Below are 70,554 nucleotides of genomic sequence, written 5' to 3'. Positions count from 1 at the left end.
TCTGACTGCCCTGAGCATAGCCTTCTTGGGTGGATATTACAATAATTGTGCTGTGTTGGGGTCATGGCACAGTCCCTGCAGCTCTTCTTGCACACCTCTGCAGCCCCCTGTGGTTTTTGGGTGGGCTCTGGGCATGCAGAGCATTTGTCCCGATGCCTCCTGCTTCCTCTCCAAGCTGTGTAACAGGCTGTGGGGTTTTCAGAGTGTCTTTGATCACAGGGTCTTTGCTGCCCAGGCTCTGGACCGTGTGGCTTGACCTTGGGCTGGAGCATAGGCATAGCTGTTGATTCTGGAACCCTTCCCGGGCTTGGGCTTCACTCCAGTAGAGGGCCCCTGGACTTCATCGTGAGGACATGCCTCAGCCCCTGAGCTGGGAAGGGGCCTGGTAAATGCCCCTGGCAATGTCTTTGCCCTCATCTTAAGGCTGGCACTTACTAGTGAGCTTCTACTCATCTTGAGTCCTATGCTAAGAGCAATTAATTTTGATGTGATGAAGAGTTCTAAATTTTCGGAACCATACTTGTTAGTGTTATGTGTGTATATATCCCTAAATCCTCTTTACTCTCTCTCCATCCCTTGATGCTCATAAGTACCCCAACCCCAGCATTTCTCATCTTTTAGAAATAGAATTGTTTTTGTCATCTCTTTATCCTTTTTCCATAGCCTAGTGCTGATATTTGTGCACTCATCTTAACATTGGTCTATTTTAGCCATCCAGAACCATTACATCTCCCTGCTTTCTGAAAGGCGCCTCGTCTCTTTGCCAGTTCCAGGTCATGTATAGCAAGGTGGGGAAGGACAGTGGTGTGGGATTCCTGAAGGCCGGGGCCTCTGCAATAGCACTTATGTCGTGGAGGAAGAGCTGTCCCACCTCCTGCGTATACTCTTTGTCTTAAGTTTCCTGAGCAAGGGCATAGCAGACATTCTGTCTTTGGCTTGAAGTCAACCCCAGAGCTCATCCAGAGCTTGAGATTAGAGAATGCCCAGTCTTGCTGTGAGGAAGAAGGCCTTTTCCAAACACCCAACTCAGCCTCACTGGGCATTTGTCCAGAAATAGAAAGGGAAGTCTTCCAGACTTGAGTTCCCTGCCTTTTATTAGGAGGGAACGTCATCACAGATTGGACAGTACACCCAGGTACGATGACCCCATCAGCAACATCAGGCTGACGCTGGCACCTCTCAGGCAGCAGATAAGGGAAGAATGAGTAGGCTAAGGAAGGAGGGCACCAAGGGGAAGGGATGGTAGGAGTGGAGTAGGGAGTGCGGGCAAGAAACGAAGTGTTTAGTGAGAGCCTGCTTCGTGCTGGGCACTTTGCCCACAATACATCTTTTATCGTTTATGTTTCAAATGGGTGCCCCTGGGCACCCCCAGCCCAGTGCTCTGTTCCTGCAGATGTCATGACAGTGTGATTTCCATGCCGTAAAGTTCAACTTCATACCCCAGCACCCCTCATGGTTCCTCAGCAATTCAAAGACAGGCAAAAAATCCAGTTTATTAAGCATTTACCAAGCACCCATCCACTACCCCACATGATGGCAAGGATTGTAGAGGATAAAAGAGAAGCACGGGGCACTGTCCCTGCTGCCTTCACAGAATTTACAGTCTCACAAATAAATATGGCATCAGTTAAAACACTGACAGGAATTAAATAGAATTGTAATAAATATAAGAATCTGCTTTGTAGATTATTCACAGCATCCAACGGAACCTCCCATGACTGTCGTTGGGGCCACTTAAAGAATGAAGTCTTTGAGGATAAGCCTGGGCCAAGAACGGGACCCCTGGTCAAGAGTGTGAAACGCCCAGAGAGCATCACAGGAAGGCACACTTGTTTGAAATGACACGGAGAACAAGGAGGGTATCTTGGTCTAGGCATTCAGGGCTGGTAGAATTTCTCCATCCAGGTCAAGAGAATGTCCACTTCTCCAAAGGCTTTGGTCAGAGCTGCTTCTATGTCCAGCTAAAGGAAAGGGAGAGATGAAGATCTGTCATGGCAGCCACAAGAATAGGTTTCCTTCCCACCACCACTCCTGACACTGGCCTGACTCCTAATCACAGGTCTCCTCACCTTGGGATGGCCTCTGATGAACTCCCCTGCCCATCACTTGCTCCCTGCCTATGTGTGTTGTCTGCTTCAGGGTTGAGGAGGGATGGGCCAGTGAGTGACGGTGGGTAAGGAGCAAGGGAAAAGCAGCTGGAGCCCCTGACAACAGGAGTCCTAGAATCCCAGTGCAGGGTGACCTGGGCCACCTCCTGAGCCACTGTGCAGATGAGGAGACCGAGGCCCAGGTGGCCTCTTTCCATCGTACATTATTGCTCTTCACCATTTATTTAGAAGCTGATGTATCTGTTCCTCAAAAATGTGATCAAATTGTATGTGTTTTTGGGGGGAGCTGATGAAATTTGGATATTCTTTGTTGTCTTAATCTGGTAAAAGGCAGTATAATTTCCCATAATTTTTTTTCACAAACTAGACTATTTGAGCATTATGGAAAATACTGCAGATGTGTATGGGGGGGGTCTCCCTTCTTTCTCCCTCACTTCTGACTTCAATTGCCCAGCTCAAGTACTCAGAAAACTCACAGGGAAAGTCCCCAGTAGTGAAATCATCTTGTTGGGAAATAGAATAGCATTTTAACTTGAAAACTGGCAGAAAAATAGGCCATGTAGTTTGTGGTGCTTATGCAAAGTATATGCTAATTGAGGCACGCATACCAGTTCTCCTGCTAAGTCAGGTGGCTTTTGGGCAAGCCTGGTAGAGTCACCTGCATTGAATTCTGCATTATGTCCCTGAGGCCCCTTCGTGTGACAGTTCAGGCTAGTCTATGCTGGGTGGGCAAGCTCTCAGCTCCCGGCCTTGATTACCTGGTTAAATGCTTGCTGGAACAGCAGAAACCGCCTGCGTGCACTCTGGCTGATGGAAAACATCTCATTTTCCTGCTGGATAACAGAAAAAGAAATTGTGCCAAGTGTTAGGTAGGAGCAGAGGCAAGCCCCCTCCCACTCCTTCCTAGTGATGCCGGAGGGGTTCCCAAGGCCTAAGAGGCCAGCTCTGAATCCCACATCCGCAAGGTAGCCAATGCTGAACTCCCACCGTGTGGCAGGGGCTGCCTCCTTTTTTTTTTTTTTTAATTTTCCCCCAAAGCCCCAGTAGATAGTTGTATGTCATAGTTGCACATCCTTCTAGTTGCTGTATGTGGGACATGGCCTCAGCATGGCGGGAGAAGCGGTGCGCCAGTGCGCGCCCGGGATCCGAACTCCGGCTGCCAGTAGCGGAGCACGTGCACTTAACCGCTAAGCCACCGGGCCGGCCCTGGGGCTGCCTCCTTTAATTCCCACAGCAGTCTTGACAGGTAGGAGTGATGGTCCGTGTTTTATAGGGAAGAAAACTGGAGCCCGAAGAGGCTGACTGCCTTGCAAAGGGTCACCCGGCTGGTGAGAAGAAGATCTGGACTTGAACCCAGAACTGCTAGTTTCAGAGCCTGTGCTGTTTTCCATGACACACGTAACTCCCTGTCATGGAGTAAAAGCCAGGACCAGACAAGGGCCCAATTCCCATGGGCCGCAATCCCCGCGTTGTTTACTCACACTGGGCTGCAGTCTTGACATGATGGCAATGAAGTTATTGGCCAGAGTGGAGAATGACTTCAGGATCCCGAATTCAGCTGCCTTATCATGGAAGTTTTTGAAAATAGTATTCAGGTAGAACTTCAGCAGGGCATGGATGAGGTAACAGCTTTCGGCGTCCTGGGGAGGGTCTGGATCACTGCGGAGCCTCTGCCCAGCCAGAACCCCCGGAGGAACAAGCCACATGCCACACAAGGCAAGGGAAGCACGGTAGAGGCCCGGATCTCCTAGGAGATGCTGACAAGCATCAGACCTGAAGGAGCCTTCAGGGGCCACACAGAGCAGCGCCGAACCACAGACCCAGAGAGGGGACTTGCCCGGGGTCACGCAGTCAATGGCAGACACAGCCTAGCTCCCAGGACTCTTGACTCCCCAACTGGTTAATGTCCCTTCGTCTACACCACATGGCCTCTCTTGTAGCTGTGGGAGGTGATGGACCCTGAAAAGCCTCTGGAACTTGGTGTTTGGAAGTTGGCAGGGACAAGGACTGGAAGGAGAAGAAATGAGGAGGAAAGAAAACCAATATCCTTGAATTCAGGGATTATACTCTCGTCCCTCAAGCCCACAGAGTGAAGTCAGTGCCTTCCAGGGATCGGGGCTCAGTATGTTTGTGCTCACTGACTAGACGGGTGATGAGAAGGCAGTAATGGGTGAAAAAAAAAGGATGGAAACAGAAGAGACCTAAGCAGACGCCCACTGGGCCTTCCCAAGCAAAAGAGAACTAAAGATGGATGGCAACTCTCTGGCTAAATGCAGAAAGATGTTTACAAGCCTTAATCCCTAACCCCCTCCCCATGCCATCACACACATACCCACACAACCCAGACACTGCAGTGATGACCCCAGACATTGACTTCTCTGGCTCACTGCCCAGCCCTGTCCTGTGTAGGCTTAACCTAGGGAGAAGTAAAGGGCTTCTGTCAGCCTCACCTAGACGGCTCGTCAGCCCCACCCACAGCAGACACGCCACACAGAGGGAGGCATCGTCCTTCCCCGAGGTCTGATTACCGAGACGTCCTGCAGGACCTCTTTCCGCAGCAGCCGGACACCGGTGATATTATCCTGGGCTTGCTTTGGGAACAGAAAGAAAAGATGTCTCTAGGTTGGGAGTCAGCATAGAAACCAACGTCGCGTGTATGTGCTGCCTCCCCAGACCCCTGAATCCATCTAGTCTGTGAGATCTCAGAGGCCAGAGAGACCATAGGAGGACCCAGGAAGGGCTGGGCTGAGCTGGCCTCTGGGGTGAGGGTACAAGGTTCCAACCACAGAAAATCACTAAGCTTGGTCCCCAGGGGCAGACTGAATCCCAGGGGATCTTAGAGCCTGAATGCGGACTTGATGAGGGACTAGTCTGATTCTCTTGGTCATTTGAGACAGGAAGAAATAAGCCTATTTGGTTTAAGAACCACTAGGGGCAGGATTTTGCCTCCATATTCCAAGGGCTGCGGTGGGGGAGGGGGAAGGCATGGGACGACGACAACAAGGAGCAGGTTGCACCTCCAAGCTCCCGCCCTCCGAGATTGCCTGCAGCCCAGCCGCTCACCCCAGTTCTTGGATTTAAAGTTCAAGAATCCTTGTGAGGAAGTAGCTTTAGAGCTCATTTGTCCCACCTCCTCATTGTTCAAATAAGGAAACTGATGGGGGGAGTGGTACTGTACCAGTTGGTTTCAAAGTCAGGATCACACCTAGGTGTCCTGTCCCCTGTCCAGCACTCTCCCTTGCCCCTAGGCTGCCTCCTCAAGCTCCCTCTTTCTGCCTCGTGTCTGATCTTCTGGAAGGAGTGGGGAGCGTCCGTGAGCGCACGTACTGGAGCACCTTCATGCCTGGGAGACAGCGCGTCACATTTCACAAGCCGCCCCGTCCCACCTCAGCATTAACCACTCTTTCTGCCTTAGGCAAGGGCTAGGCAGGTGGGAACAGACTAGCAGGAGGCTGGCAAAGCAGTAGGCGAAAACTCCAGTGGGTCTCAAAGGATGTCCCGCGACTTCCCATTGGTGGAGTCTCAAGTCCCCATGGGACACAGATGAAGCCTGGATGAATCAGGCTCCCTGCTGTGTTCCCCTTGGGCTGTGTTTATTTTACTAGAGCCTGATCACGTCTTTCTGAGCCTCGATTTCTTCATGTGCAAGAGGAAATGTGGGCTTGTGATGCTTCTGACTTCACACAGTTATTATATAGGAAAATGATTAGCAAACTACAAAGGGCTCCATAAGCATAAAATATTATTCTCCAGCCACAGTACTCGCCGTGACTGGGTCCAGAGCAGCACCTCACTCACCACAATGTCCTTCACGACCCGGAAGGCCTCCCACAGTTCCTGGAGAACTACCCCCTCCACTTGGCAGGCCCCAAATTGGAACTCTTTGCCCTGGACTCCTGGCCCCTGGCTCCAGAGCAGCAGCATCAGACTCAGGCAGAGGACAGCAGCCATCTGCATTGGAGAGCCCATTTGCAGCAAAGGAAGGACTGGGAGGATCCTGCTGGAAGAAAGGAGGCATCCCACTGAGGCAGGCCCTCTGCCCCAGGAGGGATATACCCCAGAGTAATGCTCCTTGGCTCTGCCTCAGCCAGCATCAGGGGCACACAGATGGGAAACCCGAGACTAGGGTGGCTTCCCAGTGTTAGAATATTGCAAATATGTGGCCTTATTGGGTGCACTGGGGTGGGGCGAGTGTCTTTCTGCCCCTCAATCTCATACCGGTTGGTCTCACGATCTCACTATATGTCCTCCCCCATCACGCCCATCCACATCACACACACCCTGCACCTCCCTCCTTGCTCCATTGCAGTTCTCTCTAGCTAACAACCTGCTAGTAAGAATTTGACCAATGGGCCGGCCCTGTGGCTTGGTGGTTAAGTGCGCGCACTGCGATGCTGGTGGCCCAGGTTCGGATCCCGGGTGCGCATCGAGGCACCACTTCTCCGTTCATCCTGAGGCCGAGTCCCACGTGCAGCAACTAGAAGGATGTGCAGCTACGACACACAACTATCCACTGGGGCTTTGGGGGGAAAAAATAAAAATAAATAAAATCTTTAAAAAAAAAAAAAAAAAAAAGAATTTGACCAAGAAGAGTGAAGAAATGGGGGGTTATAATGCGCCAAAGAACATGTATAAGGAGCCCAAACTTAAGAGGATAGAGAGCTTAACTAGGTATTTGCTTGTCTGAGTTCTGCCCTCAGACAAGCAGAACTCAGACTTGTTCAGGGGGCCATCCCTGACTCCTCATCATGAGGGAGCCGAGGGTTTCATCCTGGCCCATAGGGAGGGCACAGTCGGTAGGTTAGGGGCACACACTCACTCTGCCACCTCAACTGACCGACTCACTCTTGACTCTAAGAGTTAACTTTTCAGGTATCTGAAGAAGAAGAAGGAATCAGATTTCCAGATGATTCACCTTTAAAACCTCCCGGGGCCAGCACCCAGTATCCTTGTCATGCTGGTGTGTGCTTCGCGTTTCCCTCAAAGTCTTCCCATTCTGTTCTTCCAAACTCCACAGGCTTCGAAATTCATCTCTGGGCCTCATAATCCTCCTGGCCTCCCTCCCATCCAGCCTAAGTCCTTCTTGGTGTTAAGCTGGAGAAAGCAGCGCCCCATCTACAGTTACACCTTACCCTCACAGAAACACTGGACATGTCGCCCTCTGCTGCTCCCCTAGCCCCCCATTCCCAATCAGGCAGTAGTCTCATGCTTCAAAGCAAAGTCCTCAGGAGTCCCCCGTCGCTCACCTCTGTCCTGGAAGTGATGTTTGAGGGTTTCCTGTTCGGAGGTGGTGGCAGCTGTGACAGAGGGGGAGAGTCGGGCAGCGACTCTCCACCCCTGACCTCCGCTCAGCGATCAGGGGTGTAACTGTGGGCAGAAGGTTCCTTCCTCAGCTGTGGAAGTTGTTTCAAAAGTAAAGGTGTGCAGGCAAACACGGCTTTGTGGAGATTCATATATATGGGGGCTGGGGGAGGGGTGGAGGAAGAGGAGGGAGGTGGAGAAAGGGAAATTGGTCATGCTTTCCTAGAGAATTACTTCATTGCCTAGTCACCCCTCACTTTAAGACAATGGGCGATGGAGAAAGCAGGCCCTGAGGTGAGATGAGACCTGGCTCTGAGTTCTGGCTCTGCCCCTGGCTGTGTGACCAGGAGCAAGTCTCCTAGCTACCCTGAGCCTCAGTTTCTGCATCTACAAAATTAAAAAAAAGAAGAAGAAAGAAAGAAAAATTTGTCTTACTTCCTCCAGAGGGCAGGTATAAGGACCAAATGGGGAAATGACACAGAGGTGCTTTGTAAACTCTATATACGTGTAAATTCAGTGTTACTGTGCAGAGTACACCTTACTGCCAAATCCTTTAATAATTATCCCCTATTAATGATGAGACAGTAACTCAGAGGCTAAGAATAGCCTATAAATATTTCTCCTTTAATTGCTCAGGGACAGGAATTTTATGAGTGTTTCCTGACATGCAGCCTCCCATGGCCCCTTCTTAGGTTCAGGAAGAATAAGGAAGTGTGTGCACGTCCAGGTCTGGAAAGCTGGGGACCCCGGTGTCCTGGCGGGCTAGGCTTGGCCTGTACTGCCCTGGGTGGGATCATCCAGGGGTGCAGGGAGCATGGCATGCCAGGAGCGCAGTGCAGTCAAGAGACCCAGCCATATGTCCAGCAAGCAGGGCGGCCAGGCTTCAGTTCCCCAGGTGTCGTGAGGGGGTAGACTAGAGCAGTGGTCCCAGAATTGTCCTGAGGAACGCTTGTATGTAAGACACCCCATGAGACAAGAGGTTTCAGAGTCAGTAAATTAGAGAGGCCCGGCCCGTGCTGGCCCTCTTGGGAACATCGAGTGCTCTGTGGGGCAGGGATCTGGGCGTGTGTTTAATTGCCTTGAACCCAGCATTTCCCATAAGTATTTGACTACATCCCTGGGAAACACTGGCCTCTGAATCAGGGATTGGCAAACTGTGGGCCAAGAATAAGCTAAGAATGGCTTCGTCCTGTGACCTAAGATTGGTTCTTACGTCTTTTAATGGTTGAAAAAAAAAATCAAAAGAAGAATCTGTTGTGACACACGAAAATTATGTGAAATTCAAATTTCAGTGTCCATAAATCAAGTTTTGTTGGGCCACAGCCAGGCTCATTTGTTCACATATTGTCTATGGCTGCTTCTGTGCTACAATGACAGAGATGAGTCGTTGAGACCCTGTGGTCCACAGAGCCTAAAATATCTACTCTCTGGCCCTTTACAGAGAGAGGTTGTTGAGCCCTGCTCTAAATTACCTTCCTACACAAACACTCTAAGAGCCTCCTTAAACCTGAGTCCAGGCAAAGACACGAGAGTAGAAATGTGATGTGAGGGGCCGGATAACTTTCTCCAGCTCAGTGGAAAAGGAAGAATGGGGGAGACTGGGTGGAACAGGCCCTTCCCAATCTCTCCAGTTGGCAGACCCTTCCCAGTCTCTCTGGCACCAGCATCGGTTCCCTCCATCACACACGCGATGTTGTTTGTTTCCTTAAGCAGACAAAATACTTGCTGCAGTCCCCAGCCAGCAGCCTGGTCTGTGCCGCTGCCGTGACAGGGACCAAGCTTGGGTCCTTTGCTCTTGGAGAAACTGAGTCTTGCTCTCTAGCCCTAGGCAGGGGCCCACGTCAAATCCCTTTTTCCCCTTCAGGATCTAGGGCATTACTGAAAATCTCTAATTACTATAGGAAGAAGATGCCAAGAAGCATTGATGAGACAGAAAAGAAGACAAAGCAAGAGTGTTGGGGCCACAGAAGAGGGGGAGGCAGGAGAGGCTGGAGAGACAGGACAGCTAAGACAGGAAGCTGAGAGGGAAAGTGAGCCCCCAGGGCAGCCGCAGTCCTAGACAACTGTCTGCTGATAAGCAGGAGGGCGGGAGGGATGAGCTGTTAGGAGTTAGCTCGGTAGACTCCGGGATATCGACCTGAGGTCATGAGTCGGCGCGCACCAACGCACTGCTTGTTGGGCCATGCTGGGGCCGCGTCCCACATGCAGCAACTGGAAGGATGTGCAGCTGTGACATACAACTGTCTACTGGGGTTTTGGGTGGGGAATAAAAAGGAGTTAGCTCGGTAGACTCCGGGATATCGACCTGAGGTCATGAGTGGCTCATTCTGTCTAAGAAAGGAATACTATAATATGGACATTCCAGGAAAACACGTGCCTGACTCGCAGGCTTGGCTGAGCTATCATAGCCCAATTACCTGGGAAGGCAGGGCAAGGAGAGAACTCAAGGACCTTGGCCCAACATCAGCCGAGATTGCTGGTTCTGAGTCCTAGCTTGCACGCGGGTAGACCTAGGTTCAAAATGTGATTGTGTCTTTGAGCCTTCTGAGCCTCAGCTTCCTCGACTGTAAAATCCAGTCCTCAAAGGGCCATAAAGACACAATGACACAGCACCTTGCTACTCAAAGTGTGGTCTGCAGACCAGCAGCAATGGCACCATCGGGAGCTCATTAGAAATGCAGAATTTCAAACCCTGCCAAAATTGCTGAACCAGAATGTGTGTCTTAAGAAACTTCCAAGGTAATTCTTATGTATATTAAAATTTGAGAAGCATCTACACAAAACACATGAAGGACTTAGCCCAGTGCCTTCCACGTGGTAAATGCTTAACAAACAAGGGTTTCAAGTGTAAAGGGAAAGGACTAGAGCAGTGATTCTCAATGGGGCAATTTTGCCCCCAGGGGACATTCGACAATGTCTGGAGACAATTTTGGTTGTCATAACTTGGGAGTGGGGGTGGAGGTGGGGTGGAGGTGCTACTGACATGTGATGGAATGGGCCAGGGATGCTGCTAAACATCCTACAGTGCACAGCACAGCCCCTCACCACAAAGAATTATGTGACCCCAAATGCATGGTGCTGAGGCTAAGAAATCCTGTACTAGAGGACAGTAGTGGCTTTGGGGAAAGAGCAGAAACAGGAACAGAGAAGGATAAGAAGGAAATCTTATTGGAGAAGGGGCAGTGGACTGATGAGATGGTCAGGGGAGGGGAGAAACAAGATGGCAGCTTGGAAGACTGTGCCCAGAGGCTCTGGGTGGGAGCGAGCGGGTGAGGTCTGGCCCACTGACTCACCCAGGGAAGCTCCAAGTCCAGACTTTGAGATGCTGGAGAAAGTGGGGCTGGTCCTTTTTGCCCACATCCATGTCTTTTTATCCAAACTCCTTCTGGACCAGACTAAGATCTGAGGCTCTTCTAATCTCTCTAATCTCCATGCTCTTTGGAACTTGGGGAATTTCCTTTACAAAAATACTGGGTGCGAGAAAAGGTCCTCTGAGGATAAACTTTGATTTACAAGGCCACTTTTTTCCCCTAAAATACTCCTTGTTAGGTTTAGGGGGTTTATTCTGTTAATCTCATGCCACCTCTGTCATGAATGTCTCTCTGCAGAGTCTGAATTTTACATTTGAGAAGTAAATCTACTCCCACATCACATCCCCTACAAATTCCCCTAAACCTATATAGAGAGAAAAGAACTGGACCAGGATGGAGAAGGGTCCCTTCTCCACTCCTGGGTGAGGCAATACAGAGCTGACTCTTAAATCTGAATACCCCTTCTTTCTGATTGATGCAAATGCCCTGCAGGAGAGAAGTGATGAGCATATTGATTAGGATGTCCTGAGACCCAGCAGAGAAGAGAAAGTTCATCATCATTATTCTTCCAGTGACTTGAGTTTAATCTTTACCCTAAAACAGATTTGTATCTCCCTATTTGGCTGGGAAACTCAGGGGGTAATAGATTGGGTACCTGGGCATTTTGTCAGCCCTATTCCTGGTCTGAGCTGCCATAGTTCCAGGAGGAGAGATGAGGGGTGGATGTCCACTGGTTGGCACTCTGCCATTCTACCTTCTCCTCTGGCGCTGGGGTAATAGATGATTTATTATTACAAGCATTTCAAAGCATGAGAGTAGAAACAAACAGATTATTCTTACATTTGTGCAGCATGCTTAGATGTACAAAATACTTCCAAGTGAATTTTGTCATTTGATATTCACCATAACCTGTTGAAATAGGCAGGACAGATATTATTAACCCTCTTTTGTAGATTAGAAAGCTGAGAAACAGAAAAGTCAAATGAGATCCCCCAGGCCCCATAAATAAATGACAGAACCAGAGCTAGAATGCAGGTCTTCTGGCTTTTAGTCCAACATTCTTTGCCCTGTACCACCCTTCTGTGTGATTTCTCCTTCTTGCATCAGTCGTTCATTTACTGAACAAACATTTCCTAAGCACCGACTGAGTCAGAAGAGACTATACAAAAAATAAATTACTACAATAACATTTATGTAAAACATCCAGAGAAGACAAGTCTATAGAGACAGATAATAGAGTGGTGTTGCTGAGGGCTTGGAGTTACGGGCTGGGTGAGCTGGAGGGATGGGAGTGACTGCTAATGATTAGAAGGTTTCTTTGGAGGAAGGAAAATATTCTAAAATTAGATTATGGTGATGCACTCTGTGAATATACTAAAAACCAATGAACCGTGCACCTTAAATGGTGAACTCTATGGTGTGTAAATTATATCTCAATGAAGCTGTTAAAAAATGAATTAAGGCATAGTCCTTGGGCTCTACTGAGTCAGTAGAGGGGAGATACACTTGCAAACAGATGAACTGCAGTGCTGTGTCGTGGGTGCCATTAACAGAAGGACGGAGCCTGTGGAAACATCAAGGTGAGGCAGATCTCCTGTTGTCTTGGACGGTGCTGGAAGGGTAGACAGGCTTTCCAGTGGAGGTGACATTTGATCTGAGGCTTGAAACCTGAGCAGGAGTTTGCCAGCAAAAATAAAGGGAGGGCGCCTGCTGGAGACCCCTGTGCCGCCACAAATTCTATGGCCACACAGTTACTGTAGGGGACCAAGGAGAAGAAGGTTCTGGAAGCTGCTAGAAGAGAGGGGACCACTGATTGTTCTTTTGGTTAATGATTCATGCAAATCAATGGGGAACAGCAATTTAAATACAACATTAGGGCATGTAATAGGACGTAGGGTGCTACTGACCCCTCAGAGCTGCAGACAGGAATGGAGAAGTGGGAAGAAGGGCCAGGGTCCCAGTTCCGAAAACTGTGACTGCTTCCTAGAAGTCAGGGCCCTGCACCCTCCCACAGCATGCACAGCATCAACTGTGAGTCCCAACGGTGTGAGTATTTTAAATAAATACATGGTAGTATACAGGTTGTGAAAAATGATAGTTACAGAGTCTCCTGAGTAGATTCAGGTAAAGAATTGTGGTCTATTTCCCCTGTGTCACTGTCTCTCACATATCGCAGGTTGCTTTTTCTAAAAGTTTTTTTTTTCCAAAAAAAGGAGGAAGGTAGCCAGGGAGGAAGGGAAAAATCTTCAGTGGTAATGAGATATGTCCCACTTTCAGGCATTAATCAGAGTCAGTACTCCTGAAATAGCTCCCCTCCCAGCCTCCTATCCAAATTCATTCTCTAGACCTGCAGTAAACTTTTAGCTTCCTGGACAGCAATAATCACCCCATTCCTTTCTAATCTTTGATGGCATTGATGTCATCCTTCGCTGTGCCCTGATTGCCTTGTCCTCCAGGCTGTGAATCCCTGGCACCAGCACTGAGTTTCATCTGTCTCACAATGCCCCTCAGAACCTGGCACAGGTTACAGTGCTCAGTGAGCATTTGTTGAATGAGTAGATTTCATATGATGGGTCCCCAAATCTAATTATGCACAGAGTCAAATAGCCTCCCAGACTGTTTACACATAGGTCTTTGCCAAGTGTTTCTCCAATTTGCTCAGGCAACAGCCATAGAGCTGTGAGACTTGGCCTACCTCCCATGGTATCATTAAACACCTGAACCAGCTTTGCACATGCCCCTACTGTGAGAGTAAAAACCCACATAATAATGCTATGACCACCCATCTGGACGTAGAACCACAGGAAAACAGAATCTGTGATTAGGCCGGCACAGGAGGCAGTCCTGGGTCTGTGAATAAGAAAATCCTAGTCTTATCCCTAGTGCTCCACACTGCTGCCTTGAACAAGTCACATACTTTCTCTGTGCTACCTGCCTCCTGCTCTCAAAGGGCAGAAATGACCCCTGTTTCATCCATCTTATGGACTCTCTTCCAGTCTTACCTCTCTTTAAAACAGATTGCACACCACTCTAAATATTCTTCTAAATACACAACTCTGATCGTATTACTTCTGAATTCCCAAACTGTCTTTGGTTTCCAGTAAGGAAAGCCACTCACCCCTCTCCACCCACCATCCATTGCTCCTTTCCATTTCTTCATTTCTTCATGGAGCCCTTGACCTATCAGGTGTTCAGTAAAGGTGGTTCTCGAATCAATTCTTAATTTCAAACCACATCAATGGAATGCATTTAAGGGGGAAGATAAATTAAATTGATTTTTACTTTTATATGATCCACAACTGGTTATTTCTATGGGTAAAAGTCCATGTAACGGAATGCTATTCAGCCACTAAAAATAATTTATATTTACATTCTTAAAAAAACTTTTGTAACATTTTAGGTTAAAAAAACAGATTACAGAATGACCTATACAGTATGATTCCATTTTTGTAAAAAATAAAATAGGCATATGTGTTGAAAAAGATCTAGAACTATAAATACCAAGATGTTAATTATCTTTGAGTGGTGAGATGACGGGTGTTTTCCTTCTCTATAGTTTATCTGTATTTTCCAAGTTTAATACAAGTGCAAATTTTTTTTCTTAGATTAACGTTTTAAAATTGTAGGTTTTGTGCAAGATTTTTAAAAAGTAATTTTAAATTTAACCAAATCATTAGTTTTACTATTGCCCACTGAAAATTATTGAAATTCCTTGACACTGGACTTTCTCTGAGACCTGGTCATTTACCTTCCCAACTTTACCTCTTCCCACACCTTCACACATCTCCACTTCCTGCCTCTGCTCCTCTCTTCACAGAATCTGGGATAGCCTTACCTCCTGCTAAACACTACCCACTATCTATTGCCTTAACGTAGAAAGATGGTTGTCGTATGTTGTTGACTGTCAAAAGCAGATTACACGTATATGGATGTATGTGTGTACATATTTGCATACATGTACACACAGGTATAAAATGTATGTAGGTACACACACACATATACATCCTGTTAAGGATAGGTATTTTGAAGGAGTAAGATTATAGGCTGGGCAGACTTTTATTTTCATCTTTAAACTAGTTTGTGTAATTGGCGTAAAAAGAACTCAACGAACACCCACAGAGAGAAAGAGAGAGAGATTTGCATTTAAAATTTTACCCTTTCTTCAAGGTCTCTTCCTTGCAAGGTATTTCTATCACCCTTGAACACTCGCAATGTGAACTTCTTTTGTGGCACTTAATCTCATCTCTTCCTCTCCTTCCCTCCTCCACCTCTCCCTTTCTCTTTCCCTCCTCCTTTCTCTCTCTCTCCCCCCTGGACTGAAATCTTGGGAGAACAAAGATCTTATGTACTTCTCTTTTCCTCACACTGCTCAGCACAGCATAATGAGTAAGATCCTCGGTATGAAAAGGATTCAGAATGATTTGAAATCTGCATTTTGATGGGTTAATCTCATCGCACGAATAAAGAATGTTAACTCGCTGACAGTATTCTAGGTTGGATGCCCCTTGAAGGTATGGTAGACATTGCAGTTGCTCCTCCCCTTTACCGTTTCCCTTGTCTTAGAACACAGGAAAATCACACTTCCCTGCCCCACTGAAGTTAGCATGGCCTCGTGGCTATTCTGACCGGCGAAATATAAGTGGAAGAATCGTGTCATTTCAGGTGGAAGCAGTTAAAAGCCAGTGTGCAGCGCTTTATGCTCTCTTATGTCCTGCTTGTGTTGAGATGGTAGTCTTATAGCATGGAAGCATTTCCTTCAGCGTGGGTCCCTGAGTGTCTGTGATGAGCAGAGCCCCCATGCTGTCAAGTATTGGACGTGTAAAATAAGGGAGAAATAACTTTTGTTGTAAAAAGCCACTGACAAAGATTAAGGTATTGTTTGCTACTGCAGCATAATTTAGCCTCATCTGACTAATAGAGAAGGAATGTTAGAGGGGAGAGGGATTTAAACACTTCCAAAGTCCCTTTCAACCCTCAGACAATGAATTTAGACTCTGCTCTAGACAAAACTATGATTCTATTTGCTATTTAGACAACTCATTAGAATCACAGAGATTCTCAAAATCCTTCTTTGATGGAAGTCCTGCTTTCTCCTCCAGCACAATGTAAACAGTGCATTCAGCAGGATGAGGTCAGGTTATGGCACGATGTTGAGCACTTTGGGATCCAGCAATTGGCAGCTCAGTCACTCAGGTGTCACATAATGGGGACATCAGCCCCGGAAGGGAGGCGGGATGGAAGTCTGAAAGCCTATCCACCAGAGACAGCCTTATGCTCTTGGCAGGAGTGATGGAAAGGACCTTCTGCTTGCAGGTGCCAGAAAAAGTTTTGGACAATCCAACAGCCACACACACACACACACACACACACACACTCCCACCACACATACTCACTTACTACATGGATTTTAAAACTGGCAAAGAAAGGCAGGTTAAAGCCTGGCAGATCTGATCTCGCCCCAGAATATGAGAAACTAGAGACTGACTATGTCCCTGAAAAGACTTATATATGATGCCTGCAATACAAAATGACTTGTATTCTTAAACCAAAATCTTTTTTTTTCTTTTTTGGCTCCTCATCTCCAGCCTTTGCTTGCAGCTAAATGATGAAATCTGGGGAATCATCAAAAGTCAAAGGAATGATGAAAAGTAGAAGCTGCTTCCAGGAACAGTGGGTGGGGCTCTCTCCATTCAGACTCTGCTTTCAATTTCCGAAAAATATCCTCTTGGAAAACGTACTGCTCATGCAAATGAAGAGATGGTGTTTCCCTCTGTGAAGTATTTCCTGCCTTGAAAAGTCACTACCCCTCTTCCCAGGCCAGAGAGATGGCCCCACAAGAAAATGGATCTAATAAATCTAATTGCTTAATTCTAGTTGAGTAAATTCTGTTTTCCCACAATAAAATAATAATAAAAATAATCTGGAATAGCATAATCTGAATGTCCAAGTTTCAGTAGCCTGTGATTAAAAATTAAAAATCTCAAAAGTCTGTCATCCCTTCTGCTATGTAAACATAGCAGAATCTTGCAGAGTCCCACTCCTGGGAGTGTTCTGAGAGTCCCAAAGGGGTGTTTCTCATATGCACGTCCATGAACCAGTCTGTGCCATCAGTGCTGGCCAAGCCAGCTGCAGCAAGCTCCAACTGCTGCCCCAGGGATGGTGAGAATGACACTCACCTTGCCAGCTTCTCAGTGCCAATGTGCTCCAGCCAAAAATGCTGCAAGGTGACATTCACCCCTACTAGGGTATTTGGGCCCAAAGTATTACATAGTTCAGTGAAACATCTTTCTCAATTCACACTCAGAACCCTTCTTGGCCCCAGGATGCCCACATACCTCCAGAGTGGTTGGTGCAGGGCAGCTTCTGGTAGCCTTGACTGGAATCCATCATTTCTTGGGGTTGGGGGAGTTGGGGCAGGTCTCAGCTCCAGTCCCATAAGCCAGGTTGTGTGTGGTACTTTATAAAGCACTTCCAAGATTTGATATTCACAAAAACCCTGTGAGACAGAGCAGATGCCACTATCTCCATTTTACGGATTAGAAAGCCAAGGCAAAGAGAAGTTTAGTCATGCACTTGGGCTCATAGAGCTAGAAAATGGAACTACCCAGACTCGACTGCGGGTCTCCAACTCCAAGCCTAGGTATACAGGAGGCAGCACAGCACACTGGAAAATGTGCAGCCGTGGAGTCACAGCTTGTGTTTGGATCCCGGGCTCTGCAAAACTATGAAACCAGTGAACAGTTAGCCATTAATGATTAGGTAGCTAGTAACTTAAGTTTTTTAGGCAGTTATTAATTGTAGCTTTTAGTTGTTCACCCGTCTGTTGTTAGCTGTGCTGCTTAGTCGATATATTATCCAACTCCCACTAGGTTCCTCGTAGATAGCATCCCTGCCGCTTGAGTCACCATGGTAATGGAGCACGAGTTGTTTTTCAGGAACTAAGAGTCGACCCCGTCTGGTTCAGGCCAGTCCAGTCCACCAACCCACCAACTGGGCTGGTGCAGGTGCCAGAGAAGTGAACTCCTAATGTCAGGGAACTAAAAACTCCACCCTCAGATCATGCTAACACTACCATTTTGTGAACATGCATCCTATGAAGAGCCGTGAGGCTTGACTACACTTGCGCAGATCATCGATTACTTCGCTTCTCCTCTCCTCCAATCATCTATCCACACTTCAGACCACCTGCCCCTCTACCCCATAAACATCCCTAATCCTCATTTTGGGGGAGGCAGATTTGAGATTTGTTCTCCTGTCTCCTCACTTGGCTGCCTTGTGAATAAATCCTTTCTCTGCTGCAAACTCATCTTCTCAATGACTGGCTTTTTGTGCAACAGGCAAAACAAACCTGCTTTGGTAACAATTTGGCAAGCCAGACAGAAGGAAAGTCCAGATGGACCTTTTGCCTGGGTTTGTTGGCCCCTTGCCAGCGTGGAGAGCCTGTGGACGAGTCCAAGCAGCTGCCAGGACCTCTTGTCCCAGGGACCATCCTAGGATTTTCCCCAGCTCAGTGCTGCTGACCCCCAGCACATAATTTAATTTTCTGGCAATAAAGAAATGGTTTCTGGGCTTGGAGGACATCTTTTTGGTGAGTAACTTTGGTACAAGTGAGGGGATTCTTACTTCTTCCTTCTGATTTGGCCTTCATTGTGAGGGTCTTGGTTTTGGGGATGCCCAATATTAAGGAAGAATTAGGGAACCCACTAAAAGAAGTTCTCTCGGTTTTGTTTCTTTTTCAAGATCTAGTTCTAGCTGCAGCATAAATATACTTTTTTTAAAAAAATTTTTTGTTTATTGCAGTAACATTGGTTTATAACATTGTATAAATTTCAGGTGTACATCATTATACTTCTATTTCTGCATAGATTACCTCATGTTCACCACCCAAATACTAATTACAACCCATCACCACACACATGTGCCAAATTATCCCTTTTGCCCTCCTCCCTCCCCCCTTCCCCTCTGGTGACCACCAATCCAATCTCTGTCTCTATGTGTTTGTTTGTTGTTGTTATTATCTACCACTTAATGAAGCAAATATGCTTTTGATCGACTGGGTCTATATTCTGAAATAATGAGCAACGCTAATTTGATCCCCATCTGTAGCTTCCTGGACTGCACTCTCCAAAATTGGGTGACTTTCAGTTACAAGTCCATGCAAAGGAAAAATATGATATTTTTCTGTAACGCTGCATGGCCACAATATTCTTTAGACTCCAGAGAAAAATGCCCTGAAAATGGATCCTTAAATTATACTACACTCGCAGTTAGACCTGTTTTGTAAATGGGAAGAGAAATGGGATGAAATACCTTTTCTTCAGTCTTTTATGTTCTTACACCAAAATAAGCCTGTGCAAAGGAGATGTAAGATTTTGGTTCAACAAGAGGAAAAGATTAAAAAAAAAAACAAAAAACCTGTTTTGCTGGATTCTGATGAAAAGAAGGAATATTTACTGTTAATTCAGTCGAATATTCCCAGCTGCTCCTCCTCCACCCCCATATGGTGGCTCTGTCATTCCTCCACTGCCACCGCCTGAGCCACACCCCAGGCTCATGCCCCCCCTGGGTCCTCGAGGGTCAAAATATAGGAATGGTTTCCCCCTCGCACACCTGCCGGCCTACCCAATTTGGCCAGGGAGCTGCCCAAACCCAGGCGAGGCAATATCCATTACGGCAAGTCCCCATTGGAGGTGTAGACGCTGCGTCTGGGCAGCCAATGGGATTAATCTGAATCCATTCTCTCTTTTCAACTTCGGACTTGTTTAACTGGAAGAATAACATGCCTACCTATAGATCTGACCCAAAAAGAATGGAAAATCTTTTTTCATCAATTTTCACTACCCATAGCCCCACTTGAGCAGATGTTCAAAACCTATTGAACACTCTCCTCACTTCTGAGGAGCACTGGATGGTTTTAGAAAAAAACAGGGAGGAAGCAAATCGGCTATATGCAGAAACCCCAGGCAACCCTGTGAGGGCTGATGTGACCGTGGCAGTGCCAACAACTCATCCCAACTGGAAGTGAATGCAGGGGCTAGAGCCAGACTTGAGCATTATTGGGACTGTGTTATTAGCAGGGCTTCAAAAAGGGATCTCAAAGCAAAGGAGCTTAGACCAAGTATAGGAGGTAAAGCAAAAACCAAATGAAGACCCTACAGAATTTTTAGAAAGAATTTTTGAGGCACATGGGCAATATACAGACATAGATCTGGAGGCACCAGAGAACTTAAAAATGGTAAATATGACTTTTATCAGCCAGAGAGCCCCAGATATTCAGAAAAAACTACAAAAATTGGAAGGGGCCCTAGGGATGCCAATAGCTCAACTAGTTGAAATCACCTTCAAAGTTTTAAACAGCAGGGACCAGGTTCAAGAAAGAAAGGAACCATGGAAGATGAAACAACAAGCCACCCTGCTGGCGGCTGCCTGACTCAAGGACCACCCCCACTCTACCACAAGTAGGAACCCGACCTAAGGCAGGTGTTCCTGCGCCCCAAACTTCAAATCGCAAGGGACACCCTACGTGGGACCCTGCCAACGTGCCTACCTAAGCAGGAGGGCCATTGGAAAGGGGAATGCCCAGCCTAAATAAGATGCTTGAAGAATGACGGGGCCCAGGGGCTCTCCCAACTTCACTGACCCTGTCAAGATTTCCCACATGAAGCCCCAGGTGACCACGACGGTGGGAAACAGACTTTCGGACTTTCTGATTGATACGGGGGTTACTTAGTCAGTTTTGAACGTTTCGCTTTCTAAATTCTCTGAAAAGACAATGCTAGTGACAGGGGTCTCAGGAGAAACCTTGAAAAAGTCATACCTCCAATTCCTACACTGCCAAATGGGAAAAAGCTACCTAAAACATAGTTTCTTGTACATGCCTGAGTGTCCTGTTCCATTGTTGGGATAATATTTGCTGACCAAATTAAACAGCAGAGTGACCTTTGCGCTTAGATGTATAGATATTAACGTACCACCTGAACAGGCTTGTACCCTCCAAGCAGCACTGTTGCAACAAACCAAGGAACCTCAGACAGAAATTCCAGAAGAAATCTTACAAGAAGTAAGACCGGACGTGTGGGCGGATGGGAGACTAGGACAGGCAAAGACAGCGGTGCCCAAGCATGTTAAAATTTGTCCTGAGTCGAAAATGCCAAATTTGAAACAGTGCCCACTAAAGGAACATGCTAGGAGACGTATTCAAGCTCTATTGACTGCCTTTCTCAAATATGACCTCATCTGCCCTTGCTGGGCCCCATATAACACCCCAATTTTACTGGTGCAAAAGCCAGGCACACAGGAGCATCGCTTTGTGTAAGACTTAAGAGCAATTAACCAGATCGTGGAAGATATCCATCCGGTGGTGCCCAAACCTTATACCTTGCTTACCATCTTGTGTGGAGGTTTCAGTTGGTTTACAGTTTTGGACCTCAAAGATGCATTCTTTTGCATATCCTTGAGTCCTGACTCCCAAGAGCTGTTAGCTTTTGAATGGGAGGATCCCCAGACTAGAGTCAAACAACAACATTGTTGGAGTGTCCTCCCTCAGGGCTTCAAGAAAGCCCCACTATGTTTGGTGAAATCTTAGCCAGACATTTGAGAGATCTCCAATTGAAAGAGGGAGATCTTCTCCAATATGTGGACGACATCCTGATGGCTAGTAAGACCAAAGAGACCTCAGACCAGCACACGATTTTGACTCCAAATTTCTTAGCTGAGCGAGGCTGTAAGATCTCCAAGAAAAAGGCTGAAATCTCTCAGCAGTCTGTTAAATGTCTGGGTTTTGAACTGTCACAAAGGCAAAGAAGTCTACTCCCTGACAGGAGAAAAGCACTGACTAGGGTAGCAGTGCCCACTGCTGGGAGACAATTGCGAGGAATCCCGGGCACGGCAGGATTCTGCCGTATCTGGATCCCTAACTTTGGACTGATAGCCAAGCCCCTCTATGAGGCTCTCAAGGGAAGAGACAATGAACCCCTTAATTGGACTGGACAGTGAACCCCTTAATTGGACTGGAGAATTCCAAACTATTAAAGAGAAGCTGCTCACCAACCCTGCTCTAGGCCTCCCAGACATTAGAAAGCCAGTTGACTTGTTTGTTCATGAGAGGCAAGGAGTTAGCCTCAGCTTACTGACCCAGAATCTTGGTAACATAAGGCCTGTTGCCTATTTCTTGAAACAGTTGGTTGTGGTGATTCAAGGATGCCCCGTCTGTCTGAGAGCGGCAGCAGCCACTTGTTACAGGAGGCAGAAAAGCTTACTTTGGGTCAGCCCACCACTGTGCACACTCCTCACTGTGTGCTTCCTCTTTGGGAACAAAAGGGAAGATAGTGGCTCACCTTTGGGAGGCTAGGCAAGTATCAAGCCACACTGCTTGACAATCTTGATGTCACTCTGAAAGCAGTCTCAACCTTAAATCCAGCCACTCTACTTCCCACTAGTACTGAAGAACCTGGACATGGTTGTATTCAGATCACTGACCAAGTTTATTCCAGCCGTCCTGATCCGACAGACCTGCCACTGGAAAACCCAGACCTCGAGAGGTTCACAGATGGGAGTAGCTGCATGGAGCAAAGACAACACTGAGCTGGATATGGGGCGGTGACCCATCAAAAGACTCTGGAAGCGGAAGCCCTTCTGCCCGGTACCTCCGTTCAAAAAGCAGAACTTACAGCTCAACTCAGAGCCCTCCATCTAGATAAGGACAAGAGAGTGACCATTGTTTACTGCTTCCAAGTATGCTTTTCAGATGGTCCATGCCCAAGGAGCCATCTGGAAAGAAAGAGGATGATTAACTGCAGAGAGAAAGGAGATTAAACATACTAAAGAAATTTTAGACTTACTAGAATCTGTCATGGAAGCAAAAGCAGTGGCTATTGTCTATTGTCCAGGACACCAGACATCTGTCTGACTGCCTAAGGGAACAATTGGGCAGATCAGGCTGCAAAACTAGCAGCCAGGACAAAAGCACCTAGGTTCCCAATAATGGCCCTGATTCCTGAGGTGAATTTGATGAAATGCCACCCAAAATACTCTCCTGAAGACTTAGAAAGGGCCAATGAATGGGGATTTAGTTGGGGTTCTGCCTATTCTCAGAACGTCGACTACAGGTACACTAAAAAAAGGTGGATTTATAATAGGCAAGGAATAATCCTTGTCCCTGAACATCTTATAGAAGATGTAATAAGTCATATACATCAGAGCACTCACTATGGCAGGGACGCCACCCTCCAATGGATTCAGAAATTCATATAGGACCAAATATGCAATGGGTCATTCAAAAGGTGATTCAGAAATGTATGACATGGGGGCCGGCCCCGTGGCATAGCGGTTAAGTGCGTGAGCTCTGTTGCTGGCGGCCTGGGTTCAGATCCCGGGCGCGCACCGACGCACCGCTTGTCAGGCCATGCTGCGGCGACGTCCCATATTAAGTGGAGGAAGATGGGCACGGATGTTAGTCCAGGGCCAGTCTTGCTTGGCAAAAAGAGGAGGATTGGCATGGATGTTAGCTCAGGGCTGATCTTCCTCACAAAAAAAAAAAAAAGAAATGTATGATATGTACCAAAAATAACCCAATGATGGGACCCTCACCGGTATTAAAAGGAGTCTAATCCAGAGGCGCTGGAGCTGGGGAAGGTTGGCAGACTGGCTTCACAACGATGCCAAGAGCCACCGGGAGTTCCAGGTATTTACTGGTGTTCGTGGACACGTTTACTGGCTGTGTAGAGGCCTTTCCTTGCCGATCTGAAAAGGCCTCTGAAGTGGTTAAAGCCTTATTGAAAGAAATAACTCCTAGGTTTGGATTACCTATGTCTATTCAGAGTGACAGTGGAGGGGCTTTCATAGCAAGGATTACACGGGAGGTATCTGGTGCCCTGAATATTCACTGGAAACTACACGCTTCTTGGCAGCTGCAGTCTACTGGCAAAACCAAAAAGATGAATCACACCCTTAAAAAGACTTTAGCTAAAATACGCCAAGAGACTAATTTAACTTGGGACAAGGCCTTGCCAGTTGCCTGCTCTTGGTGTAGTCCCTAGAAGCAAGCTCCAGTTGAGCCCCTATGAAATGTTATATGGGAGACCCTTCCTATACGTTAAATATGGCTTGGGGATCCGGGGGGAGCTCCAATTAAAGAACTAGACACTGTCAGGTGTGTACAGTCTTTGGGAGCTCCTCTACCTGCTATCCACAAGTTTGCCTCTAGCAGGTTAATGTATCCCACAGATGTGCCTCTACATCACCTGTGTCTTGGAGACTGGGTCTTATTAAAGTCCTGGAGAAACAAGCATCCAGAGGACAAACTCCACCCCAGCTGGACAGGGCCCTATGAAGTGCTGCTGGCAACCCACTCCTCAATAAAGCTGAAAGGAATTAAGCCATGGGTCCACCAGACTCAAATCAAGCTAGTCCCACGAAAATTGTCAGAGCCACCACATCCCATCTACCAGAATGCCAGGGGAAATGGAAATCACGCCATGGAAGAACATTGTAGCTGAGATCATCCTGACCTTGCTGGCTCCATACTCCAGATGCTGACTTCTCCTCCCTACCTGCCTCTTATTCTTGTGAACCCTTGACTGACTTAAAGTTACTTCTCAGGAAAAGGAAGAAGTCGCAAGAGAGATGTTCACGGTCAACCAAGGTTCTTATGTCCTAGCCACACTTGTTTTGATAATTGCTCCTTTGTCATACTTTTCCATTTCTTAGAGACCAGCTGTGCATTCAACGGCATGTTACAAGGACTGAACCATTTTCTTTGCAAGTGCCAGAAAAGTAACTCTACCACCTTTTGCTAATCTTTTAGAACCACTCTTCTAACAATCTTGATTTTATTAAGGTATGGTTTCATCTTTTCCCTGACCAATTATTTCATCCCTGTCTATTGTTGGAAGAATAATTCATTTATGAGAATCTCTCAATCTGGCAAAAGCTGGAAACCTCACTGAATGTTGGATACGTCATCAGAAAGTTCACTCCGTACATGAACCTCAGGACCCTTTAGTAAGCCCTGCAACAAACTTTACTGGCATACCAAACATTAACTGTAATTATACGGGCCCGCCAACAAGCATAAGTTACAGAGTGAGACTACTGTATCCTCATCCTCCCCTACCCTGCATGTATATATACAGCTGATTTTACACGGATGAAAAAAATCCTTCAAATGTCATGAAGGAATTTCTTTCAAATCTTTCCATAAATTCAAAGGAAAGTTTCCCTGAGCCTTATGGCTCAATAACACGAAAGTTCAAATGCTTACACCAGGAATCCAGGAATCCATGAATGCACCCCACCTGGGTAGATTTTTGTTTGTATGTTTGATCATCAGCATTAGGCCTACAGTTGCCTGGCTACTTGGCTCACACAGGGTACTGTCTTTTGGGGTGACTGACTACACCTATATCTATATATAGCTCAGAGACACCCAGCATTGGACCAGCTCTTTTAAACTTTTTTCCAGAACTAAGAAGTCCATGCCGGACGATGCTACCAGTTACTTGCCTGGCTTTCAAGAGGATGTTGCCAGATATTTCTCTGAACAAACTTTGTTGCCTTGGTGGGGTGTTGCAGCCCACAAGCACACGATAGGGAATCTCTCTCTCACCTTGGGGATACTTGCCAATGAAACGGCACAGGCAATAGCAGGTCAACAGAGAGTGTTAGACTCATTAGCAAGGGCTGTCCTGGATGATCGGATAGCTTTAGACTACATCCTAGTCAATCAAGGAGGAGTTTACACAGTAGCTAACTCATCATGTTGTGTGTACATCAACACCTCAGCAGAGGTTGAAACTCACACAGACAAAATCAGACACCAAGCTACCTGGCTACAGCAGGTATCCCCAGTGGTACTGGGTCCAGACTAGTTTTCAGGACTGTCTTGCTGGATTCCCCAAGGGATTAGATCTATTTTTCAGGGACTATTAATATTTGGGATATCCATACTTCTTTTTTTTTTTTTTTTTAATTTTTTGCTTGTTGCAGTAACATTGGTTTATAACATTGTAAAAATTTCAGGTGTACATCATTGTACATCTATTTCTGCATGGACTACATCATGTTCACCACCAAAATACTAATTACAACCCATCACCACACACATGTGCCAAATTATCCCTTTCACCCTCCTCCCTCCCCCTTGGGATATCCATACTTCTTATCCTTCTGGCCAGATATTTAATTATAAAATGTGCCTTTAGATGTTATACCAAAACTGTTGAACAAGGTACAAAATTTCTAATAATGCAAAATGTCAACCTGAAGCCGGGAACAAGAGAATATTTCCAAGTAAGTGCTAAACAGTTTCATTCCTCTAACCCGGATCTATGCCCCAATTCAGCAGGAAGTACCTACATCAGTCGTCGCCCCAAATCCCTTAAGAATGAGAAATGATTGGGGCCGGCCTGTGGTGCAGCGGTTAAGTGCGCGTGCTCCACTGCGGTGGCCCGGGTTCAGGTCCCGGGCGTGAACCGATGCACCGCTTGTCAGGCCATGCTGTGGCGGCGTCCCATATAAAATGGAGGAAGATGGGCACAGATGTTAGCCCAGGGCCAGTCTTCCTCAGCAAAAAGAGGAGGATTGGCATGGATGTTAGCTCAGTGCTGATCTTCCTCACACAAAAAAAAAAAAAGAGAGAGAGAGAAATACATTTGAAAAAAAAAAAGAAGAATGAGGAATGACCAAAGAATAAGGGGGATCAAAACTGGTGGGCAGTTAGTCGTCAATGATTAGGCAGCTAGTAACTAAAGTTTTTTAGGCAGTTATTAATTGTAGCTTTTAGTCGTTCACCTGCCCATTGTTAGCTGTGCTGCTTAGTCGATATATTATCTGACCCCCTCTGGATTCCCTATAGATAACATCCCTGACACTTCTGTCACCATGGTAACAGAAGCTTGAGCTGTTTTTCAGGAACTAAGAGTCGACTGCCGTCTGGTTCAGGACGGTCCAGACCGCCAACCCACCAACTGGGCTGGTGCAGGTGCCAGATAGGTGAACTCCTGATGTCAGGGAACTAAAAACTCCACCCTCAGATCATGCTAACACTACCATTTTGTGAACATGCATCCTATGAAGAGCCGTGAGGCTTGACTACACTTGTGCAGATCCTCAATTACTTCACTTCTCCTCTCCTCCAGTCATCTATCCATACTTCAGACCACCTGCCCCTCTACCCCATAAATATCCCTAATCCCCCTTTTCTGGGAGGCAGAATTGAGATTTGTTCTCCTGTCTCCTCACTTGGCTGCCTTGTGAATAAACTTTTTCTCTTCTGCAAACTCATGATCTCAGTGATTGGCTTTTCACTCAATGGGCAAAAAGAACCTGGTTTGGTAACACTTACTAGCTGTGTGAACTTGAGGAAATTACTTGATTCCTCTATGCTTCCGTTTCCTCATCTGTAAAGTGAGAATAACAATGCTACCCACCTCATATGTATTTGTGAGGATTAAATGAGAAAATACATGCAAAGAACATAGAAGAGAGCCTAACATATTAATAAGCCTGAGAAAGAGTTATTACTAAAATATTACTAATATTTTTATGTATTACCATGACACACTTATTGCCTTTTACTAATGAAAAGAGCTTGAGACAGCTACAAACAAATTTGTACCCTTTAGCTATATGATCCTCCTTTTAGGAAAAATACTGGATAAAGTGCTCTTAATAGTACATCATATAGAAATATACAAGAATATACCGTGGCTAATCCCAGTTTTTGTCAGTCTGTTTAATGAGCCTGTAAAGTTGCTTTAAAATGATAATAATAGTCTGGCCCCAAGAAAAGTCATATAAGAATATGATATGAAAACTTCAGGATCAGAATTCATTGAGAGAGCTCTTTTTTGATTAACAATAGTAATGAAAGTGGATGAGAACTAAATCACTTCCTAACAAGACAAATTATTTTTTTCCTAAAGTCATTAAGCCTTAAGTAACTATTTCTGCTTTCCCCTAATGTTTGTTGTTCTGAAAATGTTTTTATTTCATCTTCATTTTTAAAATGATAGCTTTATTGAGCTATAATTTACATAGCATAAAAATCACCCTTTTAAAGTGTACAATTCAGTGGATTTTGGTATATTCACAGAGTTGTGCCAACCAACACCATCTTCTAATTCCAGAACATTTTCATCACCACAAAAAGAAACCTCATACCCATTAGCAATCACTCCCTGTTCCTCTTGCCCCTTAGTCCCTGGCAACTGCTGGTTTACTTTCTGTCCCTATGGATTTGCCTATTCTGAACATTTCCAGACATCGTATATGAAAAATTATAATTATAATTTCAAGCTTTGAATATTGTCTTCCTCTTAGGTGTATTTATCTTTGCTTCTGGAAGGAGGGTAGGGGATTGGTAATCCCAGATTACTTTAATCCGGTCATAGGTTGAGATGACTCAAGGCTGATTTTCTGTCCTTGTTAGGGCCAATCTATTTACGGATTTTTTTTTTTTTTTTTTTGTGAGGAGATCAGCCCTGTGCTAACATCTGCCAACCCTCCTCTTTTTTTGCTGAGGAAGACTGGCCCTGGGCTAACATCCATGCCCATCTTCCTCCACTTTATATGGGATGCCGCCACAGCATGGCTTGACAAGCAGTGCGTCGCTGCGCACCCGGGATCCGAACCTGCAAACCCCGGGCCGCCACAGCAGAGGGTGCGCTCTTAACCACTTACGCCATTGGGCAGGCCCAATCTATTTATGGATTGCCATGACTCCTAGTGGGTAGCACTTTGGGATCTAACTCCGAGCTTGGCAGGGAGGTTACTAGGGCCCTTCAGCAGGCTCTGAGCACTGATTGTTGCTGCCCCAATCCTGTAAGTTTCTAGAAAGTTCTGTACATCTTCTCAGTCTCCCAATCTTTCATCAACTCATCTGTTTAGATGACTTCCCTTGGGGAAAAGTGGTCCCCACTGCCAGGCTCACTTCTCTGGATTTCCAGCTCCCAAATCTTGGCCCTATAATTATGCCTGTCTTGTTTTCTCTCCAATATCTTCAAAGAGGTTTTTTTTTTTTTTTTTTCATATTTCCTGATTTTTCCAACTTTTCTTCAATTCTTCTCAGTGAGAAGTTTCATTTAAAAGCCAGTAGGTGTTCCTGCGTGAGGAATAAGAAATGATGAGGAAGATACTTCCACATATTCACCAGCTCCCCAACAATCTTCAATTCCCAACAGTTTCAGAAAAATCAGTGTGCCCTGCCATTGGTAGGAGAGATATATCTGCTGTGTAGGGTCTGTGAGGCTCGAACGAGACAACCTAGACAAAGTCTTTAGTGAGCTTTGTAGTAACCATGTTTCCCTCTTTGTCCCAGCCTCTAGAAAGCTTACAGCCAAATTTTGATCCTTTTAGCAACTTATTATTCAGAACCTTATGATATGTCCTTGTGGAAGAATCTTAGCTCAACTTCATTGTATTGTCTGTGTTCTAAGTTTTTCATCTAGTTCCCTTAAATCTTGTACTGCATGTAGCTTTATAAGCCACTCTAAATCACTTTGATAAGAGGTGGGACATAAATAAGTAAATGAAATAAGTTAAATGAAAGTATTTTAAACTTCTATATGCTATACATGAGTCAGGGAATATTGATATTAGCGCATGATTGAAACACCTTCCTGGGTTAGCAGGACTTCAAGGTCCTTTGTCTTCTCATGCCACTCACTGACGTTCTTGCTCACCCTTCAAGGTCTAATCCAAGGATCTCTCCTTCAGAAAGCCTTCCCTGGTCTCTCCACATGGATGTCTTTCCTTAGTTACATTGGGCTTTATTTTGCTAGACAGTGACTTGCCCTTACAACCTCACTTTCTTTATATGCCTGTAACCTCCACAACGCCTAGAAAGAGAAATTGCCTTGAATATGAATTATTTTTTAACAGCTTTTCTGATATATAATTGGCATGCAATAAACTGTACATACTTAAAATGCACAATTTCATAAGTTTTGGCATATGTATGCACCTGTAAAAGTATCACCACCATCAAGAAAATGAACATATCCACCACAGTTTGTTTAACCATTCATTTGTTGGTGGACATTTAGGTTGTTTCAGATTTTTGGCTATTAAAAACAAAGCTGCCATGAGCATTCATGTACAAAACTTTGGACATACGCTTTCTTTTCTCTTGGATAAATACCTAGGAATGGGATGACTGGGTCATATGGCAGATGTTTACTTAACTTTTTAAGAAACTGTCAAGCTGTTTTCAAAGTGGTTGTATCATTTTACATTCCCAACAGCAGTCTTGATAGTTCCATTTCCTCCACACCCTCCCCAATACCTGGTATGGTCATTCTTTTTAATTTTAGCCATTCTAATAGGTATGATATGGTATCTCATTGTGGTTTTAATTTGCATTTACCTAATGACAAATGATGTCGAGCATCTTTTCACATGGGTTTTTTTGGTTTTTTGGAGGTTTTTTTTTTTTGCTATCTATATATCTTCTTTGGTGTCTGTTCAAATCTTCTGCCCATTTTTTTAAATGTGGTGGTTTTCTTATCATTGAGTTTTCAGTATTCTTTATATTTTCTGGACATTAGTCCCTTTTCATATACAGGATTTGCAAATATTTACTCCCAGACTATGGCTTGTCTCTTCATTTTCTTAGATGTCTTTTGAAGAACAGAAGTGTTTAACTTTAATGAAGTTCACTTTATCAATTTTTTTTTACAGATTCTGCTTTGGGTGTCACATCTGAGAAATATTTGGCTAATTCAAAGTCACAAAGGGTTTTTCTCAGGTTTTCTTTGAGGAGTTTTATAGTTTTAGATTATACATTTAGGTCTATGGTCCATTTTGAGTTAATTTTCACATATGGAGTAAGGGTATGGATCCAAGTTCATTTTTTCCTACAATTTTTTCCCAATTATTTTAGCACCATTTCTAAAAAGCCCATTTTATCTCCACTGAATTGCCTTTGCACCTTTGTCAAAAATCAAATGCCCATATATGTGTGGGTATTTTTCTGGACTTTCTATTTTGTTCCGTTGATCTATTTGTCTATTTTTACACCCATTACACTGTCTTGATTGCCATAGCTTTATATAAGTCTTGAAATCAGATAATATTAATCCTCCAATTTTGTTCTTCTTTTTCAACATTCTTTTGGCTATTTTAGGTCTGATGAATTTTAAAGTGAATTTGTCAATTTCTACCTAAAAAGAGCTACTGAAATTTTAATTGTGATTGCGTTGAATTTATGGATCAATTTGGGAAGAATTGACATCTTAATAATATTGAGACTTCCACCCATGGCTATGGAATCTCTCTCCATTATGTAGACCATCTTTTATCCCTCCCAGCAGTGATCTGCAGTTTTCAGAGTAGAGATCTTTACATCTTTTGCCCCTGATTTATCCCCAAGTATTTCAAAATTTTTGATGATCTTGTAAATAGTATTTTTTAAATTTCAAGTTCCAATTGTGTGTTGCTGGTATATGGAAATACCATTGAACTTTGCATATTGATCTTATATTCTTCTACCAATTGACACTTTCTTATTAGTTCCAGTAGCTTTTTGTAGAGTCTCTTGAATATTTCTACCTAGACGAGCATGTAATCTATGAATAAAGACAGTTTTACTTCTTCATTTCCAATCTGGATGACTTTTATTTCCTCTTGAATTGAACTGAGGTTTACTGGTCTTGGAAGTACAGGGACCTTAGTTTTAATGCTAACTCTGCCAGAATTCACTATGTAACCTTCGACAAGCTGCTTTCCTTCCCTAAAGTCCAGTTGCCCTGTTTAATGATCTGTGTGTTCTTACCCACTTCTAACATTCAGTGAGACAAAGAATGTCCTCTGAAAGATGCTGGCACTCTAGTTGTCATCCACAGCTTCCTGCCTCCAGGCCTCTGAGTCCTACCCTCTTCCCGTTAAGCGATTGACTCATTGCGCTCAGGACAGTTGGGTTGAACCAGAGTGTCACGTTTTCTCCTTCCAAGCTTCCAGTGAATTAAGGGAGTGGCTGTATTCAGTCATTCTTTCATCACTTGTTCTGCTGCCTCCTGTTGGCAAGGCCCAGTCTGCAGGGTGGATTATCTGTTTTCTAGCAAAAACCAAAGCCTTTAACTCATAAAAAATTAGTTGAGCGCCACATACATAAAAAGAGCAATTTTATTTAGTTTTTGAAAAATTTTTCCATTTAAATACATTCCATTCTCTTGCTTTTGAATTCTGTCCTATCAATAATGTAACGTTATACTGTGGTGAGATAGTGTAGGCTAAGAAGCTGAAAAGACACACTCCTGTCCTCCAAGAACTTGTCCAGCAGGGGAAAGGTCCATTTGCTCTCCATCTGTATGGGAAAGGGCTAGGCAAACAAAGTTACACTGGATTATGTTGGAGAAGGCCTGAAGCCTTGAAAATAGGGAATTCGGGCAACCTCAAGCCATGGTGGGAATGAGAGGTATTGCGGACATTTTTATTCTTTTGAGTCACCCCACATCTGGATCTCATTCCTAGGTTTGATAGATGCCCTTCCTTCTGGGAAGAAGCCCACCTCCCAACAGAAGGAAGTCTTGTCTAGCCTTCCTGGCATCCAGGGGATCACCTAGTCCTGCCCAACCTTTAGATGTGCTCACCTCAAATTCTGAATCCAAAGCTGGTGATACAGGAACCATGCAAATCCCTTCTTGCAATGAAAGGCAATAGCAGCTACATCTGACCCCCTGAGACAGTGGTATCACATCCAGTTTCTAGAATTCAGAATCATCTCTTCCAATTCTTCCATTTTACAAACGCAGTGTAGAATAAAGGAAGACTAACCAAATGAGAATAGGCAAAGGCTATTTATTCAGAGCTTGCTGTAGCAAGGGAGTCAGCCATCATCACTTATGTTTTGGCAGAGACTCAAAGGCCTGCAGGAGTGGAACAGCTTTACAAAAGAAAAAAAGGAAGCCTTCAGGTAGGCCTGGATTGGAGGCTGCTGGCCTGGGGAAGCCGTCAGTGAGCTAACTAGAAGCAGAGCATGCCATGTGATTGGTTAGGAGTGCATATTTGGCTTTTTCTCACTCATGCTAAGTTGGAAGTGGACATAAAAATTAGGGAAGCTGTTAGTTATTAATCAAATTCTGACCATTTGGGGCTGATTGCTACAGGGGTTATGGTTTGACTTCCCGGGATGGTTGCTAGAGATAGCGGTCTGACTTTATACAAGCCTGACTTATAGATAGCAGACTAGCTTTCTGGTCTGCTTTCTGCAGATTGTGGATCAGAGTTATATTTTTATAGGTGGTCTAGCCATTGTCCGTTTGTATATTCAGTCTCTCAGCAGAAACTGAGGCCCAGAGAGGCAGAGTGGCTTATCCAAGATCTAACCGCTAAGAGTAACCAGAGCTGTTAGGTCAACCTGAGGTTTAGCATATTCATCTTGTCACCTCCAAAGAAACTTACATTCTGCTTGTTGAGAAGACAAGGTTTAGACTTATGGAAAAATGAAGTTCAGCACAGGTGTCATGGAGATAAGCTGTGCCAGGATGTTAATAGTTAGTGCCACAGCTTGGCAGGAAGGCTCATCACTTTCCTCTGCAGGCGGAACCCCTGCTATCTCCAGAGCCTCTATTGATCAAGTGCTTTCTGTGTCCCAGGCATTCTAGCCGGCAAAGTGAAGTGTTAAATGCATGGTTCTCCAGTCTGCCTACTGCATTCATATTTTACCTCCACCATTGTTAGCTTGAACAAGGTACTTTGCCTTTTTGTTCTTCAGTTTCCTCATCTATAAGATGGGAATAACAATGGCCCCTATCTCACCAGGTTCTTGCGCATATTCAATGAGCCGACACTTGCAACACACTTAGAACAGTACCTGATTCATGATAAGCGCTTGTACAACTTAACTATTACAGTCGCATTTAGTCCTCACATCAACACAGTCTGGTAGGCAGTATAATCCCCACTTTGCATATGAAGAAACTGAGGATGGTTATGTCACTGGTCCAAGTGAGTCAGGATTTTCGCTCATGTCTCTGTGAAGCCAAAGCTCATCATTCCTTCCTGCTGGGCTTCTGAACACAAGATGTCATTGATGGGAAAGAGGACAGTAGGGTGGGAAAACATATACGGTTGTGGTATCAGAGTGCCCGCATTCAACTCTCGGTCCTGCCCTCTATTAGCTGTAAAACCTTGCACAAATTACTTCCCATCTCTGAGCACATTATCACTTGCAAACTGATAATAATACTACCTACCTCACAGGATTCTTTTAAGGATTAAATAATGTATGTGAAGTTCCCAGTACAGTGCCTGGCACATGATAAGTACTTAATAAGTGACAACAATCATTTTAATTATTGGAATTGAAGTGACAATCGGAAAGAATCCTTTAAAGTCTGTCCCTCAACAGCTCCACCTTCATGAAGTTTTCCCTTAACCCCCAACCTGGCTTGACCTCTCTGCTGCTGAATTCCCCATTATTGGTACTGTGGTAGGTCAAGCAGAGAACAGACAAATGACTTGGAGACGGAGATAGGTCCTGCAGGGGTGGGGAATAGACAGGCAAAGAGGTAACAAGTCAATGGTAGCATGAAGTCCCGAAAGACCAAGGCTTGCCATGGCCCAGACTTTTAGAAGAGTCAGAGATGCTTCTCAGGAAACTAATGGAAGAACTTCATCCTCAGCTCTGAGTCAACGTCAGAGGCACTCATCTGAAAGACTCTCAACCTTGGCAGCTAAACCAGCCTCCTCGTTGCCATCCAATGTCTCTTGGTGGTTCTAATTTTAGCACTGAGTTCAGTGAAGTTGACCTCTCAACTATTCCTTGGGAGTTGAAGCCAAGTGGTTTGTCAGACTGGTCAGAGAAAACCAGGAGACACACAACTGGAAAATCTGGTAGAAGAGGGGTGAGATGGGGTAAAAATCTGATAGAAAATGGATGACCATAATGGGGAGCATCAAAGCAGAAAATGCCTTATTTTCTTTTTTTTGGTGAGGGGATCAGCCCTGTGCTGACATCTACCAATCCTTCTCTTTGTTTGCTGAGGAAGACTGACCCTGGGCTAACATCCGTGCCCATCTTCCTCCACTTTCTATGGGACACCGCCACAGCATGGCTTGCCAAGCAGTGCGTCAGTGCTTGCCCGGGATCCGAACCGGCGAACCCCGGGCCGCCGCAGCAGAGCGCACGCACTTAACCGCTTGCGCCCCAGGGCTGGCCCCTGCCTTATTTTCAAAGGAACAGGAAAGACCATCTCTTCCATCACCCTGAAAGCTGGACATTATCATCCTGTTTTCCAGAGGAAGAAACTTAATTTCAAGAAGTTTAAGTTTTACAGCCCAAATCACTCAGGTAATGAGAGTAGAGTCATGACTCAAATCCAAGAAAAAGGATATGGGAAAAATACACCTAAATGTTTGAATGGTTGTCTATGAGTGGTAGGATTATGGGTGATTTTAATTTTCTTCTTCATATTGCTCTGCATTTTCCAAATTTTCTCTATTGCTTAGTTCTTACTTGTGCAATGAGAAAAAAAACCAATATAGTAATTTAAGCGAATCATGGCCCAGGCTGAGGGCTGGGAGCAGAAAACAGAGGCAGAAACAAGAGCTCTCTGTGGGAGCCAGGGCATCAGCATCAGTCTGCTCTTCCTGAAATTGGGAAGATTAAACTGCTTAAGCTGGGGGTGCAGTTCAGAGTTGCGGGAAGGGTCGGGGAGGGAGGCAGCAAGCAGCCCAGGCCAGAATTCTGGCTCCTGCAGCCCAGGGCAGCTCAGTGTGAAAGGGCCTGGAAAGAGAACACTGACCCGTTAGTTGGTCACAAAGACAAAGACTTGATCCAGGAACAACCTAGACCCTGGGGCTAGACAGAATCCAAAACGGGAGGGCCTCAAAAGAGGGCTCATGCACCGCCCCCCCCCGCCCCCCCCCCGCCCCGGCTCAGTCAGAAACCCGGGGTGCAGAGAGGACAGTACTTAAAGCCAATGAGGTAAACGCAGGGACGGCTGAGGCCCCTCTCTCAGTCACAGTCCCTTTATGTGGAGGGCATCCATGGTATCAGAGATGTGAAGGAGTTGAGACAGAGCTGGGAATGCATTTGGCAGGAGAGAGAAGGCCCAGGTTCCCACTTGCATCTTTCTTCCCGAAAGGAGCAAGAGGACCCTGGGTGATATGAGATTCAAGCTCATCCCCACCATTGTTTCTGCTCCTGAAGCATTTTCAAACTCCAAGCAGATGTTATGCAAAGACAACTTTATTTGTAGAAATACATTTTGGCCATATTCCACAGCTGGAAGACACACAATGGGGTTGGGGCGTTGGGCGGGTGGTCAGTGATTGTTAAGATAAGGCTGTAATTTCACATCAGAACTTCTTCTGTGACACACTGAGCAGCCATTGGTTCTCACAGAGCATCAGCAGTCAGTAAATATATCCTTAATTTAACAAAAACGAATACTGCCCCCTCCAGCCACTCCTCTAGAATTTACAGAGTTTGTTTACTGTATGAAAATACATGACGTGCTCTGGTCAGGTTATAAATATAATCCATGAATTTTTTTAGAAAGCCTTATGTCAAGTACAAAAATAAGTTAAATAGCAAAAATAAATAAAAATATTAACTAATAAATATATCCAACAGTAGAAAAGATATTACGAAAATCTTATAAAACCATGGTCTAGATTAAGAGTGGCAACACATGAAGACAACCACGATAAGGAAACAAATGATACATAAATAATGTACACTGTGACCAGCACTAAATTATATAAGAAAGAGATGGTGGTTTAGGGTCAGGCTTCCACTGGTACTAAGGACTGGGACACTTGGCCGGGAATACTCTCAGCAGTAGCATCATTTTCCTTCTATGCCCTCTCCTCCATCCATCGCAGGAGAATGTCGAGCTCTCCCAAAGCCTTCAGCACCGCTTCTTGAGGCTTAAGCTGAAAGACACACACTCAGGAGGTGAGAAAATCACTAAGAGACAACACGTGCTCCAGGGTTAATCTTCTTTCATTGGTGGGTTTGTTGGGGATTGTAAGCAGAGCATTCTTTTCAACATGAAGAGTTTGAAAGAAGTTATGGAACCTCAAGCTCTTACAAGAGGCAGGAAAATCATTGAGTCCATCACTGTAGTCTTACAGAGGGAAACTGAGGCCTGGGTAGCAGAACTGAGACTACAACCCAACTCTCTTGAATCCCAGAGATCAAAGTAATTAGGCTGCTTTTTAAGAAAGGTCTGTGTGTGTGTGTGTGTGTGTGTAGTGGTTGCCTACCGTGCATACTTCAATTGAACAAATATTAATTGTGTTAAGTAGTGGACTGGCTAGGGATTCAGAGATGAATAGCACAATCCTTTCCCACAGGGAATTCACAGTCAAGTGAGGGAGATAGGCAGAAGCAGACAATTAAAATGCAGTGTGGTAAATAGATGATGAAGTCCCCACAGGACGACACCTAACTCAGAGAAGCAGCCAGTACCTCCCTGGAGGTGATGCCTAGGCTGACTCTTAAAGGATGAGAAGGAATTAGTCAGTGAGGAATGAATTCCTGGCCTTCCTGGCAGACGTGCAAAGGCATTGAGGTAAGAAACAGCATGGCATGGGCATGTGTGAAATTGTGAGTGACTGTTTTCAAGGCTATGTATAAGTGTATGAATGCTGGAAAACTATTGCCTCTTGTTTGTGCAGCTGGGAGATCCAGATGTCTCTGGAGTGACTTGATGGAATCAAGGCCATTCCTTTTCGATTCCCAGAGCATCGTCTGGAAACAGTACCCTTCTAGAGCCTGAATGGGTGTCCCCCGGGTTAAAGCAGAGGGATAGTCCACATGACCTCAGACGGCTATTAACCTAAGGACTACAGGATTTCTACCACTGTGAATATCCACCCCACCCATCTCTGATCTCAGTTCTAAAAACATACCCACCCCAACCAAGGCCAAAATTGCATATACCTCTTCAAAGTGACTCAGAATCTGGCTGTATTTCTCCGTTGCTTCCTCCCCACAAGGGCATGTCATGTGGGCATGCTAAAAAGAATGCCAAAGAATCAGAAATTTTATTACAGATTCTGATTTTCTGCCCTTGCCATTGACAAGAAGTAGAGGGGAATTCTACTCTTTCACCCATGTTCCTGTAGATATTCCATTCCTATAGAAAAATCTTTTCAGACTTCATCATTTGGGATCATTAAACTGGTCATCGGCTAAAAGAGGAAGCCAGCTTTTTGGGCTCAAATATGGAGCTCGTTGCTTCTTTTTAGTAACAGGCAGCACTGAAGGAGTTTGTGATCACTGTACCCAGTCTGGCCTGCACCGCCCACCTCAGCTGTAGTCTAGCTCCCTCCCAGAGAGCCCCCATGGGAAGAGACAATTGGATTTCTAGGTCCTACTCAGACCCTGTTTTGAGATTGAGTCCAGTGGTCTGTTGATTGGCTGCCTGGACATAGGATGCACTAGGACACCACAGGTAACAGAAAAAGCATAATTTCATGGAGAGTGGATAACTATCATTAACATCAAATAGCTAGCATTTTGTTCTTTGGACTTTTTACATGGAGCATATACCCAAAAGTCAATAAAACTGAGTTCTTATTACCTAGTCACATGGCTCAACACAGATTATTAGAACTTTTGGACTCAGTTTTTCCATCCATTAAATGGAGGTAAGAAAGAGCTTGGTTGCTAAGTCATTGAAGTTATGTGCTGAGATAAATCCTTTTACCCAAGACCCTTACTTACACAGAGCCGGAGGTCCTTCTTAATGGTAAGAAAAGAGTTGGTGAGACTGCTGATCTTCCGGAGGATGTGGTGGTCAGGGGTCTGATAGTTTTTAAACACTTTGTCCAGGTAGAGTCTCAGAATATGACGGAGGAGACAGCACTGATCTGCAGGCTACAAAGAAGACTAGTATGTGGTGGGGGGAGGGTGTCCAGGGACAAGAACTGGGGTGGTGGAGATGCCCCCGACTCATACTTCCTCCCAGAACTCGTAGGGGACAAGCACATACCTTTGTGTCTTGCAAAGACTCTGTCTTCCTCAAGATTCTGATGTCGATGATTTCATCTTCAGCTTGCTAACCAGAAGAAGGCAAGGCAAGAAAGGCCAGATAAGTGACTGTTGCCAGGGTCTGAGACATCAAGACCTCTTATCCACTCCTTGCTATGGCCTAGTGGGCAGCGTCCCTCTCCAAAACAATTTTCAATTATGAACTATAGATATTTCTTAGAGATGCATCCTCCTGGTAAGGAGTCCCCAGCCTGCCTCTTTTTGTGATCACGCTGCTGGGCTACCAGGGGACAGAGAAAGACAAGTAGAGAGGAAAAAAGGCAGCCACAAGGTGGTGGGGTGCCTTCCTCACATACCACACTGTCCCGTATCTTAGAAAATACACTTCGCATTTCCTGAAGGTTTGTGGTGATCACACAGCTTCCCAAATGGAGTGTCTTCAGCCCAGCAGAAGGTGTCCAGAAGAGGTAAAACACAGCAGTGAGAAGGCAGAGGGGAAGACCAGAGCCTTTCATCTTGTGCCGGAATCTGGAGACCACAGGAGCTAGGAATTCAAGGGACAGAGCCTGACTTGACTAACTTCCCCATCTCAGGCCTTAAGAAGCTAATCCAGTCACCAGGGACATGCCTCTCCCAGGTGTTCCCTGAGGGTGAAACTTAATAGCTTTATCTGGCTTCCCACGGTCTGGCCCATTCATCTAACCTAGAGGAACTGCTGAGCCTCCTTGAAGAGCAGCCTTCCCTTGGGGTGCTTGTTTAGGGTCTGGGTGTGAGCTGGTGCTACAGGTCCCAGCTCCTTTATCCTGTCCCCATCCCAGCCCCATCGTCATTGCCGGGCAGACAAGGCCTGGAGCAGCAGGCACTTGCAGTAAATAGATAGAGGACGACATTTCAGGGAAAATGTCAAAACTTGTTTTGGCGAATTAACGTATAGTGTCTTTCCTTAGAATGGCAGTGTAGCTCACCTTCCTGGTCCCCTTAAACCCGCAGGGCAACTCAGAACCTCACAGAAGCTGTTGCTGAGCCAGCAAAAACACTTAGAGAAAATTGTCTGGATTTTATGGTCACCCCCGGGGCAAAGGAGTTTAGCTGTTTGGCATGGGTCTGGGACCAGATTGGCTATTTGGGGATAATAGATTTATTTCAGTCCCGAAGGCAAATAGAAAGGCAATGATTTCATAACATCCCTACTGGCAGGGAAAGGCAAGATCCCATGGGCATCAGCCCAGTTCCACCCAGCGCTTCTCCTCCCTCCCTAGGGTTCTGGCTCCACAGCCCCCTCTACAGGAGGACGGGAGTCAGGCACACAGGGGACGAGTCCAAGACCACGTGCTTTCCTGGCCCTGCAACTCAGGCTGGAGGTCAAGAAAGTGATCCCAAAAGAAAGAGAAGAAAGGCGGGGAGGGTGGCCATTTCTTCTTGGGGTGAGGCTGATCTGTAAGAGGGCACTGTCTAGTGTCCGCTGAGTTTTAAGATAAAGTGATAATGGGCTGGGATTAGGGTGAGAAGAGTGAAGCACTCACCTCGGGCACAAAATTTAAAGGGGCACCAAAAGCTTCAGTAACCAAGATAGATAATATTTTAATGCAATATCAAAAGTAATGAAAAAATCCATGATGAACAAAATATCAGCATTATAAATAAAGACAGAATCTGATGGTGCTATGCTGTGCCTATCAGAACCCAAGACAAAAGGAAAACTGAGTACTCCTATCTATCTCTCTCTCTCTCTCTCTCTCTATCATCTATCTCTCTATCGACTCTCTATCTATCTATGATCTATCTATCTATCTATCTATCATCTATCTACCTATCTATCTATCTATCTATCACCTAGCTATCTAATGTTTTTATGTATCCTTAGTGATCAATTTTTTTCAAAAAGTATATGATGAAAATATTAGTGATGAGTTTTCTTCTCTTAAAACCAGGAAAATAAAAATTATAATAAATTCTGTTTGGGGAATAAATAAAATATTTAAACTTAAAATAATATTGTGAATTGCAATAGAACTACTTTTTAATTTTTCAATATTTTTCAATTGCTTAAATGTTTTGGAAAAAATCACATATATAAAATACATAAAAACATGTATACAGGCTGTACATCTCTCCTTGAGCCTCAGGCTCCAGCATGGTGCTGGTGATCACAACCACTTCCTGAATTTCTCCTTCGGGCCAGACAATAAGCTGGATGTATTCTACATTCATGCCCTCCTGAGATACAGCCAAATGTAGGAAGAGGGAATAAACAAACCAAACCCCAAAGTGTCAGAGAGAATGCTGGGTGTGGAGACAAGAGAACGGGGTCCGAATCCCTGCTCTACAAGTTCCCACCAATGCAGGTTGTCCCACTTTGCACAGGACCAAAGGGGGTCCCGGGACATAGGACTTTCAGTTTACAAACTAGAAAAGTCCCAGGTAAACCTGGATGAGTTAGTCACAGTACATCTCTGTTACCTTGGGCAAGTCAAGTCACCTCTCTGGGTTTTGTTTTCTTAGCCCCAAAGTGGTGATAATTAAACGTACCCCAGAAACTTGTTTTGACATTGAAATAGAACGATGCATGATTTATACACCTAGCACATAGTGAGTGATCAATTCATTTTAAATAAAGAATGATGCTAGTTGCTTTAAACATAGTGGGCATATAGTAAATATGTGTTAAATTCATCAATTTGATCAGCTTTTATTGAACACCCACTGTCTTGAATATTGTGCTAGGTACTGGAGTACAAAGATAACACGACAATTCCCTGTCCTCTAGGATGCTTTGTCCTAATGGAAAGGGCTCCCTAGATGTGGCCCTGAACACACCTGGATAAATGATTGGGCAAGTTGAGCTGATCCCCAAAACTGTACAAATAGTGGAGAGGGAAAGTTGTCTTACCTGAGCTCAGGGAGTGCTACTGCTTCTGGCCTCCCGGGAGTCTGTCTCCAGCTGAGGCTTCCAATTATTTATACCTATGTCACATGAAGGAAGTGAGCTTCCACAGCTGAGGGCTGACACTCTCTTGGAATTTCTCTGGTGGCATCGCACTTCCTCCCATCCTAAGGCAATTTAATTGCAGGCTGGATTACCTGAACACCCTCCTCCTCTAAGAAGCACTTCCTAGGAGATTACTGGTTATAATTGTTGGATAAAGGACATGGCTCTTTCTTTCTGGCTCCCTTCCAGAAGGAAGATAAAATGGTAATTAGGACAGAAAAGGTTACAGAACTGGAAAAGAATTCCAGGAGATGCTTCTGCCCTCTCCTTTAAATCCGGCTCTCCTTAACCAGGCCTCTCCCCAACCCCAGACGCTGGGGACTCCCTCCTGCTGTTTGTCCTGTGCTTTTGCTATTCCCACCATTTCTCTCCAACAATGGCCACCCTTCTCTCCCTCCACTCATCATTAAAGAGTAGACCCCAATTCTTTATTCCTGAACTACTCTAGGCCACACCAATACCCCCTTGTCTGACTTCCAATAGCAGATTTTTCTTTGGCACATGAGAAAGTCTAATGTTGCTGTCTGTCTCATGGGCCTCAGCCTTTGCTCCCTAACAGCATTGGAAGGTTTTCTTAGACGGGGACCAATCCATAGGTAGGACCACACTTCCAGGCAAGAGTAAATCAGAGCACCTGAGACGAACTGCAGACAATGCTTTGAAAACTCTCAAGATGGTAGAGATTATGATATATTCCTTTTCAACTTTTTTCCTACTCAGTGCCTAAGACTCTGAAGCCCTGTGTTTGAGCCCAGGGATCCCTAGTTTACAGGATGATGTTGGCATGTTATTTCATCTTTCTGTATTCCAGTCTACACATCTGCAAAAAGAGAGCAATAGAACAGATGATGTATAAGATCCTTTCCAGTTCTGACATTCAATATCACTATGATTCGTTGCTCTTCTACCTTTTGGATCAGAACACTCTTTTTAATGTCTTTTAACGTCCTCCTAAAGTCTCTGGAAAATAAAGACCATAACTTTCCATTGTAATGCTTGATAACTGTTGAAAATATGTGTGAATATCTAATCTAAACATCTCTTGAGCTCAAGCCTGTTTTTCCATCGTTAGTGCTAAGTAAACAATTTCTCATGATCATCCATAACTGATTAAAGTAAAATTGAGAAGTATGGGCTGACAAGAATACTTGAAATCAAGACTTTCAGAAGATATAAGCTGTACTCACGCCAGTCAATTCCTTTCCATTGACCAAGAAGAAACCAACTGCTTTGTTTTAAGTTACCTCTAATGATTAATTAAACTCAGTTATTCATGTTTTACTTTAATAATCAAATCTCTCCCTTTCCTATATCAAAATACTTTATTCTTTTTTTTTTTTGTGAGGAGGATCAGCCTTGAGCTAACATCCATGCTAATCCTCCTCTTTTTGCTGAGGAAGACGGGCTCTGAGCTAACATCTATTGCCAATCCTCCTCCTTTTTTTTTTTTTCCCCAAAGCCCCAGTAGATAGTTGTACATCCTTCTAGCTGCTGTATGTGGGACACGGCCTCAGCACAGCCGGAGAAGTGGTGCGTCGGTGCGCGCCCGGGATGCGAACCCGGGCCGCCAGCAGCGGAGCACGGGCACTTAACCGCTAAGCCACCAGGTCGGCCCATGCTTTATTCTTTTACAATCTGTTGAATAGATCCCATTCCATACTCTGTACAGACACCAATTTAACTCACCTTCTCTACAAAACATTCCCTGGCTCACCCTAACCTCTCTCTCTCTACCCACATTTCCCAAGGCAAAATTGATTCCCTCCCACCTCTGGACCTCTCTTTACCTTGTATACACCTCTTTTTACGTATCACGGTCAATTGCAATTTCTTGGTTACATATCTGTTTCTCCCACTAGCCTGAGAGCTCCTTGTTCATCTTCAGGTTCCCAACACTCAATGGCTCCTGATAGGTGCTCAGTTAATACTTCATGACCACTGAATGAATATATTGATTTAAAATCCTTTCTTCTTTATGTTACATCCTAAAGCCACAGGATCTCAGCCTTGGCTGAACCTAAAAATGGAGACATACAAATCAATCAGTAATTACTAAGCAGCCTAAAATTAGATCAAGATAAGACGATAAGGAGATGAGAGTAAAAGATAAGTTCGTTTGAGGTCAGAAGTAATATTGATCATGTTAAGCAGTTTGAACTTTATCCAAAAACAAGGAGTTATAAAGGCTGTCTGCAAGGAGCAATGTGATCAGATAGGCACACTAGAATATTGACTTGAAGCAGTAAAGATTGGAGACAGAGAAACCAGCCATTGCAGTAGTCCCAGAGAGAGATTTAATTGCGGCCTGAGCTAGCAGCAATAAAGAGAGAGATGTGGGTGGACTTAGGAGCATTTAAGTACATTTAAAAATATTTGGAGACTGGGCCGGCCCCGTGGCTTAGCGGTTAGGTGCACGCGCTCTGCTACTGGCGGCCTGGGTTTGGATTCTGGGTGCGCACCGACACACCACTTCTCCGGCCATGCTGAGGCCACGTCCCACATGCAGCAACTAGAAGGATGTGCAACTATGACATACAACTATCTACTGGGGCTTTGGGGGGAAAAAAAGGAGGAGGATTGGCAATAGAAGTTAGCTCAGAGCCGGTCTTCCTCAGCAAAAAGAGGAGGATTAGCATGGATGTTAGCTCAGGGCTGATCTTCCTCACGAAAAAAAAATATATATATTTGGAGACTTATTAAGTGTTTAGGTTAGGGAGAGGAAGAATCAAGGATAGTAAAAATATTGCTAGGTTAAACCATATGCAATTTTCATCTGTGTAGGTCAAAACTGATCTGATATTGGCACTGTCATGGGGTTAACCTAATAGTAATTATGATGATGATGTATAGAGGATCCTAAGCCCAGTACTTGGCACATATTAAATGCTCTGTACATTGTAATCATAATACATACACACACATATATATATGATATACATATAATGTATATACACTACATATATAATATTCTCATTTAATTCTCATAAAATCCCACTGAGAACATAAGCTTCTTGAGGGTAAGAATTTCATCTGTTTTATTCACCCCTATATATTACAAACGCCTGGAATGGAGCCTAGTTCATAGTAAGCTTTTAACAAACGTGTGTTGTGTAAATTATTATCTCTATGAGGCAGGTCTTAAAACCCAATTTTCTGATGAAGAAGCTTAAGCTTAGAGGTTGAACGGTTTGCCCAGGTTCACCCAGCTGGCAAGTGATAGAACTTACTCAAAAAATAGCGTCTCTTTCTACTGTTATTATTGATGTCAGGGTACTAAGGCCCAGGGAGGCAGCATGAAGATCAAGAGACAGTTGGTGGCAGAATGGGGACTTCAACCAGGTCTCCTAATTTGGAATTCAATCCTCTTTGTGTCAAACTGTGTGTCCTCAGGGAAAAGTGGTGGGAATGGGCGTGCCAGGGAACAGGATTCCCAGTTCCACTTCTGGCCCTACGTACAAGGAAGAGGCCCAACAAGATGTTCAAGTTAAGAGAACAGATCACCTATCTCACCTGTCTGAGAACCTTACAAAATTAACACACTGACTCTACAATAATAGAAAGAATCTCTCACTCTAGCACTTTCCATCATCCCTCCTAGGATTCCTGAATCACTGGGATAATTCCATCCTATCATAGGCAATACCCAGCTGCTTGAGGACCTGTCTCAGAGGCGATAAACAGGATGGGTGTAGTTACAGAGTTTGTGAAGCAGACAGTGAATTGTTGCAATCCATTCTCAAGTCCTGAAATCAGAAGGTTTCCAAACTTCCCAACATAATGAAATCCACTTCTTTCTTCTGGGAGCCTGAATTTCAATCATATCATGTCTAAGAACATGTTGACTCAGCATTGCAAATAACTGCCAGAAATAATTGCAGATTATTGCCACACCTTGTAACAAGAGCTTCCCCCTTGAGATGTTAAGGACAAAAGTGAAACAGAGTTTTGCTGTGAGTCTCTGCTCTTTGCCCCTGCCTGCTGGTATAACCCCAGAAGTTCTGGAGGACAACGTCCTGCAATGCCTGGGCTCCAGGATCTAACTGGTGGGCGGATCCAGGGGCTCCCCTGCACAGTATCTTCTCCAGTAAGGCCGAGAGGGTTCGTGGATCTTCTGGGTTAAGGAATTCTAACCCAACGGCAAGAATTTCCTTACCTAATGATAGACTATCACTCCTAAACTGTTAGAGCTAGGAGTGACTTCAAGTACATGTAGTCCAATTCCCTCTTTTTACAAATGGTCACTCAGCTGGTAAAAGACCCAGAAGTTGAAATCAATCAAGTGTTCTTTCCAATAAATGACACTCTTAACCCATTATGGACTATTCTTCTGTAGTAAGTAGCGTCCCTTAAAAATGAGACCAAGAGAGAAGCTTTCCTGACAGAAGAAATGAATCTTCAGTGGAAAGAACATAAGGGGTATTAACACTGAGGGCCAGGTGGCACTGAGAGCCAGGAGGCCCAATTCTGATACTTTCTTTCTTACCACCAACGTTCAGGGTGATCTTGGGTGACTGGAGACTAGTCCTTACTCCTCTCAGGCACTCACTGATTCATCAATAAAATGGGGATAAAACCCACCTTGCTTGACTGGCTCACGGAGTTGTAGGAGGATTTTATATATATACGTAGTTATGTAAACCTTTAAGCATAAAAGATGATTTTTATCACTCTGCGTGTCTGATAAAATAGGTTTTTTGTTTTTTTTTTTTGCTTGAGGAAGATTCGCCCTGAGCTAACATCTGTGCCAATCTTCCTTGTGTTTTGTGTGTGGGTCGCCACCACAGCATGGCTGATGTGTGGTTGTAGATCTGTGCCCAGGATCTGAACCCGCGAACCCAGGGCCACCAAAGCAGAGCGCACTGAACCTAACCACTACCTCATGGAGCCAGCCCCCTAGAATAGATTTTCAAAGCCATTCTTGCAATAAACATGTACCAAATGCCTACTATCTGCAAGACACTGTGCTGGATGCTGTGAGGATTAGAGATGCCTCAGTCAGGTCTCTGGCCCCTGGTTGCTTACAGCTTCATTGGAGGAATAAGGCATGTGCTTGCTGAACCGCAAAGAAAGTCGGTAGTACTGAGGGAGCACAAAGTATGCACTGAGGAGCACAGAGGAGGAAGGGCTCACACAGAGAGTTTGAGCTGAGCCTTGAAGAGCGGGAAAAATTCAAATGGGCAAAGACTGAAGAGGGGTAGGGAGGAGGAGTGGGATCCGGCATAGGGCATTCAGGGCAGGGATGACTATGGCAGCAAAGCTCATGGCACATTTGAGGACTGGCACATGAACTACCTTGGCTGGAACTGGATTTCATGCAGAGTGGTGGTGGAGAATCAAGTTGGAAATAAGGCTTTATCATCAAAGACCACGAATATCATGCCAATTAATGAGGATTTGAACCGGAGCGTAGAAACCTATATTCTAGCTCTAGCCTCACCTTCAGCCCACTCTGTGGTCTTGGGGAAATCACTTCTCTTCTCTGGGCCTCAGTTTCCTCATCTGTGAATTGTGGGGAAATAAATTAAAGGGTTTAATTTGGTCTCTCAGCTCTGCCTTCTGATTCTGTAATTCTTTGTTTTCCCCTGAGTCAACAGGGAGCCCTGAAGGGTCTTATGGTGAGGGAGAGATGTGGCAATAGTTGTGCACTAACCAAGAGATCTTCAAGGGCAGCACAGTGCTGGGCACACTGTTAGTGCTCAGATTGAAGGGATGGGGCTGATGTGGCTGTGGTGGAGAAATAGGGGGTACACTTGACGAGCACATCAAACTAACTTTAGGAAGTGGGGTTTCAAAACTGGTCCAATCATAAAGATAAGCTAGGCAGACGAGAGAGAAGGGAAATCCTTCTTAGGAAATAAACTCAGCATATTAACCAAGCCACTTTGGGCAGGAAACAATTTTCTAGAAACCAAGAAGAAAACCCAGCCACTCCTTTTTTCCGGAGGCAAGTCCTGAGTTTGCAGCTCAGGGTTTTCCCTGTCTACAACGTCATGGTTGCTGGCACCTGGGCTTCCCGCCCAGTTGCACCACTTTGCAGAGAAACACAGGTGCTGGGTTCTGCTGGAGGAAGAGCCTCAGCTCGCCAGAGGGGGTAGGGGGGCAGGTAGAGGCCTTTCTGTTTCCAGGCCTGTGGTGTTGGGAGCTTTGCCCCACCTGCAGCCCCTGCTACCTCCCTGCAGGGTGAGGCGGGGTGGAGCAGCTGGCTATCAGAAGCATACATTTTCGGTTCCCTGTTCTCAAAGCTGACAGAACCAGTGACGTCATTTCCCTTTCCTGCGCTTTTCCATCATGCTCTGTTTAACCAGCCTGACTTGCTGCCCTCCTTCTCCCGAGATTTCCTCTGACATAGCTGGGTCCCCAAAGTTGGCTAATTCCTCTGCTCCCTGCCTGCAAATTGGGAGCCACTGGGAAAAGTCTCCCCTGGATACAGAGTCTGGGAACAAAAATCCAGACATGGCCTTGAATGAACAGTTTCCTTACCTGGGAGAATAGGGATATACTCAATTCTTTTCCTTTTAATTCCACAAACAAGCAGGGAGACTCTCCTGCTTGTGGGCGCTGACCTGAGTGACCCACGGGGACCCAAGTGGAAAAGTTATGGTCTCTTGGGCCCTCTCACAGAGCCTCAGAGCATCGTAGGGGAACAGACCCTCTAATGTATGAGTTCTTAACCTGGGAGAAGGCGGATGGGAAAAAAACCACATCTTTTCTTTTCACTAACTAATCAAAATTTAGCATTTTCTTCAATTATGAGGCTGAGAAACAAATACAAACCACAATAGAATACTATTGTGTATTCTGCACCTGTGTACCTGTGACTTGTCGCTGATAGAAATCACAGATGTTTTGTATCACATTACAGTTGTTTCAGACACTTCAAAATATCATTTATACTCCTCACTACTTAGAATGTCAGTAGTTTATAAGCCCGCTGCTAGATCTTGTTAATGAATGCATTAATAAAGAAGCACATTTATTGTATATTACCTATTGTAATTTCCATATTTTGATAGTTGTATTTTAACATAACTGGTTTCTTTTATAATCCTTTGTATTTCACTTTATGCATTTAGAAACATTAGTCTGAGTAGGGTCTATAGGCTTGCCGGGGTACCAAGGGGATCCATGGCACACAAAAGGTTGATTCCTCACTCTAATGGCAGGCGCAAGGCCCACGGGTGTGGAAACCATACCTTCCCAATTGTGACATGAAGTCTGAGAAGAATGAGGCTATTTATGGGGAAGATGGGAGAGATTTTCCTAGAACTTTCCTAGAACAATTCAGGGTCTGTGTTCATCACAGGCATTGGGTTGAGGGGGGCGGGGCTAAGGTTACTTCTGAGGGACAAGGATATCTGGGAAGGTTTCTTAGAGAAAGTCCAGTTTGAGCAAGGCTTTGAAGAGCTAATGATTTTATGAGCTTTGAGGATGGAGAGCCGTGGCAGGAGCAGAAGGACCCCCGCTCCTTTCATCAGGAAAAGCTGAAACCAGACACCTGAAAGTAGAGGGCACTTCTGTACACGACGGATGGTGCCCCTGTGGGTGTTGGGAGTGAGGTGGCCGGTACTGAAGAAGACTGAAAAGGGTCAAAGCGATGAACCGTGAACGTCAGTCGGAGGCAGTTGCGGTCTGAGACTTGCCATTTCTAAGAATCACAGACAGTTTTCCCTCGGTGACCTGTTCAGGATCTAGACCAACATCACACCCGTCACAGGAGCTCAACAGACTTGCTTATTGATGCGTTTCCTAGCGAAGTTCAGAGCACTGTTTCCCGCGCTGGTTCCCGCAGAGAGACTGAGCCCTGATACCCAACAGCTCTCACCTTAGACAGCATTTCTAGCCTCCCAGACATAATCTCGTTGCCACAAGGTGACCGCCCCAAAGGTTAACCCAGAGGGGCGTTGTCTGCACTCTGCGTTGGGGACATCTCATCTAGAGTTGCATCTTGCTCTTCTGGGGCTAGGTATAGGGGGGTTTTGGAGGCGTTGAGGAGGTCAGGAAGAACAGGTGAAGTCAGTACTTCTTGAGCTCTTTCTTCCCGCTCACAGGGCTGCTGGCCTGAAAAAGCTGAGAACTCCCTGCCGGGGAGAAGGAAGGTGCCGCTGCTGGCTTTGTCAGAGCGGACCACGCCCCAGAGCCTGCGCACTCAGGGCCACATCACTCCCCAGTTAGCAGGGGCCCAGGTTAGCAAGATACCCAAAGGGCTGGCTAGTCCAGGAGAGGGGTGGGAGGCACAGGCCTTCAGGTTTCAGGATGTGGGTGGAGTTAAGGACCGTAAGACAACAATCGGGCCAATCGAAACCAAAACCAGGGAGGCCAGACAGAGGGGAAAACTGTCTCCTTGCCGTGAGCTAGAAACAGAGACACCAAACAAGGGAGGGAGGTTCCCAGTGGAGGATAAGAGGAAGTCCCAGAGATTCCTAAAGCCAAAGGACAAAGCCACAGGCTTCCTCCAAGAGGGAGCTGCCTAGACAACTGTTGCCTTTGCTGCATTCATGCATTTGTTCATGCATTCATTCGTTCAAGGAATATTTATTTACTGAGTGCAGCCATTCACAAAGCAGCTGTCCCTGAGGAGCTCAGTCTGGAGAGAGGATATGGATGCTCAGATCTCTCTGACTTATCAAGAACTGGAAAACCACTCTGGGTCCCAGGGAACACAAACGTGGGTGGGGCAGAGAGGAAGGAGCAAGAGGAAGGCCGCTTTCTGCCCTGGGGGTGGGGCGAAGGTTCTCAGGAAGTTATGCCTAGGCGGGGGGTGGAGATAGGACAGCAACAAGAACGTGACCGCAGGCTCTTTTGTCGTCTCTTGGTAGGATTAGCGTGTGCCAGGCACTAAGAACTTCATAAAGTACAAACTTATTTGACCCTCCGGCAACCCTATGAGGTAGGCATGACATTCTCTTCACTTTCTAAGTAAGGAAACTGAGGCGCACAGTCTTCTTAGAGCACCTGGGAGAGTGACCAGACAGAAGCCTCCAGACCACAGGCATGCTGAGTCAGACTCATCCTCTGGTGTGACAGTCGGATTCTGAACCCGCTCCCGGGCCCACTGCCTGGATCAAGCCTTGTGCCTGAGCAGAAGAGGCCTTTTTACGACACTAAAATCTTTACTGATAGTGATTTCACATCAGAGATCTGAGACTGGGCTAAGGGAGTGTCTCTCAGTAACAGAACTGGAAGTATACACTGTCTCTAGAATGCTCTAGAGCTCATAACAACTTTTTAAGAATTCGTCCTCCCCCAGACTCCTTGGCCAAACGTGATATGCCAATTCCTGAACCTTCCTCCAGGAATGGTCAGTTTGCTCGGCCCCTCCATTCAGGCCACATGAGGAATGTCAAGTGACTCATACGTGCCGGGATTGTGCAGGCATGAGCGAAACCGGGCTCGGACAGAGGCTTGGGAAGAGTCCGGCGCTGGGATGAGCCTGTGACAGAGAAAGGACGGAGCGCAGCGAGCCTGCACGAGGGGGTCTGAGGAGCAGAGACAGTCAGGAAGGCGCCTGGAGCCTGGCTGGCCGCACAGAAGCTGCGGGCACCATCTCAGGGATGCAGCTGCCAGCCTCCTGGAGAGGGGGATGTTGGGGAAAGCACAGCTGGCCCAGGCCAGTGCCTTTACCTTGTCTTACTTGCTAGTTTATAAAACATGTAAGAGGAAGGCTTTCCCAAAACCAAAGGAAGGCTTTCCCAAGTGTTTTATGGGAAATAAGATTAGAAAAGTTGAGAATCATTAAATAATAACTGTCACTTTTTGGGGTGGGGGGGAAGATTAGCCCTGAGTTAACATTTGTTGTCAATCCTCCTCTTTTTGCTGAGGAAGATTGGCCCTGAGCTAACATCTGTGCCCTTCTTCCTCCATTTTTTTTTTTAATATGTGGGACTCCTGCCACAGCATGGCCTAACAAGCGGTACATAGGTCCGTGCCCAGGATCCGAACCCACAGTCCTCGGGCCACTGAAGCAGAGTGCACAAACTTAATCACTATGCCACCAGGCTGGCCCCGACAACTGTCACTTTTAATGAGCACCTACCACATAGCTGCCATCCACCAGGAACTGTATAAACGGTGTCTGGGATCTCATAACAATTCCCCGAGGCAGCTCTCTCCTTCATTTGGACAGATGAGGAAACTGAGCCTCGGATTAAGTAATTGCCGAAGGTCACACAGTAAGCGGCAGGACCGGGATTTCACACAAAAACCTATCCTCTCTGCAGTTTGGCCAAACTTCTGGGCAAGTCCACAGTTCCAAGACAGCTGCCCTGAGCATATGCAGCTGTCCGCGATTTGCTCTGGAAGAAGGAAAGAGGGTAGAGCATCCTCCAGGAGGAGCCCAGACTCTCAGCTGGGCCAGAAACATCATGTGACACATTCAGAAGTCAGCCTCTGATTCTCTGCTCTATGTTGGTCCATAAATTCATGTGTAACTTCACAGGCTTATTGCTAGTAAGACAAGGCCCCTTTTTGTGCATCTGAGTTTAATGACCTGCATTGCTGGCATCCAGTGTAGTAATCTGGGCCCTGGGTGACATAGCCTTGGCCAGAACAAAGTGAACTCCCCCAGCAGCAAGTGGAGAGAGCACCAGAGCCAGGAAGACCAGACCTGGGTTCCCTCTCTGGATCTGCTGTCCCTTAGCCATGTGACCATGGGCAGGTTCCCCCGCCCTTCCCCAAGTCTCAGCGCCTTTGCTGACCACATGGGGATGAGACCTCTGACCTCCTCGGCTCCCCTGAGGCTTGAGTGAGATCAAATACGTCAAGTGCCTGGTGTGGTCCTGCCACGCGCTGTGGGGTCCCTTCCTTGCCCCTTGGCAGCTGGAGGTGAGCCCTATGTCTCCCGAGGGTGCCTCCTGGGGGCTGTCTGAGGACTCAGAAGGTACGGCTTAGGAGAGAACCTTATACCTGCTTTCTTAGCACGTGTTTATCAAGCACCAGCTCCGTGAAAAACAACACCACCAAAAACAAAAGCACAACTTGTGCCAGGCCCCCTGCGGACTACAAGAGTCAGGACACATTCTTCAAGTCTGGAAGGAGAGAAGGGCCAGGCGGACAAGTGAAGCGGTCGAAGTGACGAGAGCAGGCAAGCGACACAGGAGGGAGAGCTCCTCCTTCAGGATTCCTTCCTCCCGCTGGCTCCGCCGCCTCCTCCTTCTCTTCTAGCGCAACGTCTACAGCCATCGATAGGACGATATTTCTTTCATGCAGGTACAGCTCGTTATGCCAGTGATGCTCCCTCTCTCCCCACCTCCCATCATGCACAGGCCACATTCCATGATGACTGAGGGCCCCGGCTTTGGAGTAGGACAGCTGAGTTTGAATCTCAGGTCTACAACGAGCTGCATGACCCTGGGTGTGTTGTTGAACCTCTCTAAGCTTCGGACTTCCTCACGTGTATAACTGAGTTGGTCACTAATCTTTACCTTAGAGAACTAGCATAAGGAGTGAAGGAGAAGTTGTCAGTAAAGCTTTCACCTCAGTGCCCGGCCCATAATGAGTGCTCAACACATGTACATTGTTGTTGACATTATGGTTCATTCTGGAACCAGGTTGCCTGGATTGGAAGCCCCTGGCTCTGCTGCTCATGAGCTGTGTGACTTCGGGTAACTTACTTAACATCTCTGTGCCCCGGTTTCCTCCTTAGAGTTTAATTATCTGTATTGCTAGCTTTCAATGAGGTGGCCTTTTTCATTTTATTTTATTCTCAGAAGTTCTATAGGATTGTCACGAGAATTAAATGAAATATATATATTCATATTGTAATATATTATGTATATTTCTCAGACTATTGCCTGGCTTATAGAAAGCACTATATAGGGCCGGCCCCATGGCTTAGCGGTTAAGTGCATGCGCTCTGCTGCTGGCGGCCCGGGTTCGGATCCCGGGTGCCCACCGATGCACCGCTTCTCCGGCCATGCTGAGGCCGCGTCCCACATACAGCAACTAGAAGGAAGAGCAGCTATGACATACAACTATCTACTGGGGCTTTGGGGGAAAAATTAATAAAATTATAAAAAAAAAAGAAAGAAAGCACTATAAATGTATGCTATCCTCATTGTTTTAATTCATCCAGATCATTGAATCAAGAAATGTGAATTTAGGGCCTGGCCCTGTGGCCAAGTGGTTAAAGTTCCGTGTACTCTGCTTCAGCTGCCCAGGTTCGTGTGATCGGATCCCGGGCACAGACCTACTCCACTCACCAACCACGCTGTGGTGGCGACCCACATATAAAATAGAGAAAGATTGGCACAGAAATTAGCTCAGGGATAATCTACCTCAAGCAAAAAAAAAAGAGGAGGTTTGGCAATGGATGTTAGCTCAGGGCGAATCATCCTCAGCAAAAAAAAAAAAAAAAAAAAAAGAAAGAAAGAAAAAGAAAAGAAATGTGAATTTCACATCTGCTAAGTTCCAGGCAGTGAAGAAACCAAACTATGCTCACCCTCACATAGCCTATATCTGAGTGGGGAAACATGATAAACAAAAGAGTATGCCAGGAAAGCAGAAAGAGTATGAGATGTGCTCAAGGTGGAAATGGGGGTTTTGTGCCTAAACAGGATACATTTTGAGTAAAGGTCTGAAGGAGGCAGATGTGCCAGCCATGCAGGTGTCAGGGGAAGCACACCCCAGGGCGGCCTTAAGAGGTCAAAACTGCTAACAAAACTGGCCCTGTCACCCAGCCGGCTCAGGATGGATGTCCATCCAAGGTCATCTTGAAAAGGTTGAGTCCTCTGCAAACAGCCTTGCTTCCTCTGAACAGCCTAGTAATCCCAATAAAGTATAACATTGGAGGGTTTTTCCAACCCTACCTCAGTTTACACGTATGCATACCCGGAAAGTGCAAAGGCCCTAAGGCGAGAACATGCCTGGTGTGTTTGAGCTACACAAACCAGGCCAGTATGGCTGGGTTGGAGAGAGCCCGGGCAAGCAGCAGGGACACGGCTTCGGGAAACAAAGCTGGAGAGCCAGTGTGAGCAGTTAATAGGTCTCTCCTGAGGCCATCGTAATGACCTGGCTTTTCAACTATCATACACAGTAGATAGTACAGAGGTCAATACCCACATTACAGACAACTAATGATCAAAGAAATTTAGTGACACACCCTGGGCAATTCTTGGCAGGAGAAGCCTTGAAACTGGACCCTGGCTCCTGGCTTGTCTCTCTTTACACTACACAACGCAGCTTCCCACCTTGCTGGGGCTCCCGGGGGCCCTTTACCTCACTTGATGCTGTCGGGGGAAGAGGGAGAATCTCCCTCTGCCCTTTTCCTTAAGGTTCTTATGGCTGGCCAAATAATTAACAAGACAGGTTAGCAGGAGAAAATAATATCAAGTTTAATAACATGTATACATGGGAGAAACTCAGAAATGAGCAACTCGTCCCTCTGTCTAAGCTGCCCGCTTAAGTATTGCAGCTAAAGGCGAGGAGCGTGTTGGGGGCGGGTAGTGGCTTGGGACTTCAGAGGGCAGGAAGACAATTTTTTTCAGGGTCATCTATAGATAATGTGGTCAGGGAGAGACAGAGTTTTTGATAAAAGAGGCTTGGTGCCTTTTCTATTGTAACCTCTATCCTACATTATCTTTACAGCCATCATGATAGAAGATCTGTTCCAGGAAGGAGCCACCATATCAAATTCTTTAGGCAGTTAGTGGGGGAGGTCAAATGTCCCTCAGAGAAAACAATCAAGGTAAAGAGATATATTTCAGGGTGGCCAAATCTTGATCTCCCACAATGCTCACAACAGAACTTTGAGATTTTGCAGAAGAGAACACTGAAACTTAGAGACGTTAAGTAATTTGTTCAAAGTCACATAGCGTTGGAACCAGGTCTGTCTGACTTCAGAGGTCCTGCTCAGTAAGCTGAAGCATGCTCTGTGACATCTCTTCCTCAGTAGGAATAAAGAGAGGATGCTTCAGTTAGCCAGTTACAGTATAAACACTGACCCAGGAGAGTGCATAGGAAGTGCTTAGCTCAGCACCTGGCACATGGCAGATGCTCCATGGAAAGTGTCAGTTGTCACTGTCATTAGCTGTCTGAGGAGCGTCCATCTAGAAGAGGGTGCTCATTTTGGGCTCTCTCCACTGTAGCCTGGGCCCAAGCCCCTCTGCCCAGCACATCCCATGCCTTGTGCTGTACCTGTTCAGTTTTGTCACCATGACAACCATCCCTCTCTCTAGCCCAACACACATACCCATGGAGGATGAATTTAGGGTCAAAGATATATCTAGGTTGGGAGCAGTAAGAAATGACAGAGACAGACAAAGAGAGAGAAAGTCAGAGAGACAGAGAGAAAAGACAGAGACACAGATAATGAGGGGAGATCAGAAATGGAGTGATGTCAGGGAGTCGGCGGTCAGAAGCCCCACGTCCATCTTCCTGATCATTGTGTGGGAAAACAGGGCGCTGGATGGAGACTTTAGACACTCAGTTTGGAACGCTTCTCTGCACTAACTCACTTTGAGATTCGGAGTGAATTCTTATCCCTCTCTAGGCCCCAGTTTCCCCATGTATTTATGTTCTTTAAGGCCCCTTTCATTTCTAATAGTCACCGTTTATGATTCCTTGACTGACCCTCCATGAGTCAGAAGACACTTCCACTAATTGGTTGTGGGAGATCAAGATTTGGCCACTCTGAAATATATCTCTTTACCTTGATTGTTTTCTCTGACAGACATTTGACCTCCCCCACTAACTGCCTAAAGAATTTGACATAGTTAACTCCTTCCTGGAACAGATCTTCTATCTGATGGCTGTAATATAATGTGAAATAGACGTTACAATAGAAAAGTCACCAACAAGCCCATCTTATCGGAAGTTCTGTCTCTCTGGCCACATTCTCTGGATGGCCCTGCGAGGAGTTGCCAAACAAACATTTACATTTATAAGGGAAATCTCCATTTGTAAAGGTCTCCCTCTCTGTATTGGGAAGAGGGGTGATGACCTCATTTCTAGAAACTTATCCATGTGGAAGGTGAGGCCTTAAATCTGCATAATAACCTTACTCTTGTTTACTGTGCTTTAGTGGTAATCTCCTGTAACTGACTCCCCCCACCCCCAACATCCTCCTTTGTCATTGGCTGAACATGGTATTTAAGACGAGAATTTCTGCTATTGTGTTGAGAAACGCAGTGTCCCTGGTTTCTCCTACGTATACATGTTATTCAACTTGGTATTATTTTCTCCTGCTAACCTGTGTCGTTAATTATTTGGCCAGCCATAAGAACCTTAAAGTGAAAGGGCAGAGGGGGATTCTCCCTCTTCCCCCAACATGGTAAAGAACAGTTTATTCAGAAAAATGAGTCAGTACAATACGCACTGCAGGATGTCGCTCAGCTCACATCACAGACACGGGATAAACAACTTCCCAGTAAATTAGGGGAAGCTGACCCTTTCCCTCCAGGATGGTCTGCACACAGGACCTTTCAACAGACATATTTCATTATAAATATGACATAGACGATTCGGCTACTTTCGGGGGGATCAGACAGCCTGGGACTTTCAGCTGCAGGGTGAGATCTGCTCACACCTTGATTTTTCCCTCCAATACCTCATCCACAGAGCAGAGAATTCCAAATCAGTAGAGAGGTTTCTTCAAAAAGACGCTTATTTGCATTAAAATGGGGCCTTCCCCACCTGCCTCCCCTTCCAATTCTGCTATCTCCCACAGGAAGCCTCCCAGGGGCCTTCATCCCTGGGTAATTAGGGTCCTTGTCATCAGGCAGATGAAGCTCCTTGATGATTCTTGCCAGTCCAGGCTAGAAAGATGTCGAGCTCTCCCAGAGACTTAATGGCAGCAGATCGGACCTCCAGCTGAAACCAGGAAAGCATCATAAGACCCTGCCTTGCTAGGCTGGGTAATAGCTTTCAACCCGTGTTCCAGTACCCACGAGGTTTTCTTTTTATTCATCCATTATATATGCAGAGCATACAAACCCAAAATTATTTTCACAACATGCAACCCAATTGTTTTCCACACACAAGCAATTAAATCATGTCAGCAACTCATAAACAAAATTCTTCATCCTTTGCCCTATGTTTTTATTTTTCCTGTTTTCCACAGGAGGAAAAGAAACCAACTTGCCTTATGGGACTGTTCTACCTATTTCGCTTTTCGCGCCAGTTTGCTTTAGCGCTTCTCTCTCCCAGAAAGTCTGCCTCTGGTGGCGCTCGCTATGCGGTGGGTAGGGAGAACGTGTTGTTCCCTCTCGACGTGTTAAAGCACCGGAGCCCCTAAGGGTAAGTGTCCCACCCAACGTCCCACAGCAGAGCTGGAACTAGAGCCCAAGTGCCCTGGCTTATGCCACCTCTGTCTCAGCCGACTAGAAGACGGTGAGACCCACAGGTATATCCTGCAGAGCCGGGCAGCGCAGGATCGCGTCTACCCCCACCACTTAGTCCAGTATGAACTTGGTTCAGTTACTTACTTAGCCTGTTTGTGCCTCGGTTTCCTAATTTATCAAATGCAGATAATGGCTCATAGCATTGTGGTGAGAAATAAATCTGTTAATACCTGCAGTGTGCTTAGAGCAATACCTGGCTCATAGTAAGAACAATAGGGGTCTTAGCCGCTGTTATCATATCCTAGGAGCCTCTCCACAAAGAAGCAGAGCTCTGAACAGACCTCCTTGCCATTCCAGGCGTTGGCATCATTTGAGAGTGCCGATGAAATGCAGACTCTCAGGTCTCATTCCAGACCTATTGAGCCAGAACCCGCATTTTAACACAATCTCCAGATGGAACACGTAAGAAGCACTGCTCTGCCTCCACTGCCATATGAGCTGTGTGTTCTACAGCGACGTCCACGTGAGAAGCACCGTTCCTTATCACACGCAGAGTGCTGACGGCGTCACTGGCCCAGCAGGGAACACGGTTCATCCATAACAGCTTACAATTCACGAGGCATCTTTGCTCCCTCTGTATCAGCCCATCTTAAACAGTATGCGTTTTCCCTCAAAACTTAACACAGGTTAGGTCTGCTATGTGGGGGTATAAGCAAATGGCAGAGGACTGATGGAGAAGGGGAGTCCAGGAAATTAGCAAAAGAGATAAGACCAACATCCTCTTTACAGACACACGGGATAGGAAGGCCTGACATAAATGCTTGTGAGGAAATGAATGAATTCAGATGGCAAGGAGGCTGAAGGGTGGGCGCTTCTCAGACAGGCTCCCACTTCTTGTCTCCATCTTCCCGCCCTCACCTGATCATAGTGGTCATGGATGATTCTGGTTGCGTTGGCGGCTTCCTGCCTGCAGTGACACCGCCTCTGCTCCTGTATGAGAACGTGAGATCAGCGCCCATCAGAGGACCTCTCCCTGCCCCCACTCTTTTTTTTTTTATGAGGAAGATCAGCCCTGAGATAACGTCCATGCCAATCCTCCTCTTTTTGCTGAGGAAGACTGGCCCTGAGCTAACATCTGTGCCCGTCTTCCTCCACTTTATATGGGACACCGCCACAGCATGGCCTGACAAGCGGTGCATCGGTGCGTGCCTGGGATCTGAACCCGGGCTGCCAGCAGCGGATTGCGCGCACCTAACCGCTATGCCACGGGCCGGCCCGCCTCCCCTACTCTTTCCACCACATCACCCCCTCTTCCCCAGGAGAGAGCCAGGTGCGTAAACTCGGATTGAAACAGCAGGGGCGTGGGGACTGTGTGTAGGGTCACCCTGTGTGTGAGCAGGGCTTTTGCCTTTTCTGGGTTTACAGCCCACCAGACTGGAAAGGAGGTGTCAAACATGTCCTGTCACCACTCTGTGAACATGGGACCCCGCAAGGGAGTCACTCATAAATATTCTTTGGGTTAGTTAATTAAATAATTGGTTAAATACAACTTAATGTAAGTGGGACGGGGGTCATGACCTCTTCTAACAATTTTAGAATTCGGGGCACAGAGAGGTGAAGTAACTTGCCACAAAGTCACACAGGAAATTATTGGCAGGGATGGGGCTAGAACCTAGGATTTCTCCTGGTCTAAGTTTTTGTTGGTTTGTTTGGGTTTGGTTTTATTTCTGATGTTTGTTTTGAACAGATCGCAATGAATTTATAGGTGACTCCTAGGGATAGGTCATACCAGGGAGCCACCCAGAGGTTAATGGGTATAGAAACCTCAAAGGGCCAGAAACAAAGGAACTAGTGGGATGCTTATGATAAGCCTCAAGTGCTTGGCATGCCCCTTTCACAGTCCGGCCCTGGGTCACTACGGGATGCCTTGACATAAGTGGTCACCCCAGGAGGATTCTTTACGAGGAAACAGGGTCTGATGAAGTGTCAAAGAGGAAGCTCTGGGGAAGAAGTGACAGTGGAGGATGTTCTCGACAGTTCTCCCCGTGGACGGCAGGGCAGGGAATTTCCTTAGACTCCAGGAACCACTTCAGATGGTTGACTGGGGCCAGCATGTCCTGGCCCTCCCTGGGGCAGACGGGGAATAGATGCTCAAAGTCTAATGTGGTGATTCACACATTGTTGCAGAGTTTTCTGCATGTAGAGGAAAGAGTTGGCAATGCTGCTGATTCTTCTCAAGATTTGGGGCTTCAGCTCCTGATGGTCCTTGAACACCCTGTCCATGTAAAATGCCAGGATTTTCCTGGTCACACAGCACACGTCTAGGGGCTACAGACACTGATTAGAGAAAGCCCCAGAGGCCCTTGTCTCTTACTATCTGAGAGACGAAAGCAGCCTATGTGAGTAGGGGCAGTAAGGAGCGAGATAACTAAAAGTCATTTTTTTAAAATTCATCTTGGTCTCCGAGCATCCATCTCGTCTTACCACGTCAAAGCTACCTGTGGAAAAGGCACTGAGGAGAGATTGCCGTTCATCCCCTGTTTTTATATGGCCAGGAGATATATTCACAAGGGATAGAGCCCAGTCATGGACTAGAATTCTCTCTACAGCATCTGCAACATGTCTTCACTAACTTCTGCTTAAACCCTTCCAAGAAGCAGGCTTCTCTCTATTGAAAGGACCAATGTCTGAGCCACTTTCTTTTCTTTTTTTTTTTTAATTTTATTTATTTATTTTTTTCCCCCAAAGCCTCAGTAGACAGTTGTATGTCATAGATGCACGTGGGACGCGGCCTCAGCATGGCCGGAGAAGCGGTGCATTGGTGCGCGCCCGGGATCCGAACCCAGGCCACCAGCAGCAGAGCGCGCGCACTTAACTGCTAAGCCATGGGGCTGGCCCTGAGCCACTTTCTTGAAAAGTACTTTCTTACGTTGTGCTGAAGTCTGCTTCTCTGTGACATCTCCCATCCATCAACACGCCTCCCAGCCATCCGTTCAATTGCTGCTGCATGCCAGGCGTGTGCTGGGCGTGTACCTTCCATCGTAATGACATTGTGTTTATCCTGGCCGCCCTGCTCAGCTCTCTCCTGGCTGTCGTTTTTCAACTGCAGGGATCATTTGGACGGAGCTGAGATTTGCAAGGATGGAAACTAACAGCTGCAGAAATCATACATCTGGGCAGGTCTGCAGCTGGCAGAGTGCAGATCTCTCTAAGGGAGAGCTCCTGAATTCCCAGAGCACAGCTCAGGGCAGATGGCCAGGCTGAGTTCTCTTCTAGCAGTTTGCACCTCACCCCCAGAGCGAGAGCAGCGCTAGAGCGCTAGAGCGCAGTGAGTTACTCTGCAGGAGATTTATAGCTCAGTGTGAGAAGGGCGGGGTCTACAGTGGGACAGTGCTTCCATCTTCATTAGCATTAAAGCAGCAAGCCTCCTAGGCCCCACAGGCAGCTTTTCCTAGATGGCAAACTCTACCTGCAACACAAAAACCCTCTCTTTGTCCACTCCTGCTGGTTCCCTTAACCAAAGAGGCAAAAAGTTGCACACCTTTGTTTTATCAGGGAGGGAGGAACTATGATAGAGACCTGTGTCCTCATTGACCCCTTCCCTTGTGCCACATCAGCTATCTCTAGACCTTGAGAGGGGAAAGAATCTGGAGACAGAGGCATGAGACTTGGGGGTCTATTCCTGCTTCAACCACTAACTTGTCCTTCTCCCTCGTAGGTATCAATTTGCTTATTTGAAAAAGATGGCCTTTTGGAATAGATGGCCTTTCGGGTCCCTTCCAGCTGGGATATCCTATAAGTCTCTTATACAGTTGGCAGGAATAGCATTTAGTAAGTGGCTACATGTGTTCACAAATAAATTGGGCCCAGTACCGCCTACAAGAATTAATCTGTGCAGAGAAGCCCAAGGAAAAAGTAACTCCTTGCAGATACAAGTTACACTCTGTCTCATAAATACCTGAAAAAACTGGATCTTCCTAGAATGTTTACAAGGACTGGAGGAGCTCACATGTAAAGGCACTTCTCAGTGGCACCTTCCGTTCATTGAATTATCACCTTGTAAGTCAGTGTTTCAGAACACACTCTTACTGCCTCTTGTTTGGACAATTGGACCGATCTCCTCATTAGCTTTCCTGCCTCAAGTTGTCCACTGTAAAGAGCATCACCAGACTGTCTTTCTAAAAGATTTTGTGGTCATATAGCCTTTGATTCAAAAACCTACGGTGACTCCCTACTGCCTCTGTTATAAGGCTGAGATTCAGCCTGGCTTTTAAGGTTCTTGGTAAAATGATTCCAGAGTGTTTTTCCTCCTCAGCCTCTTCCGCTCACCTTCGTGTCCCTCACACCACAGCTTGGTTGCCTCACTGTCCCCTGACACACATTCCTGGATCTTACACACATTCTCCCATGCTCCCCAAACCCCTTCCTCCCTTTTAGCCACTCAGCCTACTCAGCTTTTAAGTCACTGCTCATTTTCTCAGCTTCCCCATGAAACCTTCCAGAATCCCCCTGAGCCATCCTGTCCCACTTGAGTGTGTGGCACCCCCAATCACTCTCCACGTTAATGGCGCTTCTTGAATCCCTCCCAGGGGTTTCAAAGTCCTCAAGACACGAATGTGACCTACCACATCAGTGGACAAATGAGAAGCCTGGAGCACTGAGACAACACCGGAGATGAGGGAAGAGCGTAGAGATCTCCTTCTCAGCCCAGGGCCACTGCACCATAAAATAATACGGGAAAGAGCAGGCAGGCCAATGTTTTAATGCTGTGCAAGGTCTCCGATGCAGACAGGATGGTGACATTTTGGAAGCTGTCCTTAGCTTGCTGTGGAGGGAAACATAGGGACAGCCACAAGCAATGAGTACTCCGTGTCCTCCTGAGACACAAAAGATAATGAGAAGAAACTTGCTCTCCAAGTTAAAATGTAGGGTGAGGCACGCCCCCTTGCCCACAACTTCACCCCAAACCCGTACTCACGATGGCTCTTCTGATTTCTCGGAAACTCTCTTCTACGCGGTGCATATCCGTGGAAATCAGACATCTCCTGAGACCTCGGCCGTGCACCGAGCACTGCAAGAGCGTCGCGCCCAGGATCCGGAGGGAAACACACCGTGCCTTCATGTCCTGCATGAAGAGGTGGAAGTCAGCTGGAACCAAGAGTGGAGAGCAGTGAGAGACCCCCGATTGGGTCCCTGTGGACCTGGCAGGGCAGCCAGACGGCAACCAACAGAACAGACTCAATATCTCAGCCTGCAGAGTCCAGGGGCACGTGTCTTCTCCTCTGCTTTTCTTGAATCAACTGAATGCAAGCGCTCCCCCCTCCCCCCATGTCCCTACCCCACCCCCAGAAGCAGTGTTCTCTCAAGTCCTAAGGAGTACATTGTGTGTATATCACTTTCTTATGACTCAGTACAGCTCACTTTGTCAACGGGGGTGAAAAGCATTGTTTTTAATAAATTAAATAGGAAAAACAAAGTCAGTAATACACCCTAGGAATTAGGCAACAGATCTGAAATACCATAAAAGCACATTTGGTTTTTTATGTTTGCCCTTGAAATAGGTGACACCCTTTTATTATAAACCCCTAATGTGTATCTGCTTAAAATCATTTGTTTGAAGCCAGCTATGCTGATGTCACCTTCTGGAGAAGATGGGAAAGGGAGGCACAAGACATCTCCTAATAACTAATTAACCATGGTGAAGAGAGAGACCCCTGCAGAAAGCAAGTTGGTGGCTTCCCCTCCATCACCCACTGAGCCAGAGGGTCTGAGGGACATGTTTGCTGCTAGCTAGTCCCTAGGCAGGGCCAGACTCTGAGATGCTTGCTGCTGTCGATGCAAATAATCCATAACCAATCTATAAATCAAAATTGGGGTGAGTTTATTATGAGCCAACTTTTGAGGACCGTATAGCCCAGGAGAGTCCTTTCACAAAGAAATGGAGCACTCCAAAGAAGTAGGGTGTACAGAGTGGTTATATACCATCAAAGAGCATGTATCACATATGATTGCAGTGTCCCTCTTACAATAGTCGTGAGACTGACCTGTCGGCATGGTGATTGATGGACACAGCAGGTATCAGGTCTGCTGTCTCCATGGGCGTGGCTGGTGGCAGGTCTGTTGCCTCAAGTTGGGTGGTCACATGACAAACGCAGCAATCAAATCCTAGCCTAGGGAGAAATGCTTATCCTTAAGGAAATGTCAGTGTGGGGGAAGTTGCATCCATATTTTAAGGGCATTTGTTCTTGTCTTTGGGACATGTTAATTGCTTAAAGCAGATATACAATGAATGAACAGAGGCTACAGGCCCTTTTTAGAAAAACAAGGTCAGGACGAATTAGTTTTACACCAAATGGCTTCCTCATATGCTCCAATATATCCTATTGCTTGCCATTTATTTATCACTGCCTCTTCTGATTCTCTCATCCTTCCTGCCTCTGCCATCCCTCCTTTTCTCTGTCTCTTTCATTTAACCACTTTAAGTGGTGTCATATAACACACATTGAGAAAAGTGCATGCAACGTAATTGTACAGTTTGTTGAGTTCTCTTTCTCAGACTTTCTCCAGCACTAGCACAAGTTTCACACACAGAGCTTCACCTGAAAGATAAGCCTTGTGACAACGCCAGTGAAGAGACCAGTCCTCTGGCCAGCATCCTCCATGGTGCCCACCAAATGCTCTCACTTCCAGCCATGTGGGTGCTGGGGTAAGTGTAGCGTGTGTGGCAGTGGAAGAGAGGGAGGCACCAAACATAGGAAGCCAGCTGAGGGGGCTGCAGACCCCACCAACTCCTAACTATAGCTGTAATTGCTGTAGTTATAAGGGACATATGTGGGCGAGTGTGAACCACATTGTCCCCGCTCCCCACCACCACTCCCCAGATCTTCCTCCGGAGTCCCGGGCTCTTCTCCAGAAAGCCAAGAAACAGCAAATCCTGTTTAGAAAACATTTTCCCTCATCTCGCCTTAACTCAGCATCATTCCAGTGAGTGGACAGGTACACACTGAGACCTCACCATGGAACAGCATTTTGCTAAAGAGTTCAATTTCTCTTTTTCCAACCTCTCTTTTTGTGGCAAAACAAGAAAATAGACCCCACTGGCAGGGCAGTCTGTAGAGTCCCCCAAAGCTCTATCCCCTCTAAAGGCAACTGGGATGCCTCTAGAAAGCCGAGTGACTAGAAGGAGAGCATAGTTTTTCTTCTGACAAGATAACTCTCAGAAGCAATGGGACACTGCCTGCTCACCCCGTGCCTGGAGCCTCAGACATTTTGTGGAGGAGAAAAATGCCTCCTTTAGCTTGGTGAGGCGATTCCAGACATTTTGGCTGATTCAGACAACAGCTAATACTTATCATACGTGCATGCACTGGGCACCGTGTCAAGCATTTTCCATAACTATCTTATTTAATTCTCACAACCACCCTGTGAGGCAGGTTCTGTTTCTATCCCCATTTTACCAAAGAGGGAGCTGACACTTGGAGAAGTGAAGGTACCTGCCCAAGGTACGTGGCCACCAAGTGGTAGAGCCAGGATTTGAAGACAGGCAGCCTGGCCCTGGAGCCTGCTCTCCTTCCCACTGTACCATCCCATTTACAGCACTGTTTCCTCTGAGGTCTCAGCTGGAGATCCCGGCAGACCCCCTTACACCAGACAAACAGGAACACATTTCTGATCAGGTCCCATGGAACCAGTGGTACTCCTTACATTTAAAAAAATATTTAATACTGCAAAGGATTAAAAAAAGATATAAAGTTCCCAGCACAATTCCTACAACAGAAAGGTTATAGTAAACGTTAGAGTCCTTCCCCTTCACTTTCCTCCTTCCTTCCTTCCTTCCTTCTCACTCTCCATCTCTTCTTATTGAGAATAAGGTACTAGAAAGTTCATCCTCTGGATGAATGGAGTACCCCTCTCCATTCTACAAAATGTCCAGCACTGGGACATCACAGGCCATACACAATGACAACAGGTCACCTCTCTGCAGCTGTGAAGGATGAGGGCTAGGACAGCGAAGCCTCTGAAGAAGCCCGGAAGGAGCCTCACCTTCACTGGGTGCTCCCAGCTGCACCTGTGTCTTCTCTCCCCAAGCTCCTTGCCACTTGGAAAGGGCTGGTCACTTTTATGTAGGTGGGTAAGAGGAAATGCTCTAAGGTTTACTAGGTGGGTCCGCCTTTGGGAGATTATTTTTCCCCTCGTTTCCTTAGCATCTTATTCCCTTCATTGTTTTCCTTTCTTCTTTGAGATATAGCTGACTAATTTTTATTAAGAAATGCTTCTTTCTTCTGGGTCTTGACATGCAGCTTCTAACAAAAACAAACTCCCCAGTCCATGCAAATAAGAATTTCTTACAATTCTTTGTCTACACAGAAAAGTCCCAGTTAGGTCACTTGAGAGCTGTGGCATGCCACCAACTGTCCCGTGCGGGCAAACTCAGGGAAGCACTCTCCTACCAGCAGCCAGCCCCATGAGACTCTGCAGGTGTCCCTGGCTCCAGCCCACTCCATCTGCCTGATGCCTCATACAGCTCTTGAGCTCCCACTATGTGCCAAGAACTAGCTAAATGCTTTACAGGCAGTATTTGGTTTAACTTCATGGAGAACATTTCTTTGTCTCAGGAATGCAAGGCTTTCTTTAGATATCATCTTTCTCCTCTTCATTGTGTCCCTCGGAGGGCCCTTTCATTTTTGCTTAATGTAGAGAGAGAAAATGAGACTGGGAAGTAGAGGGGCTTGAAGCAGCCAGTGGCAGTGCTGGGAACAGAGCCTGACATACTTGCTCTTGGGCCAGAAGAAGCCCTATCTAAATTACTTTTTTACACAGACTCTATAACGTGAATTCTCCAAAGATCAGGGTTTGAGGTGATAGTGATGGAAGGATAGGGTGTAAAAAATTTCCTCCCCAAACACAAACTCCCCAGATAAACACAGCTTGTTTTTACCAAATGAAGCAACTCTGGGAATGGGTGTAATTACAAGAGACCCCATAAGCCATTTGGTTAACGGGCTGGTACAACAGGCTGGAGCAGACCCTGCCCTGCAGCCAGACTGGGGAGACAGAGTGGTGGGCAGGGCACTGGCAGAGAAGGAAGAGGACAGGGAGGACGGGTGGCTTTTGATGGGGGTAGGTGCAAAGCAAAGGAGCCCCAGGAGCTGGAAGCCTTTTGTCCAACATCTTGGACATAATGAAATAATACATGTTGAGGGGAGCAGTAGATTGTAGTGGTTACAGTGTAGCTCTGGATTTAAACTCAGGCTGTCCCTCTTCTCTGTGAGACACTGGACGAGCTACTTAAGACCTTTCAAAGCTCCGTAAAGTAAGTAAAATAAACTGATGATTTGAATGAGCTAATGGACTTAGGTACTCAATAAACGTTATCTATTCTAATGCTATTTGTCAGGCACCTGGAAAAGGAGAAGACATCTTTGTTAGTTAGATGTCTCTCTCCTCCTGCTGGGGAGGGAAGAAAGAGTTACTCTTTGAGTCCAGAGATCTCCCCCACCGCCACCCCTGCTTCCTGGGGAGGGGTGAGGCCGGGGAAGTGGGTGCCATTTTTCCAGCACTGCCTGAGCTGCCTGGCTCAGAGCTCACAGATGGGGACCCAGCTGTGAGATGTGAGATGATTGCAAAACTGTCCATGCTGACTCTCACCCCGCATTCATCCCCTTGGGCTCAGACTGTGTGTTCTCACCCGGCTTTCAGCTCAGGGCAATGACGTCATATCAGGAAGCTTGCAGAGGAAGGAAAATATGTGATGTGTTCATAGCTCCTCTCCAGCATGCAGTGTATCGTAGTGGCCGGGCCTATCGTAGTCAGCCCAGCCGAGGATGCCTGCCTTTGCTCATATGACTGTCAGACTGAACCAGCCAGTTCATCTCTGTGCCTCTGTCTATTCATCTGCAAAATGGTGCTAATCGTGCCTACTGACTATTCACCATGAGGGCATGGCATATCGATTAAATGTAAGCCCTCAGTACTGTGCTTGGTACATAATAAGATATTAGAAAATGATAACCTTTGTGATTAATTTTACAGCCCCCTTTAGAGCCCCTAAATTGGGAGGAGGGACAATAAGAAATGATTTCCTTCCATCCTAAGTCTTGCTGCCTAACACAATATAAAAAATAAGAATACAGTTTGAGATGGAAGGGCATCCCTCCCAGGATTGCAATCAAACTATGGATTTGATCCATAGATGTAGGGTTATGTCAAGCCTTAGAACTGGGTCTTCTAGAACCAGTTGACCCACCATTGGGGTACCAGAGCTCAATTTTCTGTTCATTAAATGGGAAAGCAGAAAAAATGTGAAGGAAGACTAGAGAGCCAGAATGGAGAATGCTGTGAGTCTGATGTGTGCTGGACACAGCTGTCTCACACTTTCTAATCCCGTAGCCCCACCCACTGTCCACTCTAACTTCATGAACTCTTCATGGTGGTGCCAAGGCAATTTTCTCTCCATGAACGAGTGGAGCCTGCCCACTTCTAAGTGCTGAGGCCTGGAGCTCAGGCTGAAAGTGAGCCAGGCATTGCACAACTCCAGAGGGCACTGTGCCTATGGCCTCCTATGGGAATGAGGCTCCATGGAGTTAAGCAAAGGGTGGCCCTACTGAGTGATCTAGATAAAATGGATTAGGTCTATATGAATAATTTCGGTTAGATTTGAGGAAGAACCTAGCATTGTGAAGACTGCACAACACTGGAAAGTGTGATAGAGAAAGGATCTGTAAAAGAAAGTAATATTGAGATTGATGGATTATTTCATTTGGGAAGTAAGCAGGGACTTAAAAACAGAAAGAATGTAAATGTTTCGATGTCTTGGTAAATATGTCTGGATTGCAATGATATATTTGGAATTTGTATATAGCTTTGAAAATAAAGCAAGAAAAGATAAATTTCCTAGTTCTGGGGGGCTTTAAACTTAAAAAGTCTCTCCTCTGTTTGGGATTTAGAAATGAGAGTCAGAAAAGAGAGCAGAGGTCACCCAGTTCAACCTTCGCATTATAGCAATGGTCAAATGGAGACGTGAACCAGCCCTCCCGCCACACCGCGAGGAAGTGGCACCCTGTTCTCAAACCTCCATCTCCTCACTTCTAGCTCAGTGCCCTTTCTAACCTCATGCGGCCTTCTCATCTCCAGATCAGGTGGAGTGGAACAGAATGCCTGTTCTGTTCCAGGTGGGCAACCTCAAGCCTGTTTAGCAGGGGAGGTGATGCAACTCGCCCAAGCCAAGCTGTCTGACTTGCCTTCACCCAGGAAGTCGACGGCCTGAGGGAACCCAACCGGTGGCTCCAGTGCTGGAGGGGAGGGAAAGGCAGACCTTGTCCACATCTCCAACCTCATCTCTCTTGATGAGCCTGCACACCCAACTGCCTGCTCTCACCGAGAAAGCACTCCACTTGCTTTTCTGCCTTGCAAATACCTACCCAACTTTCTAGACGCAGCTCCAGTGTGACTTCCTTTGACTTCCTGTGACTTCTTTCCTGTGACTTCTTTCCTGTGACTTCCCTTACTTCCTGTGAAGTCTCTTCCTTTCTGTCTGCCCCTCCTCCCAGCACTTTCCTCTCCCCTCATTGAGTTGACTCCTCTTTCTTTCATATTCTCACTGGATAGATACAAGACGCTTAGTTAACGCTGAATTTCAGATAAACACATTTCAGTGCCTATCCATCTGAAATTCAATGTTAACTGGGCATCCTGTATTTTTATTTGCTAAATCTGGCAGCCCTACGCTGGACCCTCTACAAACTTCAACCCCAGCCAGGGCCAGATCTAGCTCATATGGGGCCAGTAGCACATGGGTTGCTTTTTAAGAGAAGGAATTTAAAAATAAAAGTACAAACTTAGAGACAAAAGTGAATATTTATTTAGAATGAGAAATCAATCACAACAAATTACAAATTTTAAAAAGTTGACAAATACCACAAACACCATAAAATCCAGAAAGATAATTCAACACTTTTATAAACTACCTCACACCTCTTTGTTTGCTTCTTCTATGACAATGATTTTCTAACTGCTATTTTCTATAAAGAGAATTTAAAAAGTCAGTCTTTCCTCTGGTACGGTTGTTCAAAATGGTGTTTTGGTGTTGATAGCTGGAATGCATAAATTGTGCTATAAGTTTGTACCCTACAAACACAGAAATTCACAAGATTCCCATCAGAAAAGAAAAAGTATATGACGTTTCTAATTTACATATTGTATTATTGAGTAAATTTTTCCATTTTGACTAGATTTTAATGAAAGCCAAATCTTTGGCTTACAATTTTACATGTCTGATGACTGGAAGAATTTCCAACACACTTCCTTCTGGCTCCACACATCTCAAACCCTGCTTCTCCTCTACTCCCTACACACTTCCAGTAAGAAAAGTCACCACAGCGGGGGAAGGAGTATTTCTGGATGCCATTCTCACACCAGAATGGGTAGCAGTATCTTAACCACACACAGATGTGAGTACAAGCCACATAAATACATCTCTCTACGGGCCAAGTGGATCCCCAAATCAACTGCTGCTTAGCCAGACCCGCGGATATTGTGACCTCTCTAACGTCACCTGACATGAGGAGAAGTGTGGTCCAGGGGAAGTCGGAGTGGAAAAGGACATTGATCTGAAGCGATTAAGGCTGAT

The 70,554-nt window shown here is 45.9% G+C and overlaps 4 protein-coding genes across 4 annotated transcripts in view; 1 reads left to right on the top strand and 3 right to left on the bottom strand.

Moving 5' to 3' along the window:
* Positions 1–514, top strand: part of FCMR (Fc mu receptor) — a 14,215-nt gene extending 13,701 nt beyond the window's left edge. Inside the window, exon 8 of the mRNA XM_087437309.1 lies at positions 1–514. This exon is cut by the window's left edge and continues 267 nt beyond it. The gene's annotated coding sequence lies outside the window, so the exon portion shown is untranslated.
* A 1,164-nt stretch (positions 515–1,678) lies between these two features.
* IL24 (interleukin 24) lies at positions 1,679–6,059 on the bottom strand. The gene is made up of 5 exons (XM_014783266.2): positions 5,907–6,059; positions 4,637–4,699; positions 3,590–3,748; positions 2,867–2,941; positions 1,679–1,961 (listed from the first exon to the last, which is right to left on the bottom strand). The coding sequence occupies exons 1-5, from the start codon at positions 6,057–6,059 to the stop codon at positions 1,878–1,880; spliced, it is 534 nt and encodes a 177-aa protein (XP_014638752.1). The 3' UTR covers positions 1,679–1,877.
* A 29,832-nt stretch (positions 6,060–35,891) lies between these two features.
* IL20 (interleukin 20) lies at positions 35,892–39,178 on the bottom strand. The gene is made up of 5 exons (XM_004425090.3): positions 39,020–39,178; positions 38,665–38,730; positions 38,397–38,549; positions 37,611–37,685; positions 35,892–36,598 (listed from the first exon to the last, which is right to left on the bottom strand). Exons 1-5 carry the CDS (start codon positions 39,176–39,178, stop codon positions 36,521–36,523), a joined length of 531 nt encoding a protein of 176 aa, XP_004425147.2. The 3' UTR covers positions 35,892–36,520.
* Positions 39,179–57,355: 18,177 nt separating this feature from the next.
* IL19 (interleukin 19) lies at positions 57,356–63,133 on the bottom strand. The gene is made up of 5 exons (XM_087418235.1): positions 62,905–63,133; positions 62,680–62,751; positions 60,102–60,254; positions 58,845–58,916; positions 57,356–57,456 (listed from the first exon to the last, which is right to left on the bottom strand). Exons 1-5 carry the CDS (start codon positions 63,055–63,057, stop codon positions 57,361–57,363), a joined length of 546 nt encoding a protein of 181 aa, XP_087274361.1. The 5' UTR covers positions 63,058–63,133; the 3' UTR covers positions 57,356–57,360.
* Between the last annotated feature and the right edge of the window lie 7,421 nt (positions 63,134–70,554).

The sequence above is a fragment of the Ceratotherium simum genome, chromosome 2, assembly GCF_057802395.1.
Source record: "Ceratotherium simum simum isolate JZ-2026a chromosome 2, ASM5780239v1, whole genome shotgun sequence".
Classification (NCBI taxonomy): Eukaryota; Metazoa; Chordata; class Mammalia; order Perissodactyla; family Rhinocerotidae; genus Ceratotherium; species Ceratotherium simum.
The sequence above is the reverse complement of the archived record's forward strand: the minus strand, read 5'-3'. Positions and strand labels throughout refer to the sequence as shown.

What these genes read in the sequence shown, in the direction of transcription:
- IL20 (XM_004425090.3), bottom strand. Translation starts at nt 39,178, where the DNA reads ATGAAAGGCTCTGGTCTTCCCCTCTGCCTTCTCACTGCTGTGTTTTAC. An exon ending in AGTCTTTGCAAGACACAAAG is followed by an intron (nt 38,550 to 38,664) that starts GTATGTGCTTGT and finishes TCTTCTTTGTAG; the next exon opens with CCTGCAGATCAGTGCTGTCT. An exon ending in AGAAGGACCTCCGGCTCTGT is followed by an intron (nt 37,686 to 38,396) that starts GTAAGTAAGGGT and finishes CATTCTTTTTAG; the next exon opens with CATGCCCACATGACATGCCC.
- IL24 (XM_014783266.2), bottom strand. Translation starts at nt 6,059, where the DNA reads ATGGCTGCTGTCCTCTGCCTGAGTCTGATGCTGCTGCTCTGGAGCCAG. An exon ending in TGTCAAGACTGCAGCCCAGT is followed by an intron (nt 2,942 to 3,589) that starts GTGAGTAAACAA and finishes TCTGTTATCCAG; the next exon opens with CAGGAAAATGAGATGTTTTC. An exon ending in TCCAGCAAGCATTTAACCAG is followed by an intron (nt 1,962 to 2,866) that starts GTAATCAAGGCC and finishes CCTTTCCTTTAG; the next exon opens with CTGGACATAGAAGCAGCTCT.
- IL19 (XM_087418235.1), bottom strand. Translation starts at nt 63,057, where the DNA reads ATGCAGGACATGAAGGCACGGTGTGTTTCCCTCCGGATCCTGGGCGCG. An exon ending in GAGAAATCAGAAGAGCCATC is followed by an intron (nt 62,752 to 62,904) that starts GTGAGTACGGGT and finishes TTCCCTCCACAG; the next exon opens with CAAGCTAAGGACAGCTTCCA. An exon ending in AGAAAACTCTGCAACAATGT is followed by an intron (nt 58,917 to 60,101) that starts GTGAATCACCAC and finishes GTTCTCATACAG; the next exon opens with GAGCAGAGGCGGTGTCACTG.